This window comes from Oryctolagus cuniculus, unplaced genomic scaffold (genome assembly GCF_964237555.1).
Source record: "Oryctolagus cuniculus unplaced genomic scaffold, mOryCun1.1 SCAFFOLD_50, whole genome shotgun sequence".
NCBI classification, from domain to species: domain Eukaryota; kingdom Metazoa; phylum Chordata; class Mammalia; order Lagomorpha; family Leporidae; genus Oryctolagus; species Oryctolagus cuniculus.
In genome coordinates, this window is record NW_027208298.1 from 286,815 (window position 1) to 358,903 (window position 72,089).

The following is a 72,089-nucleotide window of genomic DNA, read 5'->3' on the forward strand; positions in this document are numbered from 1 at the left end:
GAAATCATATGATTATCTCAATAGCAGCAGATAAAGCATTTGACAAAATACAATACCCTTTCATGATGAAACTTTAAGCACATTGGGGTTAGAAGGAGCATTCCTCAACACAACTAAGGCAATTTATGATAAACTCATGGCCAGCATCATATTGAATGGGGAACAGTTGGAGGCATTTCCATTGAAACTGACATCAGACAGGGATGCCCACTCTCACTATTGCTATTCAATATAGTCCTAGAAGCTTTAGCCAGAGACATTAGGCAAGAAAAAGAAATTAAAGGAATACAAATGGGAAAAGAGGAAGTCAAACTATCCCCGTTAGCAGATGACATGATCCTATGTATAGGGGATCCCAAAAATTTTTGTAAGAGAATATTGAATCTCATAGAAGAGTTTGGTAATGTAGCAAGATACAAAGTTAATGCTCAGAAATCAGCAGGCTTTGTATACACTGACAATGCTATGGCCGAGCAAGAACTTCTAAGATAAATCCCAATAAAAATAGCCACAAAATAGTGAAGTACGTTGGGATAAATTTAACCAAGGATATCAAAGACCTCTATGAGGAAAATTACAAAACACTAAAGAAAGAAATAGAAGAATAAACAAAAAAATGGAAAAATCTGCCATGTTCATGGATTGGAAGAATCAATATCATCAAAATGTCCATTATCTCAAAAGCAATTTACAGGTTCAATGCAATACCAATCAAAATACCAAAGTCATTCTTTACAGACCCAGAAAAAATGATGCTGAAATTCATATGGAGAAGCAGGAGACCGTGAATAGCTAAAGCAATCCTTTACAATAAAAACAAATCCGGAGTATTCACAATTCCAGAATTCAAGACATACTACAGGGCAGTTATTATCAAAACAGCCTGGTACTGGTTCAAAAACAGATGGACAGATCAATGGAAACACTGGAAATCAATCCAAACATCTATAACCAACTCATATTCAACAAAGGAGCTAAAACCAACCCCCTGGAACAGGGACAGCCTCTTCAACAAATGGTGCAGTGAAAACTGGATGTCAACATGTTGAAGTATGAAACAAGACCCCTATCATCATACACCATATACAAAAATCCACTCACCATGGATCAAAGATCTAGATATATGCCATAACACCATGAAATTAATTGAGAGCATAGGGGAAACCCTTCAAGACATTGGAACAGGCAAAGAATTCTTGAGAAAACACCAGAGGCACAGGTAGTCAAAGCTAAAATAGCCAAATGGGATTACCTCAAATTGAGAAGTTTCTTTACAGCAAAAGAAATAGTCAGGAAAGTGAAGAGGCAACCAACACAATGGGAGAAATTATTTGCAAACTACATGACTGGTAAAGAATTAACAACTAGACTCTATAAAATGATCACAAAACTCCACAACAACCAACCCAATATAAAGATGGGCCAAGGACCTTAACAGACATTTTTCAAAAGAGGAAATCCAAATGGCCAACAGACTCATGAAAAAATGCTCAGGATCTCTAGCCATCAGGGAAATGCAAATCAAAACCACAATGAGGTTTCACTTCACCCCAGTTAGAATGGCTCACATACAGAAATCAACTAACAACAGATGCTGGCGAGGATGTGGGGAAAAAGGGACACTAATCCACTGTTGGTGAGAAGGCAAACTGATAAAGCCACTATGGAAGACAGTTTGGAGAGTCCTCAGTAACCAGAATATAGCCTTACCACATGACCCAGCCATCGCACTCCTTGGAATTTACCCAAAGGAAATTAAACTGGAAAAAAAGAGCTGTGTGCACTTCAATGTTTATTGCAGCTCAATTCACAATAGCTAAGACATGGAATCAACCTAAATGCCCATCAACAGATGACTGGATAAAGAAATTATGGGTTATGTACTCTACAGAATACTGTACAGCTGTTTAATAAATGAAATCTGGACATTTGCAACAAAATGAAGGTATCTGGAAATCATCATGCTGAGTGAATTAAGCCAGTCCCAAAGGGACAAATATCGTATGTTCTCACTTATCGATGACAACTAACTGAGCACCAAAGGGGAAACTTGTTGAAGTGAAATGGACACTATGAGAAACAATGACCAGATAAGCCCTTGTCTTGACTGTTGAGGAAGAACTTACTATTTTATTCCTTTTAGTATTTTTTGTTCTGCTTAATACCATTGGTTGAACTCCTTAGTTAATACACAATTATTCTTAGGCATTTAAAATTAACAGAAAAGTGATCTCTGTTAAATATAAGAGTGGGAGTAAGAGATTGAGGAGATATACAGTTTGGCACATGCACACCCAACTTACCTCCAATGGTAGAGTTAGAAATATGCCAGGGGATTCCAATTCAACCCCATCAAGGTGGCATGTACCCATTCCATCTCACTTGTTAAAGTGATCATTTTAAGTACATAATTGTCAAAGAGATTTCACAAATAAGACCAGTGTCTGTAAATAATGAAGGATAGAATTAAAAGGGAGACAATGATCCTACGGGGGAAGCAGGATGCACAGCAGCCTCATAGAATGGCAAATGCCCTGAACAGCACTCCAGACTCAGAATCAATCCTTGGGGCATTCGGATCTGGCTAAAAGGCCCATGAGAGTCTCACAGGCATGGAAAGCCAAGGCACAGTGGCAAAAATGACCTGAATGAAACATCTCGGTGAATGAGATCGCAGCAGAAAGAATGTGCCATCAAAGAAGGAGGCACCTTTCTCTGAAGGGAGGAATGGACCCTCACTGTGATATGGCCTTGACTAAATAAGATCAGAGTTGGTGAACTCAGGAGGCTTCCAAAGCCTTGACAGCTCATGGCAAGAGCCTCGGGTGATTATTGACGTTATAGATAAGAGTGTCAATTGTTAACTCAACAATGGGAGTCACTGTGCACCTGCTCTCCATGTAGGATTTCTGTCCTTAAAGTGTTGTACTATAAGAATTAACAGTAAAACAACTAGTCAAACAGTACTCTATATCTTGTGCGGTTGGGTGGGTGCAGTCTTTTGAAATCTTTACTTAGTATATACTAAGTTGATCACCTGTATATAAAGATAATTGAAAATGAATCTTGATGAAGAGTGGGATGGGAGAGGGAGTGGGAGATAGGGCGGTTATGGGTGGGAGAGAGGTTATGGGGGAAAAAGCTACAACAATGCAAAAGTTGTACTTTGTAAATTTTTATTTACTATATAAAAAAACAATACCCTGATGGCAGTTAGTATCTGAACAGTGTGTATTAACTCTTGACTTTCAGAGTCTCCTGACACCTGTTGTGGGACAGCCAATTCTTTAAAGGACTATCATTATGTCTTCACTAATTTGAACCAAGAACTTCATAAATATTCTCTAATCTTATATTTGTAACCCTTCTTGGCCAGTACATTTACTTTTAAAATGTGAGTCTATCAAATCACAAATAGGATGTTAATTAATATTGGATGTAATCCCAGAAATTACATAGTGAAGTAAACATGCTGAAGTCAATTTAATTTACATATATGTATAATATAGAATATATATTTATCTTCTGTGAGACATTCAATTTATTTGATTTACTCAAATAATTTGATCAGGATATTTTCCTGTTTCAGAGTCATTTTATGATAAAATGTGCACCCCACTGCTATTTGCCCCAGTAATGTCTCACAGAGGGCATGGACTACAGCACACAGCTGTAGGGGATATTATTATAGGGTATATAGTTGTTGTGGGATATGTCCAGAGTCCACTTTTCCTAACCTTACATACATTCCAACAAAAAGAGTACTTTTGATCATTTTTTCTTCCCAGTCTTTGTAATGAGCTGTGTTAGGATATTCTAAACATTGCACTATACTCTGAGAAACATTATTCTATGATATGTCATTATAGAATCTGTATTGAAAATGTTACATGGAGCTAAACTCACTCCCTAGATTAAGTCTCATCAACAAATGCAGACATTTGGATTTCCACATGCAGAGATTTTAAATCAGACTGCTACCTCATACCCTATACAAATATCAACTCATAATTTATCAAGGATCTAAACCTAAAACCTGAAACTATCAAATTACAAGAGGCAAACATTGGGGAAACACTACAAGTCATTTCCCTGGCAAGAATTTCTTGGATAAAATCCAAGAAGTAAAGGCAATAAAGGCAAGAATATACATTAAGCTAAGTAACTTCTCATCAGCAAAAGACACACTCATCTAAGTGAAGACACTACTTACAAAATGGGAGAAATATTTGCAAAACATGGTTCCAATAAAGTATTAATCTCCAGATGTATAAGGAATTCAAGAAACTTAACAACAACATAACCAACAATCTAGTTAAGAAATGAACTAAGGATATGAACAGGGATTTTTTCACAGGATGAAATACAAATGCCCAAGAGAAACATGAAAAGAGGTTCATGATCACTAACCATCAGGGAAGCACCAATAAGAACTAACGTGGGATTTCACTTCACCCCACTTTGAATGAATATTATCCAAAATTTGAAAAATAGCAAATTTTGCTGAGGATCAGGAAAAAAAGGTACCCCAATACAATGTTGATGGGAAGGATTATAAGCCAGTACAAACATAATGCAAGATAATAGAGGAACTCCTCAGAAAACCAATATTGGTTCTACAACATGGCCTAGTTGTCTCAGACCTGGGAATGTATCCAAATGAATTGAAATCAGCACAAGAAAGAGTCTCCTACACTCCCAATCTTATAGAAGCTCAATGCACAACACATAAGATGTAGAATCATCTAGAGGTCCATCAACTGATGGCTGGGAGAAGGAATTGGTGAGATACTTATATATATATAAAATATCATATTATATCATCTCACATATATGAATATTACACAGCCATAATTAAGAATGAAATCTTGACATTTAAAACTGGAGGTCATCACAGTAAATTACATAAGCCAGAGGTACAAAAATATTATGTTTCCTCTCATTTGTGTTAGTTAATATATGAGTATAAAATTGTGTGGACTTTAGATAATTTCCTATGTAATTATAAGTAGTGCTTCGCTAAATCAAATCATAGGCCGGCGCCATGGCTCAATAGGCTAATCCTGCACCTAGCGGCGCCAGCACACAGGGTTCTAGTCCCAGTCGGGGCGCCAGATTCTGGCCCGGTTGCCCCCCTTCCAGGCCAGCTCTCTGCTGTGGCCCGGGAGTGCAGTGGAGGATGGCCCAAGTGCTTGGGCCCTGCACCCCATTGGAGACCAGGATAAGCACCTGGCTCCTGCCTTCGGATCAGCGTTGTGCACCACCCGCGACAGCCATTGGAGGGGGCACCAATGGCAAAGGCAGACCTTTCTCTCTGTCTCTCTCTCTCTCTAACTGTCCACTCTACCTGTAAAAAAAATAAAAAAATAAATCAAATCATATTATTGACAATATGTTCCTCTTTCACACATTAAAAAAATTAAGTGGTTGCTACTGAGGACTCTTGCAGTACTAGTAATGCTATGTTCTTAATATGGGTGTTGGTTGTAGTACGATAAGATGACAAAAAACTCTTTTATCTGTAGACTTATGTGCATTTCTTAGCATATAGACCATTTTAAAATTATTTTTAACATGTTGCATAGCAGAAAATATATTTAAAATGTTCCATAGCAGATAACAAATTCTCCACACATAGATAACAATTACAGATGTATCTATGCACAGTCTGTTGTGAAAGAACCCACTTTCCATTATACCTGATCATGGCAATCTCAACATGAAAACATGGTCATGTGGTACTGCAATAAAAATACCTGAGAATGCCATCAGGTGTTCAATGCATGTCCTGTTCTGGGAGATGTTTACCTGCCATGGAAAAATCCTTGGTTGAGTTGCATCTCCTGGAGATCCCTTTTCTATTTGCTCTGAAAGCATCCTATGGAGGGCATGGGCCACTGCATACACAGCATTGTAGATGAAATAGCTGGAGTCAGATATGGTCAGCATGTCAATGCGTCCTGGGAAAAACTCAAAGGAAGCATTTGGTGGGCAGACTCCAATTGTTCCACAAAGTGACCCAGGAGGTAAGCAGTGAAAAGCATGAAGCCATAGTTGACTGAGGAAGAAATCTTCTGGGTAGTGGGAAGGGTCCACTGTCTTGACAAAGTGGTTGAGGCCAGGGATTTCTTCCTTGTGGTGTGAAAATGAGAAGCCTCCATGAAAAGAGTGTAGCATGTGGTCTGTCTCATGCACAACAATCTCCCACTTTGCAGCCATGATCCACACCTTCCCCAGGGTTAAATAGTATTTGCTTAGAAATTCCATGGTATACAGACTCCTTACATCACCATATAGAATATGCACATTTGCAGATGAAATTCGAAGCCCTGCTAGGAAGGATATTTCAGTTTTTTCATATCTTGACTTAGTGTCTGGGAGCTTTATTATATTGGCCAAGCAGAGACCTTTCTTTACCATCTCGGTTTGAATATCCTGTAGGAACTTCTCTCCTTTCATATCATTAGATACAAAGATCACCACCCAAATCCAGCCAAAATGTAGTAGCAAGGAGAGCATTCCACAGGCCAGAGAGCTGTCACTAGTGGCCATCTGATAGAGTGATGGAAACTTGTCTCTCTCACTTAGCATGGGATCAAAAGGGCCATATGTGATCTGAATGGAAAGAAAACCGCTGCGATTTGACTTTTGTGGGTTTTGAGTTTTCTGTCTTGGGAAGTGATTTAAAAAAAGTCCTATGAAGAAATATCATGTGTAGGCATAAGAAAATTCTATCACCTGGGATCAGAGTAACTGTGCTTCAATGCCTGTTGCTTTTAGGAGAAGAAATGTACATCTTCATTCATAGCATGAAAGATAATGTGTAAGATACCCACGTTCTTCATGTATATTTGGGAAGAAGAAGGCATGTATTTTGGATTCAGAATCACCAGGACATTGGTCTTTCCCACCTCTCACCTCATGAGACATGTGGAGAACAGCTCCCACTGCAACTGGTGTTGTGTGTTTCCTCAGGGACAAATATTTTGTGTGGGTTGATCTCCTGATACTTTGAATATCATTTGTTTTCAAGCATATCCTAAATTGTCTTGAAAAATATATTCACCTATCATCTCTGAGTATACATAAAATTGCTTTTCAGACCACAATCCTCCTAAGCTATTGCAGTCTGAGCTTGATGGTAATGTGTGCAGATTGCTACCTATTTGTAGGGGGTCTCCATTCAGAATCCTGGAAATGTGAATACAGGCCCTGGGAAGCAGCTTGATTGGTTACATGATTGGTTTCCTAACACCTACTTGTAATATTTGGATTGATTACTTTCACAATGGTCAGTGAGCACCAGCACTATGGTGGCTATTTTGTGATTATACTGTGAATGGGTACACACTGTCTGCCTGTATTTGTTTCTTATTCTGTCAAACACTAAGATCTAAATCTCTTAGTTGCACATGGAAGTGAACTGGGAGTCCTGTGAAGGAATCTGCTGAATGTGAGGAAGTCAGGATTAGGCCTAGGGAGAGGGTAAAATCTCATCTAAGTGTAACTCAGCCCCAAACACTCCTTTATGATCTTTGGGACTGTCATGGACCTCAGTGGGTTCCAAATGGAAAGTCTGGGCCCAGGTCTTGATATACCCATGTCTAACATTGAGTCATCCTAGGATATCTCTGTGCTGTGGGTATTTCCTGTCAATAGTCAGCAGTCAACTTTCTCAGCAGGTGGGGATGGATACATTGGGCCTAGACAGTGATCTCTCTCACAATCTAAGGAATTCCCCAGAATCTGTTTCAAATAGTGGTGCTATATGTGCAGTTGTGTTCCACATGACCCTTGCTTCAAATTGGACAGGTCTGGTGGGAGATGGCAGAATTTCTCACCAGAATTCACAACATATTTACCTGTGGGGTTTTGTACAGCTCCAACATTGTTCCAATTTCAGCTGAAAATGCTGACATGGTTCCAGCAATTATGGCAACTGTCTTGCCTTGTGTCTGGCAGGTGTAGTTAGGGATGAAATGAATGTTTCCAGTCAGCCAGTGCAGAGTGCTCCTCAGGGTGAAGTGACCACTGGTAACAGAATTGTAGAGTTGGAAACCGAGGGTCAGGTTGGGGAGGAGCTGGGGGTCCTTATTGATCTCCTGGATAGCAAAGCGGAAGGCAGGCACGTATTGGTAGTTCTTCCACAGCCACCTAAAGATAGGAGCAACATCGGGGAGAAGGGTGAGACTATGGAATTCAGAGCAACAATACAGCCGTGCCCTGAGGCAGCAATGGTCATACTCAGGCTTCCACTCAGTGGTGCCTCAGTTCTGGCACATGGAGGTGTGAGTGAGGTTCCAAGGGCTCTAGAAGATTTTGGAATGACCCTCAGATTCCTCTGAAGCAAACTGTGTCCATGATCACACTCACCTTCCCTAGTCCTTCAGGAAAGCCTTGATGTGTCCCAACATGGGATTTCACTTCTACTTAGGGATGGAACCCAAGAGGAAGCATCTCTGTTTTCAGTACCCTCTGAAATAGTTGAACACCATCTGACTTGTCAGTGATTTTAGCGTTTGGAAGCATCTCTAATCTATTCACCATAGGGATTTTCATGAGCCCTTTCTGTAATTTTCTGTTATAATATACAAATACTAACAGAAGTATTTTCATTCAGTTATGTTTGTCTTGAAAATGAGCATTTCATTCAGAATTTCAAATTGTCATAATACTTACAATGTTTATTTTAATTCACTCTTTTCCTCATCCACGAAGTTCCATTTTATCTATTTCTCTATCTATATGCTACTGAAGTCTGTTTAGTTCTTAGATTTACTTATTTGAATGGCAAATAGCATTGATTGAAATGTTTCTTGCTTTTAATCATTCTGCTTAAATGCAATTATTTATTTCATGAAGAGCTTTATTTTTCAGTGCTTGGTTACTTGTAGCTCTTGCTGTCAGTTGAAAGCTGAGAAGTTTGCTTCTTTTTCCCCCAAATACATGCCTGCCCGGTATTAAGTTCTGGACCGTGTACAAAGTTGATAAAAACCCTATAGAGATCATAAGCATTAGCGCTAGATATGTGTATTCATGACTGACATCTCACTCAAAACCCAAATTTTTTCAGTGTTCTTAACTCATCTTTCAAGTGTATGCAATAAGCTGCAGTGATAATAAAATAGAGATCTCTCCAAACTATTTCTGTGATTCCTATAACCTTGAAACAAATTTAAAATATAAGAAATGTTTTTAATTAGATTCCACTTAGTGATCTCGATGATATTATTTCACAAAACATGGAACTTAAAGCAGTTTAGAATGGTGATTTGACACAGGATCCATGTTTTGAAATATGGCCTTGTTTCATAAAAAATGTGCAAAAGTACTTGTGTGTGAAATATTTTTTAAACTTGGAAGATTTTTAAAAATTTGATGATAAAGCAAGATTGATTTTAGAATATGATGTCTAGAGGCAGAACAAGTCTATGATTGCTTCATTGATCAATTTTGCCAAATATTCAGTTTATAGATAACACCAATGGTAAAGTTTATATATCAGAAGATTGAAAAACATATATTCTTAGTAAATACATTTAAAGTAATTACATTTCATCTACAAAGATGCTGGACACTTGGTGGTGGGGGAACAAGCATTTTATAAACCTTTAACTTTATCATAATAAGAATTTTGTTTTGTAGTAGTAATATCCTTAATTAGCAGATGAAGGGCATAAGGCTTGATGTCATCAACAGAGAGAAGGCACAGTCAGAACTTTATCTCCTGTCTGTAAACAGTTCTCATACTCCTTCCAGTATCTACAGTGACCATGTAAATGACCTTCCAAACTGGTACACTTCTAATAATAAGATAGGGTGATATTAATGAATACACAAGGATTATTGGCATAAATAGGCTGTAGGAAGCAAACCAGGATGTGTGATCATTCTAGATAAAACAAATCTGTCTCACATGTAGACATCCACTGATTTCATGATGCATACTGCAACCATGCATAGCGTGTTTAGTTTTTCACATGAAAGATACTTGGTAAATTATTTGATGAATAACCAATATTTTGTTCAGTATATCCTAACATTCATAAGGTTTAGGTTTTCCAAGTTGTGAGATATAAATCGTATGTAATAAGTTATATAAAAAAAGACTGAATAGAATTTTGATAAAAAAGAAAAACATGTATTCTTAATAGTTACATCAATAATTTACATCAATATTTTACATCAATAATAAGTAAGCACAAGTATCTTGATACCAAATGTAGACCTAGCTATTAAGATATTATGAGAAGGGGGCTGGCAGTGTGGCATACCCCGTAAAGCTGCCGCCTGCAATGCTGGCATCCCATATGGTTGCCAGTTCAGGTCCTGGCTGCTCCACTTCCAATCCAGGTCTCTGTTATGGCCTGGGAAAGCAGTAGATAGCCCAAGTGCTTGGGCCTCTGCACAAATGTAGGAGACTCCAAGGAGGCTGCTGGCTCCTGGCTTCAGATTGGCACAGCTCTGGCCATTGCAGCCAACTGGGGAATGAACCAATAGATGGAAGACCTCTCTCTGCCTCTCCTCTCTCTGTGTAACTCTGACTTTCAAATAAATAAATAAATCTTTAAAAAATAGTATGAGAAAAGTATGCTACAGGTTGATAAAAGCCACAAAATGGATAAAACATGGAAACATTGTGCAGTGAAAGGTGCCAGTCAATGGATGATAACAAATCAATTTCTATGCAGTCTCCACAACAGGCATCTATGCTTGTGGCATGGGCTCCTCCTGAGCAAAAGAGATTCTCAAAGTTCCCATACAGAATACCATAGATTAAAGAGTAAAGATTTATTTTCAGGAGCGGGTTCCCAAAAGACTTCTATTGAGTAGATTGCAAGTGTTGATGTATGGGAGGCAGTGTGTATGTCAGGTGGTGGATCTCAGACACAAACAGCTTCTCTACCAGGCACATTTGTTAGCAATGACACCTAGAGTGAGTGCCTTAGATCGAACACTGTCCTCAGGCCATTCTCTGTTCCATGGGTTTTGGATGGGGCAGGCAGGGGTGGGGATGGGGATATGGGCTGGAGTTCCATTTGTCTCATTAATTTCAAGATTCTAGGAGTCTGTTCAGGATATCAGATGAATACAAAATATATCCATCTCTCTCTCCTCCCATGAAGGAGTAGAGAAAAAAATAAAATGGAAAGGGAAGGAACACCAGCCTTCATTGATCTGCATTCCTGAAACTTCTGTGTACATTTTTTAGAATTCTTAAGCAGATTAACCAATACAAACACACACAAACTTGCAATCTGAACCACAGTTAACACATAACTCAATGTTGGACTTACCAGTTTACTGTCATTTTATCCTTTGGCCTGGATAAAAAAGATAACTGGACCATGTCTGATTCTGGTTCCAGGAAGTAAAGGGGGAAAAACCCACCCAGTACCAGGTCTCCATCTCTGTAGACACTTGACCTCATGGAATTATCACAGTTCCAGGGAGGTATGTCCTGTGAACTGTATAAAAGATTCAGGAGTAGGTTGAGAAAAATCACAGTAAAGAACATGTCAACTCAACCCAACATAAAGTTAAAGACTCTGTTGATATTAGTAAAAAAATCTTTTGGATTATATCTTCTGTCTCAGCCCCCTGCAGGGAGAATAGATCTCTATGTAGGCACAGCTGGTCCCAGTATTGCTGTATGCCCTCATCCTATAAACAGTGTGTGCTAGTCTACTGAGTCACACAGGGACACAGCTAGAATCACAAGGAAGACATTTCAAAGGGAGTCACAGGGCTGAGGCCTTGCCTTAATGTTCCTAAGATCAGATGAGCTCTGACTTCTATATATTTTCATTGATAAACTTCTGTCCCATCCTAGAACTCATGGCATCACCTGAGGCTATGCACCTGCCGCTCTCCTTTATGGGAAAAACAGCTTTGGAAAAACATGCTTTGGACTCTATTTTGTCCCTGGAGCATTGTGGGATATAGCTCTGTAAACCTGTGTGCATAGGGGCCAAGCATTGTTAGGTCAGTCGCCTATTTTTGGGATTTGGTAATTGTAGAAAAATTAGTGTTGGAATTAGAAAAAAAAAAAACACACAATCGGTTTCACTATTTCACATGATTCTTCATAGAGAAGACCAAAGGTCAAATTCACCACTGATGACCCTACGTGTATCATAGAAAGTCTCTTCATGGCTGTGTCTAATGTCTCTCCCAGGCCTGCAGTATTCAAATGGAGAAATGGGCTTCATGATTTGCCAATGAGTATGCATATCCAGAGAAGGGCAGAAGTTCATCCCCACACCAACTCCTCCACAAAACTGATCCACTTACACATCTTCTTGTGTAATCTGCTTGAGTCCATAGTGCATCAAAATACAGTAATGATTCTCACCATATATGATTAAGCATTTCAGAATGTGTACAGGAAAATATGTAGCATCTATGTGTTTGTGTGTGTGCCTCTGTCTGCTTAATTTGCTTTTTTCTTCATGTTCCTATCATTCTCTCCACTGCTGATACCAACTTCCACGTCTAATAGACACTGGCTGAGGACATGTGTGAGAAACTTCATATTTTATGCATACATGTGAAGTGAGAATTAAATGCATATTTCAAAGTTTCACATTTCAACTCCTCTCACCTCCCTCTGTTTCTAATTCATCTCATGAAGCCACACTTTCTTGAATGCAGTAGGCCGTTCTATCATCTCTTCATTGGTGACCAAGGCTTGGTCATGTGCACTCTTTCAGGGAAACTCTCCAATTTTAGCCAACAACCCAAGACCCAGAGGAAAATCCACACACTGTGGATATCATCGTGTTCCAAATGGTGCCTTGGTCATGGAATGATATGTCATCCCAGCACTGTTTGCAAATTGGATTTCCATTGGAAGTCACTGAAGCTGTAGGACAGGCATAATTGGAACGAGAGAGCAGTGCAATGAGTGGTGAGAGGTGCATGTGTACTCAAAAGTCCTTATTTTTCCTCAACCTCCCTATTCTCAAGGTTTCTTTTTGGTTGAAGTTGAAGTGTAGTTTTTTTTGTTTTTTTTTTTTTTTTTTTTTTTTTTTTTTTTTTGTATATTTGAGGCCACCATTTCATGAGTTTAAATTGTGAGAAATTGATTGTTCATGCACCCTTGAAACAAACTGGGAATTGTTTTAACTCAATCAAGAAAAGTGTATGGGCCAGCGCTGCGGCTCAATAGGCTAATCCTCTGCCTGCGGTGCCAGCACCCCGGGTTCTAGTCCCAGTCAGGGTGTGGGATTCTGTGCTGGTTGCTCCTCTTCCAGTCCAGCTCTCTGTTGTGGCCTGGGAGGGAAGTGGAGGATGGCCCAGGTCCTTGGGCCCTGCACCTGCATGGGAGACCAGGGAAAGCACCTGGCTCCTGGCTTCGGATCAGTGCAGTGCGCAGGCCTCAGCAGCCATTGTGGGGTGAACCAACGGAAAAGGAAGACCTTTCTCTCTGTCTCTCTTTCTCTCTCACTGTCTACTCTGCCTGTCCAAAGAAAAAAGTGTATGAAGTAATTGCAAGGGTGGTTAGGGTATGAGCTGTTGTAGAGTCCATTCCACAAAGCTTTGGTTGCAACTTTATGGAAGCTAATTTAGTACTTCAATAACATAAGCAAAACATGGATGGAGATATTAATATTAATTTGTGTAGCTCACACAAGTGTGAACATACAGGATTAGGTTTTTTAAAATAATTTCATTTTAGTTCAGAATTGAAATTCAAGATGTTTTTTGTTCAACAATTACAAATAAATCCAGGGATTTTTTTCAGATTTCACCATTTCTGTTTATAGACACCTTGTATTACCTGGTAGGCTCAAACTTACAAAAATGTAAAAATGCAATTTTATGTATACATATCATATTATATAGATTATTTTCTGTCTCTGTCATTGGACTACTTATTGAGTGTGATTTTCTTTGATATTATGGGAATCTGGGTATGACCAAAAAGAAAACTTCCAAATCTTCTGACTATATTGAAATTATCTATACTGTGAATTAACCCTTTTCTTCTGGATCACATGATGCCTGATGTAGGATATATTAGGAATATATCATTGGAATCCTTTGACATATTCACTTCTTTTCTAAGGACTAAATAAGAACACAGAGTATTTGAAATAATATTATTATAAGTGCAAATAGAAATTAGATAGTGAAATAAACTTTCTGAGGTTAAATTTTACATCTGGGTATTTGCGTTTTCCCTAGACTTTAATTCATTTAATTAATTATATAATAATTATATAATAATATGTATATTATATATTATATTATAATGTATATATATTATATAGTATATATAATATATATTATATTAGTTATATAATATATATAATATATATTATATTAATTCAATAGAAGCATATATAATCTATAGAAGCATTGAGCTTCTATAGAATTTTCTTTAAGATATTATGATATAAATATATTTATTATTTATACAATATATAAACATATAATTATTATATATTATATTAATATCAATGTATTAATTAATACATTATATAATTAATGTAATATTAATATAATATATAATGATTATATAATTATATATTATTATATTATTATATAAATATGTAAATAATTATATAAATATATAAATATAATAATAAATTAATTATATATAAAGACAATTAAATATATTTCTTAAATATATTCTACACATAAGCGATGGATTCAAATAATAAAGGTATAAATTTCATAAAAATCCATCTATAACTCCTGGAAAAAAAGGCATCCAGATATTGTAGTGATATTGCTTTCAAGATGAGCATGAGCATGTCTTCTACAAATATGCACAGACTACATGGTGATGTGAAGAGTCTTGTCATTGTACACATTGTGGAAAAGTGCTTCTGCACATTGGGAAGATGTAGATCGTGGCAGCACCGTGGGGCATTGTTGTGGGTGAGGCAGTCCCCATGCTGTTCTACATCATTGTGAGCACAGATAAGATCACATTTCACATGCCCAGTGCTTTAGGAAGAGTGACTCCCCACTCATAGCATGAAAGAAAAAATGCACCATCACCGAGGCTGTGTATGCTTTACAATTCCGACTGAGGAAGACATGAACATTGCATGTAGCATCATCAGGACAGTGGTCTTTCCCTTATTTTCTCCTCTTGATTTTGGGGAGCACAACCCCCTCTCTCAGCAACTACTGTTATATGTTCACTCCGTGACTAATGTAAATCTTTACTGCATTAATGTCTTACAACTTTGGGGTTCATGTGTCACCACAGCATAACCTGAGTTACCTTTTGAAAAACAATCAATTTCTAGCCCAGAACCCTCCAAAGCTACTGTATTCTGTGTTTGGCAGTTATATGTCCTGACTGTGGCATGTTTGAAATGGTTCTTCCATTAAGAATCTCTGAGCTGCTAATGCAGACCATTGGAGTCAGCAGAAATGGCCCATGTAGTTGGATTCCTAACACCTATATTGGAGACTTCTATTGAGTGCCTGGCTCTTGGTTTCTTACCAGAGCCAGATGGGCTTCTGCCATTGATGTGTGCTTTTAGTGAGAAAACAGCAGATAGGAGCTCTCTGTCTTTCTCTCCCTGTTTCTCTGCCTCTCAAACAAAAGAGTAAGAGGTTGTAATGGGAATGTTCACTGGGTGTGCTTTGATGAAATCTGCTTTTGTGGAAGAGATTGTGGCAGGCTTGGGCTTGGGCAGATGAGTGTGTGAATTCCAGTGTAACTGTAACTGAGCCTTAAATGCTCTTTGGAGAATCTTCAGGACTAGCACGGCCCTCAGCTTCATCTGAAGTGGAAACCAGATGTCCAGGTCTTTACCTCTACACATCGAACAACCCTTGGTCCCTGGATGCCTTCTAAGAGAGTCTTGTCTTAGGACAAGACATTTTTGTGTGCTGTAAATATTGCTTATGAACTGCAGTTCTGTGATTAGTCAATAGCCAATATTCACAGAAGGTGCAAATAGGTATATTATCCCCAGACAGGAATAAGAATGGGGTCTCTCAGGTTGCACTGCTTCCTACCTGTATTACTTCTCCCACTTGTCAATATTCTCAGAATCCAGCCAACTCTCTGGGATATGTTTTATGCCATGGTAGGATACCCATCCTTGGCTTCTACATTTCCCTTTCATCAGATGCAAGAGAATGGTGTGGGTGGAGCTTCACATATGGCTCTTTAGAATTAGGAATCCATTTGCCATTGGGGTTTTTAGAGTTCCAACGTATTCTGGTCTAGGCAGAAACTGCTGACAGGGTTCCAGCAATGACAGAAAGTGCTTTGTATTGTGTATGGCATTTATAGTTAGGGGGAGTAAATGCTCTTTGTAAAGAAAATGCAAAACATTTCTAAGGATGAATTGGTCCATGACAAAGGTATTGAGATTTGGAATCACATGGATAGATTGGGGCGGTATTGGCTGTCCTTATTGATCTCCTGGATGGCAAAATAAAAGGCCAACATGTTTGGGCAGTTCTTCCCTAACCACCTAAATGAAGTAGCAGATTTAGAGAGAAGGGTGATAGCCTGTCTTTCAGTGCAGTTTCATAGCCAAACCCTGAGGTAGCCAAGTCTGGATTCAGGGTGTTAGTGATGCTTCAGGGTCCCTGGAGGATGGTGGAATGTCCCTCTGACTTCTCAGAGGCAAACTGTGTCCATGCACCACTTCATCTTCATGAGCCCTTTGGGAAAGCTTTGGTAGACTCCCATGTGATAGGTCATTTTTGCATAAGAACAGAAACCAAGGTTCATCTCTGTTTCCTGTAAGTTCTGGAATAGTTTGAATAGAACCTTGTTTGCCACTTGTTCATATATGTGAGAGTATTATCATCTCTGACCATATTCACCAGTGTGATTTTCCCAGCCTTTTTGATAATTTTCTACTCTTGTATATCAGCTCTTGTCAAACAGGTTTGTTAAGTTAGATTTTCAGTGAAACAAATGCATCCAAATCAGGACTTCTGGTATCAGAGAATTTACAGTGTTTACTTTGCTTCTATTGATTGATTTCCTGGATACTGAATTTACCTTTGTCTTTTCACATTTGGCAATTGAACGTTCTCTGTATTTTCCCACATTTCCTGCCTGAAAATATGAGTTCTTGGAATTTAAGATGGGTTTATGTTATTGTGAATAAGAAAACAGATGTTCCGTTTTCTCACTATGAGTTGTTTTGCTCAGCTTTCCTTGGAATTCTGGACTTTACCTTATTTCCTACATTTTATCCGAATTTGAATGTCAGGAAAACCGTTACTTGTTAATTATATGGGAATAAATATATTTATCCAATCATTTCTTCAGTTGGAATACATTATTTTTTAGTTTTCAATATTGAATTAACTAATAAAGTGCCATTTCAGTTTTGTTCCTTCATATGAAGTATTTTCACAGTTTCAAGTTTTCAGTGTTTCATTTTTAGTATAAAGGTACTTTTCTATTTTTCACACTGTGTTGTATGTATTATCTTTACACATGAATTTAAAATTTTCTCCTGTGGTCTAAAAGGTGTTGCTTTCCCATACACTCCTGACTAAAATTGGATTTCTGATCACACAGAGTATTCACCTGTGGGACACTAATGGATCTGGCACAAAAATTACTTTGCGGATGTCTTCTATTGAGTCATTTTATGTATTTTTAGACAAGTTTTATTCAATAAATATAAATTTCCAAAGTACAACTTTTGGATTATAGTGGTTTTTCCACCACAACCACCCTCCCACTCACAAACCATCCCGTCTCCTACTCCCTCTCCCATCACATTCTTCATTAAGATTCATTTTATTTTATTTTATTGACAGGGAGAGTTAATGAGACAGAGGTCTTCGTTTTCCATTGGTTCACCCCCCAAACGGCTGATTCAGCTGGCGTGCTGCGCCAATCCGAAGCCAGGAGCCAGGTGCTTCCTGCAGGTTTCCCATGTGGGTGCAAGGCCCAAGCACTTGGGCCATCCTCCACTGCCTTCCTGGGCCACAGCAGCCAGCTGGACTGGGAAAGAAGAAATCGGGATAGAACCGCTGCCCCAACCAGGACTAGACCCTGGGGTGCCAGTGCCACAGGTGGAGGATAAGCCCAGTGAGTCACTGCACTAGCCCAGATTCATTTTAAATTATCTTTATATACAGAAGATCAGCTTAGTATATACTACATAAAGATTTCAACAGTTTGAACCCACACAGGCACACAAAATACAAAGTACTATTTTAGTACTAGTTTTACCATTAATTCTCATAGTACAACACATTAAGGACAGAAATTCTACATGGGGAGCAAGTGCACAGTGACTCCTGTTGTTGATTTAGCAATTGGCACTCTTATTTATGATGTGAGTGATCACCCAAGGCTCTTGTCGTGAGGTGCCAAGGCAATGGAAGCCTCTTGAGTTCAAAAACCCTGACCTTATTTAGACAAGGCCATAATCAAAGTGGAAGTTCTCTCCTCCCTTCAGAGAAAGGTACCTTCTTCTTTGATGGCTCGTTCTTTTCACTGGAATCTCACTCACAGAGATCTTTCATTTAGGTCATTTTTTGACAAGGTGTCTTGGCTTTCCATGCCTGAGAAACTCTCCAGGGCTTTTTAGCCAGATCTGAATGAGTTAAGGGCTGATTCTGAGGCCAGAGTGCTTTTTAGGGCATTTGCCATTCTATGAGTTTGCTGTGTATCCTGTTTCCCATGTTGGATCATATCTATTAAGTTCTGTACTATGACAAAGTTGGTAGAAAACGTGAAGACTGAAGAACATATACTTGTAAATTTCCCATCTTATTATAAGCAACTGGCAATATACTAATGCAAAAAGTCTGAGTAAATGTTATGAGAAAAGTGTATTTCACACTAATACAGGGCATAACCTGGGTAAAACATGAACATATTGGGCAGGGAAAGAAGCTCATCACAAAGGGTGACAAAGTGAAATAGAGATTCTTGTCTTCCCATAAGAACTGAATGTCAGATATAAGATGGAACTGTGATAAGCAAGGCAGCAACATTGAATGAGGTAGTGCATGCATCAGAATAGATAGGCACCTCTCCAGACAGATCTGGACACTGGAAGTCATGGTCCTGTGTTCCAACAGTCTCTTCCAGGCCAAGGCCCCCAGAGCTGTATCAGGGGATGTGCTTATGGGGTAGGTACAAAAATCTTGGTGCCTATCCTCTGCCTCTGAAAGGCCTGGGAACAAATGGAAAAGTCTATGGAAAGCAAAACAAGGGTGAGGACTTCAGATTTCATGATCTTCTTTCCTTCTATACATTTCAGAATTGCCAATATGGACAGAACATGCACAGACACAAACATACACTGACATGCAGTCACAGTGGTACCTAACACATACACACAACCTTGAGCTTACAAGATTTCTGGCTGGAACGTAAGAGTCTGGTTGTGTCTCTTTCTGTAGACTTTCTCTGTGGACATTTATCTTCAGATAAGTTTGGCAGCTACTGACATATTTTTCCAGTGAAGTGTGCAAGGGAAGCAGAAGTAGGCAGAGAAAAATCAGAAATGATGGCATGTCAAAATCTCCCCAACATAGAGTCAGAGACCAGAGTCTCAGCTGAAATGGGGAGAACATGGGGTAGATGCTGCCTGCAGTCCACCCTCTACAGGGAGAACTGATCTCTGTGTAGGGGACAGCCAAATCCCAGGATTGCTGTGTCCTCAGCCTATAGAATATGCATGACAGTCTAGTGAACCAGCCAAAAACACAGCTAAAAGACAAAGGGAGACATTTCTAAGTCACAGTACTGAGACCTTGCCTTTTTGTCACTGTGGTCAGAACAGGTCTGACCTCTTGGTCATTTTATTGCTTTCTCCCTCTCTGTCCCAAGAACTCATGGAAGCACCCTGCCCTGATGCTCTGCACCTATCACCTGCATTTTGTTGAAAAAACTGTTTGGAAAAATATATATTTTGACTGGCTCTCCTCCCTGGCCTCTATAATTTCATCATGATTCAATAAGTGTTTAGGGACCACAGAACCCTCAGAAAGAAGCAAGCAGCTCTGCAAACTGTGTGCACAGAGCTCCTAGGGCTGTTGCTTCAGTAGAATGTTCATGGTATTTGCACAGTTTGAAAGAATTGATAATGTAATCAACAAATACCCAATTATAGCATTCCATATGAAGCCTTATCAAGAAGATGAAGTGAGAACATCAAGGTGCACCCCAGGAACTCTATCCACTATTGTTTCCTATCACTTCCAGGTTTACAAAACCCTGCTGGATTTATAAATGGCAGAACACATTCCAGATAAAGGTGCACTTTCATCTTTCTCACCTACCCCTGCACAGAATTAATCCACTCACTCATTATCCTGATTCTTTATTGATGGTCATTATTCTTCACTGCAAAATTTAGCAGGTTATCTTAAATTTTAAGCAAACTAGAAATTTCTAATGTTTTAACTGGGAGAAAGTGCATCTCCTTAATGTTTTGAATGCTCACTTGAGTGTCATTTTTAAGAATAGCTGTAGTTTTTCTGATTATTGTAGTAGCTGTGTAAATGTGAAGAGTTTGGGATGAGTATACTCATCGGCAAAGCGCTTAAACTGCTTGAGTATTTTTTCACCATTTACTACTATTAACAACATCATAACCAAGTTTCAGAAAACATGTATTTTTAAAAATTGATATAAATAATTAAATGAATATGAAATAGATGTTTAAGAAAATAGTCATTAAAAAGCAACATAAGGAAAAAGTCATATGTTAAACATACTTTACTGGCTATAGCTTTGTAAGTTATACATATAACTTAATGAAATTTAACTCCACATATTTACATTTAAGTATTTTGTTATTTGTATAGTAGGGTCTTGCTTCTTCAGTATCTCCACTATTTTCAAAAACTTTTCCTTTGATTGTCACTTATTTTGGGGAGTGTCTTTTTTCCCTAAGTTTCAGAAAGTTGACTAAACATGAGTAAATAAAGGCTAAAAATTTTTACTAAAATAAACATATATATTCACTACAGTTTCCTAAGAACCACTCTGCATTCAGAAGAGCTGAAGGTACCTACCCAAACATATATTTTTACAAGAATGCTCAGAACAATCTGTTCATAACACTGAAAGTGTGGAGACAACAGAAATAGACATTTGTGAATGAATAAATTGAGTGTGGGAAATCCGTAAGAATGAATGTTATACAGCTATAAAAATAACGAAGGATACCTGCTATAAATTGGATGAATTGAAAATGCAATGCCATCTAAAAGAATTTAGATCTAAGAGGTCATATGTTATCTCATTCCATTGCTAGGAACTGTCCAGAATAGGTAAACCCATAGCAACTGAAAGAGATGAATGGTTGCATGAACCACATTCATGGAAGCTTGCAAGCGGCTGCTTCGTGGAGAAATGCTTTGAAAATGGGTGATGTAAAGGGCTTCAATCTACACAGACATGAAAATTGCAAAAACTTGTGAAAATATTTTATGCAAAATCATTGTAGAATGTGATTGTGGAAGTATTATAATACCACTTTCTTGTACAATACTTCATTGATTCATATTGTGTATATGAATTTCAGCAACATAGAAACATCATTCTTTTTTTGTTAATAAACTTCATACTTTATTGATATTTCCTCAGTTCTAACCAAGTATCATGTTCTTTTTCTTTTTTTTTTGGTGATTATTGGGCTTTTTTTTTAACTTTTACTCAATGCATATAGATTTCCAAAGTACAGCTTATGGATTACATTGGCTTCCCCCGCCAATGACTTCCCTCCCACCCGCAATCCTCCCCTTTCCATTCATATCAAAATTCATTTTCAATTTTCTATATATACTGAAGATGAGTTCAGTATACATTAAGTAAAGATTTCAACAGTTTGCACCCACACAGAAACATAAAGTGAAAAATACTGTTTGAGTACTCGTTATAGCATTAAATCTCAATGTACAGCACATTAAGGACAGAGATCCTACATGAGGAGTAAGTGCACAGTGACTCCTGTTGTTGACTTCACAAATTGACACTCTTGTTTATGGCATCAATAATCACCCTAGGCTCTTGTCATGAGCTGCCAACGCTATGGAAGCCCCCTGAGTTCACTGACTCTGATCACATTTAGACAAGGCCATGGTCAAAGTGGAAGTTCTCTCCTCCCTTCAGAGAAAGGTACCTCCTTCTTTGATGACCTGTTCTTTCCACTGGGATCTCACTCACAGAGATCTTTCACTTAGGTCCTTTTTTTCCAGAGTGTCTTGGCTTTCCATGCCTGAAATACTCTCATGGGCCTTTCAGCTGGATCCGCAAGCCTTTAGGGCTGATTCTGAGGCCAGAGTGCTGTTTAGGACATCTGCCATTCTATGGGTCTGCTGTGTATTTCGCTTCCCATGTTGGATTGTTCTCTCCCTTTTTTATTCTATCAGTTAGTATTAGCAGGCACCAGACTTGTTTATGTGATCCCTTTGACTCTTAGTCCTTTCATTATGATCAATTGTGAACTGAAATTGATCACTTGGACTAGTGAGATGGCATTGGTACATGCCACCTTGATGGGATTGAATTGGAGTCCCCTGGTATGTTTCTAACTCTACCATTTGGGGCAAGTCAGCCTAAGCATATCCCAAATTGTACATTCAACCTCTCTTATTCCCACTCTTATGTTTAACATGGATCATATTTCAGTTAAATTTCAACACTGAAGAATAACTGTGTATTAATTACAGAATTAAACCAGTCATATTAAGTAGAACAGACGGAAAAAAAAACTGCTAAGAGGGATAATGTATTAAGTTGTTCATTAACAGTCAGAGCTATGCTGACTAAGTCACCGTTTCTCATAGTGTCCATTTCACAACAGGTTTCCTTTTTGGTGTTCAGTCAGTTGTCACGGATCAGGGAGAACATATGATATTTGTCCCTTTGGGACTGGCTTATTTCACTCAGCATGATGTGTTCCAGATTCCTCCATTTTGTTGCAAATGACTGGATTTCATTGTTTTTTTTTTTTTTTTACTGCAGAATAGTATTCTAACGAGTACATATCCCATAATTTCTTTATCCAGTCTACCGTTGATGGGCATTTAGGTTGGTTCCAGGTCTTGGCTATTGTGAATTGTGCTGCAATAAACATTAGGGTGCAGACCACTTTTTTGTTTGTCAATTTAAATTCCTTTGGGTAAATTCCAAGGAGTGGGATGGCTAGGTCGAACAGTAGGGTAATCTTCAGGTTTTTGAGGAATCTCCAGACTGACTTCCAAAGTGACTTGACCGGTTTGCATTCCCACCAACAGTGGGTTAGTGTCCCTTTTTCCCCACATCCTCGCCAGCATCTGTTGTTGGTAGATTTCTGTATGTGAGCCATTCTCACCGGGGTGAGGTGAAACCTCATTGTGGTTTTGATTTGCATTTCCCTGATTGCTAGTGATCTTGAACATTTTTTCATGTGCCTGCTGGCCATTTGGATTTCCTCTTTTGAAAAATGTCTATTGAGGTCCTTGGCCCATCTCTTAAGTGGGTTGTTGGTTTTGATGTTGTGAGTTTCTTGATCTCTTTTTAGATTCTGGTTATCAACCCTTTATCTGTTGCATAGTTTGCAAATAGTTTTTCCCATTCTGTCAGTTGTCTCTTCACTCTCCTGACTGTTTCTTTTGCAATACAGAAACTTCTCAATTTGATGCAATCCCAATAGTTGATTTTGGCTTTGACTGACTGTGTCTCCCGGGTCTTTTCCAGAAACTCTTTGCCTGTGCCAATATCTTGAAGGATTTCTCCAATGTACTCTAATAATTTGATGGTGTCAGGCTGTAGATTTAGGTCTTAATCCATGCTGAGTGGATTTTTGTGTAAGGTGTAAGGTAGGGTCTTGCTTCATGCTTCTGCATGTGGAAATCCAGTTTTCCCAGCACCATTTATTGAAAAGACTGTCCTTGCTCCAGGAATTGGTTTTAGATCCTTGATCAAATATGAGTTGGCTGTAGGTGTTGGGATGATTTCTGGTGTTTCAATTCTGTTCCATTGGTCTATCCATCTGTTTCTGTACCAGTACCATGCTGTTTTGATTACAACTGCCCTGTAGTATGTCCTGAAATCTGGTATTGTGATGCCTCCGGCTTCCTTTTAGTTGTACAAGATTGCTTTAGGTATTCTAGGTCTCATGTGTCTCCATATGAATTTCAGCATAATTTTTTCTAGATCTGAGAAGAATGTCTTTAGTATCTTGATTGGGATTGCATTGAATCTTTAGATAGAAACATCATTCTTTCCTGTGTGAAACTGGAATAAGAACTCTAAGCAATGGCCAAACAGAAAGTGGTTAAACGATAGGGGACACAATTATAGAATCATTCCTATGTAACCATGAAAACTACCTACATATGTGATAAAGATACCGTTTCAAAATACTTAGGCTGTAATTATTTAATAAGAGGTTCATGAACAATACAGTGTCCAAAGAGAAGACTGCTCAAGGACAAGTTGACTTTTCTATTTGGGAAAGAAATTCTACTTAAAATTTTTTAACTTTTATTTAATGAATATAAATTTCCAAAGTACAGCTTATGGATTACATTGGCTTCCCCCTCATAACTCCCCTCCCACCCACAACCCTTCCCTTTCCCGCTCCCTCTCCTCTTCCATTCATATCAAGATTTATTTTCAATTCTCTTTATATACAGAAGATCAGTTTAGCATACATTGAGTAAAGATTTCAACAGTTTGTACCCACATAGAAACACAAAGTGAAAAATACTGTTTGAGTACTAGTTATAGCATTTAATTGCAATTACAGCACATTAAGGACAGAAATCCTACATGAGGAGTAAGTGCACAGTGACTCCTGTTGTTGACTCAACAAATTGACACTCTTGTTTATGGCATCAGTAATCACCCTAGGCTCTTGTCATGAGTTGCCAAGGCTATGGAAGCCTTTTGAGTCACCGACTCTTATCATATTTAGACAAGGTCATAGTCAAAGTGGAAGTTCTCTCCTCCCTTCAGAGAAAGGTACCTCCTTTTTTGATGACCTGTTCTTTTTTTTCACAGAGTGGACAGGGAGAGAGAGAGACAGAAAGAAAGGTCTTCCTTTGGCGTTGGTTCACCCTCCAATGACCGCCACAGCTCGCGTGCTGTGGCCGGTGCACCGTGCTAATCCGAAGGCAGGAGCCAGGTGCTTCTTCTGGTCTCCCAAGGGGTGCAGGGCCCAAGCACTTGGGCCATCCTCCACTGCACTCCCGGGCCACAGCAGAGAGCTGGCCGGAAGAGGGGCAACGGGGACAGAATCCGGCATCCCAGCTGAGACTAGCACCTGGATGCTGGTGCTGCTAAGTTGAGGATTAGCCTGTTGAGCCTCATCACTGGCCAACCTGTTCTTTCCACTGGGATCTCACTCCCCAGAGTTCTTTCATTTAGGTCATTTTTTTTTTTTGCCATAGTGTCTTGGCTTTACATGCCTAAAATACTCTCATGGGCTTTTCAGCAGGATCCGCATGCCGTAAGGGCTGATTCTGAGGCCAGAGTGCTGTTTCTACTTCTGCCATTCTATGAGTCTGCTGTGTATCTCACTTCCCATGCTGGATCGTCCTCTCCCTTTTTTATTCTATCAGTTAGTATTCGCAGACACTAGTCTTGTTTATGTGATCCCTTTGGCTCTTAGTCCTATCATTATGGTCAATTGTGAACAGAAATTCATCTCTGGGTCTAGTGAGGTGGTGTTGGTACATGCCACCTTGATGGGATTGAATTGGAATCCCCTGGTATGTTTCTAACTCTACCGGTTGGGGCAAGTCAGCTTGAGCATGTCCCAAATTGCACATCTCTTCCCTCTCTTATTCCTGCTCTTATATTTAACAGTGATCACTTTTCATTAAGTTTAAACACTTAAGAATAACTGTGTATTGATTACATTATTCAACCGAAAGTATTAAGTAGAACAAACCAAAAATATACTAAGAGGGATAACGTATTACGTTGTTCATTAACAGTCAGGGCAAAGACTGATTAAGTCACCATTTCTCATAGTGTTCATTTCACTTTAACAGGTTTCCTTTTTCGTGCTCAGTTAGTTGTCACCGATCAGGGAGAACATATGGTATTTGTCCCTTTGGGACTGGCTTATTTCACTCAGCATAATGTTTTACAAATTCCTAACAGGGATCACTTTTCAGTTAAAATTTAAACACCGAAGAATAATTGTGTGTTAATTACAGAGTTCACCAATAGTACTTGAACCAAAAAATACTAAAATGGATAATGTATTACATTGTACATCAACAGTCGGGAATATGGCTGATCAAGTCACCATTTCTCATAGAGTCCATTTCACTTCAACATGTTTCCTGTTTGGTGCTCAGTTAGTTGTCACCGATTAGGGAGAACATATGATATTTGTCCCTCTGCTTCTGGCTTAATTCACTGAGCATAATGTTTTCCATATTCCTTCATTTTGTTGCAAATGACCGGATTTCATTGTTTTTGACTGCTGTGTAGTATTCTATGGAGTACGTGTCCCATTATTTCTTTATCCATTTTACTGTTGATGGGCATTTAGGCTGATTCCAGGTCTTAGCTATTGTGAATTGAGCTGCAATAAACATTAAGGTGCAGACGGCTTTTTTGTTTGCCAATTTGATTTCCTTTGGTTAAATTTCAAGGTGTGGAAAGGCTGGGTTGTATGCTAGGGTTTTATTCATGTTTCTGAAGAATCCCCTGTGTGACTTGCATAGTGGCTTGACCAGTTTGCATTCCCACCAACAGTGGGTTAGTGTCCCTTTTTCCCCACATCCTCACCTGCATGTGTTGTTGGAAGATTTCTGTATGTGATCCAATCTCACTGGAGTGTTGTGAAATCTCATTGTGGTTTTGTTTTGCTTTTCCCTGTTTGCTAGTGACCTTGAACATTTTTTCATGTGCCTGTTGGCCATTTTGATTTCCTCTTTTGAAAAATGTCTATTGAGGTCCTTGGCCCATCTCTCAAGTGACCTGTAGTAGCACCTTGACAGTAGGGACTCCATTTTGTAGTACTTGAGACTCCATTCTGGGAAAGCACCCCCCCCCCACTGTGAGACTCTTGTCTGAAACTATGATCTCAAATATTCGGACAATAGCAGTACACTACGTCACCCTTGGCAGAGCACAAAAACCCCCTAGCATGATTGCTCAAGCTTGAAAGTAGAAAGGTTGCACCTGGGTTAATGATAAATATGTGATTTGTCTATGTATTACCTATAATTTGGATTAATGTCAAGATCATAATTGATAATTGTACGATTGTAACTGGTATTGTCAAGATTATAATGGACATTAATTTCACTTAGGACTTTTGTTATGTTGACCCCAGTAACTATGTACTCTCTTTTGATTTTTAGCAAACGTGTATCCCCCCTCCTGATTCTGTGGTTTTTGCTTTTATAAACCCTATGCTTTAGTTCCTCGGGGCTCCTCTGTTCTTGCACGTTCAGAGAGCCCCAGCATGCTGGATTAATAAACCCTTAACCCTTTGCTTATTGCATGAGAGAGTCTCTTGGAGTCATTCTTGGGGGTGGCAGACTTTTTTTTAAACTCTAACAGACCCTCTGTTAACAAGAGCCAACAGGAAATACAGGATCCCTTCCCTCCCAGCCTGCCTCCGCCAAAGCCACCACCCTGCAATGCTGGATGCTGGAGGAGTCCTGAGTGCGTGTGGACTCAGGACAGGGCAGCCTCCTTCTGTGGTTGCTGGGCTTGTGAACACTGCAGGATCTTTTGGCTTTCCACGTCTCTAAAATGCTTTTCAACTATTTTGCGTACATGGCTCAGTGCAGTCCCCTCTTTGCCTTTACAGTTTTCCACTTGATATGGGGGTGTAATAACAACTTCTTCCATAACTACAATGTTTTTTTCTTGCCATTTACAGTCGTTAATGGTCTTGTGGATGGTCTGGAAGAGCTGCTGGCCCTCTAGGGAGACACCAGCACTGATTGCATAGGCCTGGCTCAGCTTCTCTTCCTTCTCCATCCGTGCTTTGCTGGCAAGCTTACTGACATTGAGTGAAGCTAAGGGAGGAGGGGTTTCTGTGCAGTCGTTCATAATTTCCACTTCTGAAACATACTGTAAGTTTATGAGCAAGATGTCTGTGTGGTTGGGCTTTCCGCTGGAAGAGGGACATTTTAAAGCCAGCATTTTGGACTGGTAGTCGAAGGCTACCACCTAGCCCTGCAACCGCTGCTCCGGGCACATCTGGCACAACACCTGGCTCCCATCGCTGAAGTACTCGCCCCAAGGAGCTGCCATCTTGGGAGAGCAGCCGCAGCCAGCCTGAAGTAAGCATTCTAAACATTAAGGAAATGTATTTCCCCTGTTGAATCATAGAAACTTTGGATTTGTTTAAAATCTATTAAGAAAACCTGCTTATATAAATAATTTTTAGATGTCAATTTATAGAAAGAGGGTCTGCAATACTCAGGTAAGTTTAATTGGAGAGAAAGAATACCCTTGGACCTGGGATGCAGTCAGGTCCTCACACATCCTGGGGAAGAAAAGTCAGAATCATGCATAAGGATGATTCAAATCCTGGCATCAGGTGAGACAAGTCACAGATGTCCATCTCCACGCATCCTTTATAATCTATTTCCCAGTCACAGGCACAGAGCATCAGGGCAGGGTGCTTTCCTGATTTCCTGGGATGGAGAGGGATAAAGCAATAAAACGACCAGAGGTCTGACCTTTCCTGACAACAGAGACACAAAGGCAAGTTCTTGGCAAAGTGACTGACTTAGAAATGTCTCAATTTGGCTACTAGCTGTGTCTTTGAATCACTAGACTGTCACACACATTAAATAGGCTGAGGACACAGCTATCCTGGGACTTGGTTGTTCCCTACACAGAGACCAGTTCTCCCTGCAGAGGGCTGACCCTGCAGACAGTATCTACCCCATATTCTCCCTATTTCAACTGACACTCTGGTCTCTGACTTAACGCTGGAGATATCTTGACATGTCATCATCTCTGATTTAGCTAAAGCAATCTTGTACAACTAAAAGGAAGCCGGAGGCATCACAATACCAGATTTCAGGACATACTACAGGGCAGTTGTAATCAAAACAGCATGGTACTGGTACAGAAACAGATGGATAGACCAATGGAACAGAATTGAAACACCAGAAATCAACCCAAACATCTACAACCAACTTATATTTGATCAAGGATCTAAAACTAATTCCTGGAGCAAGGACAGTCTATTCAATAAATGGTGCTGGGAAAACTGGATTTCTACGTGCAGAAGCATGAAGCAAGACCCTACCTTACACCTTACACAAAAATCCACTCAACATGGATTAAAGACCTAAATCTACAGCCTGACACCATCAAATTATTAGAGTACATTGGAGAAATCCTTCAAGATATTGGCACAGGCAAAGAGTTTCTGGAAAAGACCCGGGAGGCACAGGCAGTCAAAGCCAAAATCAACTATTGGGATTGCATCAAATTGAGAAGTTTCTGTATTGCAAAAGAAACAGTCAGGAGAGTGAAGAGACAACTGACAGAATGGGAAAAACTATTTGCAAACTATGCAACAGATAAAGGGTTAATAACCAGAATCTACAAAGAGATCAAGAAACTCCACAAAAACAAAACCAACAACCCACTTAAGAGATGGGCCAAGGACCTCAATAGACATTTTTCAAAAGAGGAAATCCAAATGGCCAGCAGGCACATGAAAAAATGTTCAAGATCACTAGCAATCAGGGAAATGCAAATCAAAACCACAATGAGGTTTCACCTCACCCCGGTTAGAATGGCTCACATGATTTTTCTCTACCTACAGCTGTACCACTTGCACACTTCAGTGGATCTGAAGGTCAGAAGCCGCCAAAATTCTCTGAAGATAAATGTCTACAAAGATGGCCTGCAGAAAGAGGCACAACTCGACACTTATATTCAAGCCAGAAAATACAGTGTCAGCATTTTGGCAAATTGAAGATCGTGTGTATGTGTTAGGTATCATTGTGACTGCATGTGAGTATATTTTTGTGCCTGTGTGTTCTGTCCCTATTGGTATTGCTGAAAAATGTATTGGAGGAAGGCAGACCAATGAAATCAGAGGTCCTCACCCTTGTGCTTCCATAGAATTTTTCATTTGCTCTCCAGCCTTTTAGAAGCAGAGGGCAGGTATCAAGATTTTTGTGTCCACCCCATGAGCACATCCCTTTGATCCAACTCTTGGGGTCTTGGCATTGGTGAGACTGTTGGGACCCAGAACCACTACTGCCACTGTCCAGATCTGCCTGGAGAGGTGCCTATCTATTCTGATATATGCACTACCTCATTAAATGTTGTTGCCTTTCTCATCATTGTTCCATCTAATGCCTGACAATCTAGAACCTCTGTTTCACTTTGTTACCCCTTGGAATGAGCTTCTTTCACTGCCCAATATTTCCCTGTTTACCAAGGTTGTAGCTTGTATCATTGTGTTGATGTTTTCCTCATAACACTTAGGCCTACTTTTTGTATTAGTATATTTCTGTTTGCTCTTATTAAGACATGAATTTAATGAGTGTATATTCTTCAGTCTTCAGGTTTTCTACTAACTTTATGCATGGTATAGAATAGCTGACAACTTCCCATTTGGGGAAAGCAGATTAAGTTATTCAATATTCAGCTGATAGCAAAAGCTAAAAGTAACCCTGGGGTGAACAAATATATCCTTCATAATAAAAAAGTGTATCACTAAGGTAAAATGATTAAAGAAAAATTTAATCCATCACTCCTATCATTAAAATAAATATAATGACACATTGGAAGACTCCATAGCATAATTTTTTTTTTGACAGGCAGAGTTAGACAGTCTTTTTCCATTGGTTCATCCCCCAAGCGGCCGCAATGGTCAGCACGTTGTGGCCAGTGTGCTGCACCAATCCGAAGCCAGGAGCCAGGTGCTTCACCCTGGTCTCCCACGTGGTTGCAGGGCCCAAGGACCTGGGCCATCCTCCACTGCACTCCTGGGCCACAGCAGAGAGCTGGACTGGAAAAGGAGCAACTGGGACAGAATCCGGCACCCCAACCGGGACTAGAACCTGGGGTGCTGGCACCGCAGGCAGAGGATTAGCCTAGTGAGCCGTGGCACCAGCCCATAGCATAATTTTGGTACCACATTTATTTAGTGTCCAATAAGTAATTGCTCCTTGTGAACAGAACACCAATTTTGGTTCAGGTGTGTATGGGAAAGCAATATTTGTTTAGAACACAGAAAAAAAATTTAATAGATATGTAATGATACTATGTGCAACATAATATGACAAAATAGGAAAGTATCTTTATGCTAAAAAGGAAACACTGTCATCTTCATACTGTAAAATTTTCATATGATGGAGCAAAAGTGCTATGGCACTTTATTATTTAATTCAACACTGAAAACTAAGAATCAATGTACTCCAACTGAAAAATGATTGAATAAATATATTTCTTCCTGCATAGTGAACAAGTAACCATTTACTTGACATTCAAATTATGGATGAAATGTAGGAAATTAGAAAAGTCCAGATTTCCAAGGAAAGGGGAGCAAAGAAATTCATAGAGAGAAAACAGAACATCTGTTCTCTTCTTCACAATAACATAAACACATTTTAAATTGCAAAACTTCATATTTTTGCCTAAGAAATATGGCAATCTATAGTGAAGGTTCCTTTGTAAAATGTGAAAAGACATAGATAAATTCAGTACCCAGGAAATCAATAAATGAAGATGAAGTGAACATTGTGAATTATCTGACTGCTTGAAGCCCTGAATTGGATGCATTAATTTCACTGAAAATCTAAATTTGGGGCTGGCACTGTGGCATAGCGGGTAAAGCCAATGCCTGCAGTGCTGGCATCCCAAAAGATTGCTGGTTCAAGTCCCAGTTGCTCCACTTCTGATCCAGCTCTCTGCTATGGCCTGGCAAAGCAATAGAAGAAGGTCCAAGTCCTTGGACCCCTGCACCTGCATGGGAGATCTGGAAGAAGCTCCTGACTACTGGCTTCTGATAGGTGTAGCTCTGGCTGTTGTGGCTAATAGAGGAGTGGACCAGTGGATTGAAGACCTTTCTCTCTCTCTCTCTCTCTCTCTCTCTCTCTCTTTCAAATTAATAAATAGGTCTTAAAAAAAGAAAATCTAACTTAAGAATCCTAATTTGACAAGAGTTGATATATTCGAGTATAAAATCTTCAAAGAGCCTACAAAAAAGAACATAATTAGCTAGTTTTAGAAAATATTTCCTTTTTTAAAAATTAATATAAAATAAATAAATGAATTATGAAATGGATATTTAAGAAATATTCATTAAAAAGCAAGCCATTAAGAAATGTCATGAAGAAGTCATATGATAGAAAATACTACTATACTGACTATACTTTTATAAGTTATATTAGTCTAAAATTTTAACACTCAACATATTTATATCTAAGTATTTCATATATTTGGATAATAGAAAGTTTTGTTTCTTCAGTATCTTCATTACTTTCTAAAACTTTTCACTTGTAAGTCAATTATTTTGGGGTGTGTGTTTTTAATTGCTTTCAGTTTTAGATACTTGTCTAAAACATGAATAAATAAAAACTAAAAGTTTTTACTGAAATAAACGTATATATTCACTGCATTTTTCTCAGAACCATTGGAAATACCCTGTGCACTCAGAAGAGCTGAAGGTGCGTACCAAATGTATATATTTTACAAGAATGCTCAGAACAATCTGTTCATAACATGAAAGTTTGCAGACAACCCAAATCACCATCTTTGAATGATTGAATACGTTGAATGTGGAAAAGCCATAAGATTGAATCTTATACAGCTATAAAAATAATGAAGGGTACCTGCTATAATTGGGTGAATCAAAAATGTAATGCCATGTGAAAGAAGCTAGATCTAAGAGGTCTCATATTATCTCACTCCATTGCCAGCAACTGTCCAGAGTAGGTAAACACATAGCAACTAAAGGAGATGAATGGTTGCATAAACAACATTCATGGAAACTTGCAAGTGGCTGCTTAATGCAGAAAGGCTTTGATTACAGGGTGATGCAAAAGGCTCAATCTACAGACATGATTATTGCTCAAACTTTTGAACATACTTTATAGGAAATCAATGTAGAATTTGAATGTGAAAGTACTGTAATACCACATCCTTGTCAAATACTACAGTGGTTCTTATTGGGTATGTGAATTTCACCTCAATAATAGCATCATTGTCTCCTGGAATAAGAACTCTAAGCAAAGGTCAAAATGATAGCAGTCAAATGGTAGATGAGACAGTTATAGAATCACTGCTATGTAATTGTGAAAAATACCTCCAGATGTGATAAAAATAAAAATGCCATTTCCATATAGCTAGAAAATAATTAGTTACTAAGATGTTTGTGAACAATACAGTGTTCAAAGAGAAGAATGTGCATGGACTAGTTGACTCTAGTATTTGGAAAGAAATTCCACTTCAATTATAACCACAAAATGACAAATTCTCCATGACATTTAGAGAAACAACATAAAGCAGGTATAACTGAGACATGTTTTCAAATATGAACATAAAATCTTAATACTTTATCCCTTTTAGTTTTTTTGTTCTACTTAATGCTATTGGTTGAACTCTTTAATTAACACAAAATTATTCTTAGGTGTTTAAATTTAACTGAAAAGTGATCCCTGTTAAATATAAGAGTGGGAATAAGAGAGGCAGGAGATGTACAATTTTTTTTTATTTATTTTTTTTGACAGGCAGAGTGGACAGTGAGAGAGAGAGACAGAGAGAAAGGTCTTCCTTTGCCGTTGGTTCACCCTCCAATGGCTGCCGCGGCCAGCGTGCTGCGGCCGGCGCACCGCGCTGATCTGATGGCAGGAGCCAGGAGCCAGGTGCTTTTCCTGTTCTCCCATGGGGTGCAGGGCCCAAGCACCTGGGCCATCCTCCACTGCACTCCCTGGCCACAGCAGAGGGCTGGCCTGGAAGAGGGGCAACCGGGACAGAATCCGGCGCCCCGACCGGGACTAGAACCCGGTGTGCCGGCGCCGCTAGGCGGAGGATTAGCCTAGTGAGCCGCGGCGCCAGCCAGGAGATGTACAATTGGGACATGCTCAAGCTGACTTGCCCTAAATGGTAGAGTTAGATATGTGCCAGGGAATTCCAATTCAATCCCATCAAGGTGGCATGTACCAATGCCATCTCACTAGTCCAAGTGGTCAGTTTCCATTTCCAATGGATCAAATTGAAAGGATTAAGAGTCAAAGGGATCACATAAACAAGACTAGTGTCTGCTAATACTAACATATAATCAAAAAGGGAGAAAACGATCCAACATGGGAACCAGGATACACAGCAGACTCATAGAATGGCAGATGTCCTAAACAGCACTCTGGCCTCAGAATCAGCCCTTAAGGCATTTGGTTCTGGCTGAAGAGCCCATGAGAGTATTTTAGGCATGGAAAGCCAAGACTCTCTGGCAAAAAAATGACCTAAATGAAAGATTTCTGTGAATGAGATCTCAGTGGAAAGAAGGGGCCATCAAAGAAGGAGGTACCTTTCTCTGAATGGAGGAGAGAACTTCCACTTTGACTATGATCTTGTCTAAATAAGATTGAATTGGTGAACTCAAGAGGCTTCCATATCCTTGGCAGCTCATGACAAGTGCCTAGGGTGAATACTGACGCCATAAATAAGAGTGTGAATTGTTAAGACAACAACAAGTCACTGTGCACTGACTCCCCATGTAGGATCTCTGTCCTTAATGTGTTGTACAATGTGAATTAATGTTATAACTAGTACTCAAACAGTACTTTATACTTTGTGTTTCTGTGTGGGTGCAAACTGTTGCAATCTTTACTTATTATATACTAAACTGATCTTCTGTATATAAATATAATTGAAAATGAATCTTGATGTGAATGGAATGGGAGAGGATGCTGGAGATTGGAGGGTTGCGGATGTGAGGGAAATTATTGGGGGAAAAGCCACTGTAATCCAAAAGCTGTACTTTTGAAATTTCTATTAATTAAAGAAAAGTTAAAACAACAAATAAGAACATATATGGTATCTAAAGTAATAAACAAAGGTGAAATTAATTACTCTGTATATGTTCAGGGATAGCCCTATCATATGCAATGTAATTGCTATTTATACGTTGATGCTCAGCTTTGTTTAGGTTTTAAACAGTGATTCATTTTAGTTTATATGAAAATATTTCTAGCCTGCTTTGCATTTTTGAGAGGCAGAGAGAGAAGCAGAGAGAAAGAGAGAGATGGTTGAGAGTCCAACCTTTCACTACTTCAAGTCTCATTTCCCATAGTGGTTTATCTTGGATTGAGTCCAGAAGCCAGGAGCCAGGAAAAAAAAATTGACAGGGACACAAAGTGTTTAATATCCTAGCAATCTGATATCAGGGGTCAGAACCAAATTACAAACCTAGCTACTGTCATGTGGGGCAAGATTAATTAATTGCTAGGTCAAATACCTAAACAAAAATGTTTTTTAGTTTTGCTTATTTTCTAATGTTGGATCTACTACCAATTTGGTTTTTGTTTACAAAATTTGAAAATGTAGAGAAACTAGTGAGAAAAATATTTTAGGGTCTCCTACAACTGCATTGATTCCTTAAAGCTTTCAAAGAATTTTTATCAGGTTTTATGAGAATAACGTAGCACTTGGGGGCAAAGATGCAGCCCAGGAGCCCTGCACTGGAGGCCAGGATGGAGAAGACTTCTACGGCCACCATGACCTTCCCCTTGGTGCTGTGGTAGACAGGCAGGAAGGTCACCCAGACACTGCAGAACACCAGCATGCTGAACGTCAGGAACTTGGCTTCATTGAACGTGTCAGGCAGGTTCCTGGCTAGGAAAGCCACAATGAAGCTGGCCAGGGCCAAGGAACCCAGGTAGCCCAGGACACAGTAGAAGGCAGTGACTGAGCCCTTGTTGCACACCAGGATGATGTAGTCATGCTCAGAATGTTTATCTACCTCAATAAAGGGAGGAGAGGTTCCCAACCAGATGCCACAGAGAACCAGTTGGATCAAAGAGCAGATGGGAATGATGAAGTTAGAAGTGCCTGATACCAATAACCGCCTTATCGTTCTTCCAGGTTTCAGAGCTTTGAAGGCCAGAATCACAGTGATAGTCTTGGCCAGCACGGTGGAAACAGCTATTGTGAACACAAGGCCAAATGCTATTTGCTGGAGGAGGCAGGTGGCTGTGTTGGGACGGCCAAGGAAGAGTAAGGAGCAGAGGAAGCACAGGAGGAGGGTGATGAGCAGGATGTAGCTGAGGGTCCTGTTATTGGCCTTGACGATGGGAGTGTCTCGGTGCTTCACAAAGACCCAGAGGACTGCAGCTGTGAGGACAGAGAAACACAGAGCCATGCAGGCCAGGGCCATCCCCAGGAATTCCTCAAAGGCTAAGAAGGTCACCAGCTTGGGGAGGCAGCGACTTCTATCCTGGTTTGGGTACTCGTGATCTGCACATGGGATGCACTGCTCTGCATCTGTGGGGAAAAGGAAGACTCTGTGTTTCCATTTCACAATTTGCTCCTTTTTCCCTGTTAGGGAAAAAGTTCACCTTTGCAATTTCATGGTGAGTCCAGCCTGGGGTGATGTATACCAAGAAACACTAAAGTATTTCTGCGCACCTAACCAAGGCAGAATGCTCGTCTGCAGGTGGAGGAAACTCATTCAAACTAGCTCATTAGCACATGGGGCTCTGTGTTCTCATCCTATCTGTCAGAGATTTTTTTCAGTGTTTAATTTCTAAACAATGAGGAATTTTCTATATTTCATATGGGCTTGGATTCTTCCCAGCCCTCCTCTCTACAGTCCTCAGAGTCGTTTCTGGAGAAATCCTTTATTCACGTGGGTTAGAATATTTATCTGGGATCATCAGGTTTAAGGATTTTCTTCCTTATCCTCAAATGGAAATGGCCTATATAAACGGTCTTTCATTCCTGGGACCTCCATTCCTAACTTCCTACATGGATTCATCTTGTCCATGTTTCCATATAAATGTTGTGATACTGAGGTTGAATAGATGGGAATTGTAGCTGATTGTCATTCTGTGGTTCTATGGAAATAAGTGGTATTTTCATCATGTTACTCAAAGACAACTAGGCATTCTTGTTAACTTGAAATTATGGCTTGTTCACCATTATAGCTCATGTGAACAGCATATTGGACACCACATTGTCTCACTTGAAATAATGCACTTCTATGGCTACAGCATGAAAAAAGTCATTAAGAACAGGTCAGTTGGAAAATATGTATCTCTTTCAATCAAATTTCAATTGTACAAACCAAAATAGGGTTGGTGTTGTGGCACGGTAGGTAAAGCCACCAACTGCAATGCCAGATCCCTTATGGACATTGTTTTGTGTTTAAGTTGATGAATTTCCAATCCAGCTCCCTGCTAATCACCTAGAAAGAGCAGCAGAAAATTCCACAAGCACTTGTGACCCCAACACCCATGTGGGAGACCCAAAAGGAAGCTCCTGGCTCCCAGTACCTGCTGGCCCATCCCAGACCATTGTTCCATCTGAGGAGTGAACAATTAGATTCTCTCTCTCTCTCTCTCTCTCGCTCTCTCTCTCGTTCACTGATTCTCTGATTTTCAAATAAAATAAATCTTTTTTAAAAAGAAAGAAAATGGTGGGCCGGCGCTGTGGCTCACTAGGCTAACCCTCCACCTAACGGCGCTGGCACACCGGGTTCTAGTCCCGGTCGGGGCGCTGGATTCTGTCCTGGTTGCCCCTCTTCCAGGCCAGCTCTCTGCTGTGGCCCGGGAGTGCAGTGGAGGATGGCCCAGGTCCTTGGGCCCTGCACCTGCATGGGAGACCAGGAGAAGCACCTGGCTCCTACCTTTGGATCAGTGCGGTGTGCCGGCCACAGCGTGCCAGCTGCGGCGGCCATTGGAGGGTGAACCAATGGCAAAGGAAGACCTTTCTCTCTGTCTCTCTCTCACTGTCCACTCTGCCTGTAAGAAAGAAAGAAAGAAAGAAAGAAAGAAAGAAAGAAAGAAAGAAAGAAAGAAAGAAAGAAAGAAAAAGAAAATGGTGTTAGTTGAGCTATACTTGCAGTAAGAGTCCTACTCTGTTTTTATCCTTGGTACTCATGCAAGAGTACAAGCTTCAGGGAGTGGAGTTGTGATGTAGTGGTTAAAGCCACTGCCTGCAATGATGGCATCTGAACAGGTGCCTGCTCATGTCTTGACTGCTGCACTTCCAAACGATCTCCATGCCAATGTGCCTAGGAAACCAGCAGAGCAAGGCCCAAATGCTTGGGCCTCTGCAAGACCTGGAAGAAGCTCCTGGTTTCTGACTTTGGCCTGGCCCAGTCTAGGCCATTGGAGCTATCTGGAGGGTGAATCTACCTGATGGAAGATCCTCACTGCATCCTCTCTCCCTCTCTATTATGCTCTCCCCCTCTCTTCAACTCTGACTTTCAAACAAATAAATAAATTATTTTGTAAAAAAATAGAATATAAATATTTGCAAAAATTTAAAGGAATTTTCTCCTACAATTCTTTTCAATGTGTTCCCTTTCCTTTTCATAGAATCTGTAGGTACATCTGGCACCTATCTTGGAGATACACCAGGAATATATAGGCAAGTGTATATTGTACAATGGGTCAGTGCATGATACTTTAGTTTTCTTTCTTTCACTAAATTACTGCATGTTGAATATTTTCACTGAAACTTGAAGTCATTTTTCTGTTTTCTTCATACTGGAAACTCTGTATAGAATGTTTGAAGATACTGAAATCAAAATATCTCTAGAGCTAAGATGATGTGAATTGAAACATTATTTTGGAAGAATTCAAATTATTATAAACATATTTATTATACATTGAACAGTGGAACTATTTACCAATGAGTCTTAGTACACTTTTACATTTCTCAAACATTTGGCTTGGATATATATTTTGATATTTGTGTCTATATTTCAGCTTATTTTTTCTCTTCTTCTTGTATATCCATAAAGGAAAAGTGGTGTCATTCATTCTGTGTACTGAACAGCATGCACCATGTCAAAGACGTAGCACAGAAAGTAATGCAATATTCCCATCACAATTCATGAAAAAGTTTTGAATTCAAGACTTCTAGATAACCATACAGAGCCTTAACAAATACAAATATTATATTTCTTGTTTAGATTTCAGATTGAGAGAGTCTCATTCAGTGCTGGATCGAAAAGAAGGATACCAGATCAAATCAGTGTCACAGTTGAGCTTGAGATGATTAGCACCTCCAGAAAACAGCTTACACATAATGAGATGGCAATAGTGAGCATACAACAAGGGTATGGAAATAGTGAGTGAAAACTATTATCTCATCGCAAATATTCTTGGTTTCCTTTTTATCAAGAAATAGTTAAAATGGTAGAGTTCTCAAGGTAAATTATATGTATTCTACCTGTATGATTGGAAATGTCTCTCTCTGGACAAACAACGCAAGTATAGCAGCAGACATGTTTTCCTTCCTGTGGCATTTTCCTGAATCCTGGACCACACCTTTGGCTACACAAAGACTGAGGAGTCTGATGGGGAAAGAGAAGTGATGGTCATTGCTTTGCATGACATTAGGCACTGTGATAGGATGTCCCTAATTGCCTTTTCACTCCAAGGTCATCACTATGTCTTCCTCAGGCTGTATCTTATTGATTTTATTTAGACATCCAATTGGAGTTTCTAAGATGCTCATTCCAGGTTTGTCAACTGCCTACCAAATATTATGAGGCCACCTGATGGGTTTAATTTTGCTCATCACTGGATCTATGCTTCTGGGCATTTGTCTCTTTATTGAATTGCTTCCTCTGAAATCTTTTCAGTTTAGCTTTGTATGTGGTAATTCTTCTAGAATGTGTATGTCTGAGACTATTTTACACGGCTTTTTCTTTGATTGAGTAGAAGATTTTACATGCCAGAAAAATATTCAAAAAGCCTGATGACTAGATACACTTCTGATAGTAACTACTAAGAAAAAGACAAGCCCACAAAGAAAAGGTGAACAAATGTAATAATCCATTGATTGTGCATCTATCTACTTCTGGACTTCTATACCCAGGGAGGGCATCAATTCCTGATACTGCCAATGCATTTGTTATATAACACACAATAGTTATAAAAATTACCCGCAAAACTGTCTGGGGTATTTCAACAGCACAATGATGATAAAATTTTTGATCACAGCTGTGAGGTGGTATTCAGAAAAAAAAAAAAACTGAACTGATTAGCACCCACAATGACAAAGGAAAATCAGAAATTTTTCTACAAATGGTCAATTCATAATTTACTGTGTTCGTACTGCATCAAAACATAATAATGACTCACTAAATGATGAAAATATCACTATCTTTATAAATATACATGTAATACATGAAGTTTTTCACATTATATAAATAAAAAGTTGAAATAAAATTTTAGAATTTGTAGTGACATACATTTAGTAATTTTATGTCTAAGTATTGATCTCTATCTCTATTTCTTAACATTCTTTCTAGTCACTCAACCTAGGAATGCATTAACATGCCCAGAGAAAAACAACAATATCTAATCCAAACATGCACTTCTAATACACACTGGTTCATATATGTGTAAGGAACACCATATCTTTTGAAGCCAATATGTGAATTGAGAATTGAATGCTTATGTAAATTCTCACACATAATATCCTCCCATACTTTCATCAAGCCCTCTGTATGTATCCAATATTCCCATGGATCCACACCTCCTTGAATGCAACTGGCCATTCTATCATCTCTTCATTGAGGACCAAGTCTTCACCACGTGCACACTCAGGGGAAAACTCCCCGATTTTAATCAGCAAACGAAATCCAGCAGGAAAATTCACAATGTTGTGGATATCGTAGTGTGGCATATGGTGTCTCGTTTCATGGAAGGAAACATCCTCCCCAGCACTGTTGGTAAATTGGATTTTCCTCAGGAGTTGATGAAGCTGGAGGGGAGGCACAATTGGAAAGAGAGAGAACATTCAGATTAGAGGTGGAGGTGCACACGACTTAGAAATTCTTCTTTTTCCTCCTGTCTATCCTCAGGGTTTCTATTGGGCGGAGGCTGTTTTTTCTGACTGATCAAAATATCATGGGTTTGGGGCTGGCGCCATGGCTCACTTGGTTAATCCTCCGCCTGCAGTGTCAGCATCCAATATAGGCACTGGGTTCTAGTGCCAGTTGCTCCTCTTCCAGTCCAGCTCTCTGCTGTGGCCCGGGAAAGGAGTGGAGGAGGCCCAAGTGCTTGGGCTTCTGCATCCTCATGGGAGACCGGGAAGAATCACCTGGCTCTTGGCTTTGGATCTATGCAGTGCCGGCCATAGCGGCCATTTGGAGAGTGAACCAATGGAAGGAAGAGCTTTCTCTCTGTCTGTCTCCTCACTGTCTATAACTCTACCTGTGAAATACATTAAAAAAATCATGGGTTCAAGTGTGGGGAATTCTGCCTCCCCCCTATTAAAGTGATGGGGAGCATCTGATTCTAAACAGAGAAATCACAGGATGAGTCCCACAGGGTTGCTGACCATGAAAGATTGGTTATTGGTTTAGGAAAGCTCATCTTAGTTCTTCCACATGAGAATAGCATGACTTTTTTATAGCATGACTTTATATGCAAAATATCTTGATTATTGTGAGTGCACTTGTGTGCACTTTTAAAATTTTGACCCTGTCTCCCCACCAAAAAGTGAAATTCTCTCTTTAGCAAAAAAATAGATTCACATGGATACCATTATGCATAGTGAAATATACCAGTTCCTTAAATAGAATATATAAGTGTGTTTTGGTGATGGGTACTATATAATATAGAATAGAAGAAAAAAACACAATATATAAAAATGAAACTGACTTCTCAGGCTTTGATTTGTGTTTATCGCCCTTGTGTAAATTCCTTGGAGCAGTTATCTTTCTACTTTTCATTTGAGGAACATCATGATTAGTGAGGCATTAACTCTGTGATTTAAAGTAAATTGAAATTACGTTGTTGCAAAAATTAAAAGGAAAAAAGGAATGGAAGAAGGGGGGACTGAGAAGGGAAAGGAAGAAAGGATGGTTATCTTCTTAAAATTGTATCAATGAAATACATGAAATCTGTTCTTTTATATCAGTAAATTTTGTTTTAATTTAACAACATTTGGGCTGATCTTGTGGTGCAGCAGGTCAAGCCACTTTCCACAATTCCCAGCACCCCTGTGAGTGCCGATGGAAACCCCAACTGCTCTACTCCTGATTCAGCTTTCTGCTAATGTGCCTGGGAAAGCAGCACTTGAGGTTCCAAGTGCTTGGGCCCCTGCACTCATGTAGGAGAGCAACTGATGCTCCTGCATCCTGGCTTGACCTGGCCTAATCCTGGTACATGCAGCCATTGTGGAGTGAATCAGCAGATGCTAGATCTGTCTCCTCTTTTCTCTGCCTCTCTCTTTCTCATAGTAATTCTGATTTTGAAATGATTTTTTAAAAGTTTAAGAAAACTGAAAATAATATCAGTTGAATTAAATTCAATGAATTAGAAATCCAAGCATAATTTTTCTAAATAAACATTTTACCAAATCTGCTTGTACATCTCTGGCTGCCGCTGGTAGTTCTTAACTTACAAAAATGTGTATGCTGTGTATGTGTAGTTTATTTGTATAACATTTTTTACCTCAGTAGAGTTTATTGTTCCATGGCTTTTATTTCTCTCTTTGCACTTTGACTATTTTTTGTTGAGAATACAGCTACCTTTTGAGATTATAGGGAATATTTATAACCAAATAGATTTTTAGCTGCTGTGGGATACATGATAGTCCATATTTCCTAGCTTTGCAATCCTTCCAAACAAAAGAGTAGTTTTAATCATTTCCTTCTTCCAAGTCTTTGTAATGAGCTTTATTAAGGTATTTTATAGCATTTCATCCTACAGTAAATAACATTATTCTTCTATGATCTGTCATTATTGAGTATGAATTGAAAATTTTACATGGAGCTAAATTGATTCCCAAGAAAAAGACAGTTCTTCAACAAGTAGTGTTGGGAAATTTGGATTTCCACATCTAGAGATATGAAATCAGACTGCTACCTTACACCCTATACAAATATCAATTTAAAATTTATCAAGGATTTAAGCTTTAAACCAAAACCATCAAATTACAAGAGGAAAACATTGGGGAAACACTGCAAGATATTTACCTAGGCAACAATTTCTTGGATAAAATCCAAGAAATAAAGGCAATAAAGGCAACAATATACATTAAGCTAAGTAACTTCTGCTCAGCAAAAGACACACTCATCCAAGTGAAGACACTACTTACAGAATGGGGGAAAATATTTGCAAAACATGGATCCAAGAAAGTATTAATGTCCAGATTGTATAAGGAGTTCAAAAAACTTAACAACGACATAACCAACAATCTAGTTAAGAAGTGAACTAAAGATATGAACAGGCATTTTTCAAAGGATGAAATAAAAATGGTCAAGAGAAACATGAAAAGATGCTCAGGACCAGTAACCATCAGGGAAGTGCCAATAAAAACTGAAGTGAGATTTCACTTGCCCCACTTTGAATGAATATTATCCAAAATTTGAAAAATAAATTCTGCTGAGGGTCTGGAAAAAATACCCCAATACATTTTATGGGAATGATTGTAAGCTGGTACAACCATAATGGAAGACAGGAGAGGAGTTTTTCAGAAAACCAATACTAGTTCTACCACATGGCCCAGTAGTCTCACACCTGAGAATGTATTCAAAGGAAATGACATCAACACATGAAAGAGTCGCCTGCACTCAGAATTCTATAGCAGCTCAATGTGCAATACCTTAGAAGTGCAACCATCTAGATGTCCATCAACTGATGACTGGGTGAAGGAATTGTGATATATATTTGAATATTACTCAGACATGATTCAGAATGAAATCTTGACATTTAAAACTGGAGGTCATTACAGTAAATTATATAAGCCTGAACTACAAAAATATCATGTTTCTCTTATTTGTCCTAGTTAATATATAGATTATAAAATTCTGTGGTGTCAGATCATTGGCTATGTAATTTTAATATTGCTTCACTGGATCATATCTTGTTAATGACAATATGCTCCTCTTTCACATGTAAAAAAAGAAATTGAGTGGGGGGGGATATGGAGCTCATTTGGGTACTAGAAATACTATGTTGTATATTTGGGTGTTGGTTATCTGTGTGATCAGATGACCAAAACTATTTATCTGTAGACTTAAGTGCATTTCTAAGTATGTATACTGTTTTTAAATATTTTCAGCAAGTTCCATAGCAGGAACTGTTTTTTAAGTGTTCGATAGCAGATAAAAATTCCTCCACACACAGATAACAATTAAAGGTGTATCTATGCCTGGTGTGGTGTGAAAGAGCCCACTAATCATCATGCCAATCTCAGCATGAAAACATGGTCATGTGGTACTACAATAGAAATACCCGAGAATGCCATCAGAAGTGCAATGCATATCCTGTTTTGAGAGACGTTTACCTGCCATGGAAGAATCCTAGGTTGAGATGTGTCTCCTGGAGATCTCTTTTCCATTTGCTCTGAAAGCATCTTATGGAGGGCATGGGCCACTGCATACACAGCATTGTAGATGAAATAGCTGGAGTCAGATATGGTCAGCATGTCAATGCGTCCTGGGAAAAACTCAAAGGAAGCATTTGGTGGGCAGACTCCAATTGTTCCACAAAGTGGCCCAGGAGGTACGCAGTGAAAAGCATGAAGCCATAGTTGACTGAGGAAGAAATCTTCTGGGTAGTGGGAAGGGTCCACTGTCTTGACAAAGTGGTTGAGGCCAGGGATTTCTTCCTTGTGTTGTGAAAATGAGAAGCCTCCATGAAAAGAGTGTAGCATGTGGTCTGTCTCCTTCACAACTATCTCCCACTTTGTAGCCATGATCCACACCTTCCCCAGGGTTAAATAGTATTTGCTTAGAAATTCCATGGTATAGAGGCCCATCACATCACCATATAGAATATGCACATTTGCTGATGAAATTCGGATCCCCTCTAGGAAAGAGATTTCAGTTTCTTCATACCTTGACTTAGTGTCAGGGAGCTTTACTGAATAGGCCAAGCAGACACCTTTCTTTACCATCTCAGCTTCAATATCCTGTAGGAACTGCTCTCCTTTCATGTCATTAGATACAAAGATCGCCACCCAAATCCAGCCAAAATGTAGCAGCAAGGAGAGCATTCCATAGGCCAGAGAGCTGTCACTAGTGGCCATCTGATAGAGTGATGGAAACTTGTCTCTCTCACTTAGCATGGGATCAAAAGGACCGTATGTGATCTGAATGGAAAGAAAACCATGATGATCTGAGGTTTGTGGGTAGAGAAGACCACGTTCTATCATCTGGGTTCAGAGAAATCCATGCTTCAATGCTTATTGCTTTCAGGATGAGAATGGATATCCTCATTCACAGCATGCAAAAATGTGTAAGATACCTGTAAATCTTCATATTCATTTGAGGGAAGAAGAGTGCATGGATTTTGGACCAGGACATTGGTCCTTCGCACTTCTCACCCCATGTCGTATGTGGAAAATTTCCCCCTGAAACTGGTGTTATATGTTACCTCTGAGACAATTTTTACTGTGTTGATTTCTTGATAGTTTGAATTTCATTAATTTTGCTAGCATAACCTAAATTGCCTTGAAGAATACACTCACCTTTGATCTCAGAGTTTTGTTAAAATTGCTTTTCACAAAGAATTTTTCTATACCGTTCCTGTCTGAGCTTGCTGGTGATGTGTGTAGATTGCTACTTGTTTGAAGTGGGTCTCCTTTAAAAGTCCTGGGAATGTGAATGCAGACCCTTGGGAGAAGATTAATTGGCTTATGTAACTGGGTTCCTGACACCTACTTGGGAGATTTGAATTGAGTCCCAGGCCCCTCCGTTTTCGAAGGACAATCAGCACCAGCACCATAGTCAGTATTTGGTTGTTAAACTAGTGAACGGGTGTACACTGTCTACCTACGTCTTTGTTTCTCCGTCCATGAAACACACACTAAGATTGAAATCTCTGAGTAGAACATGGAAAGTGAACTGGAGGCCCTGTGAAGGAATCTGCTGAATGTGAGGAAGGAAGGACTGAGCGTAGGGAGAGAGTGAAATATCTAAATCTAGCTCAGCCCAAACACTCTTTGATGATCTTTGGAACTGCCATTGTCCTAAGTGGGTTCCAAATGGACAGTACTGTCCTAGGTCTTTATATATGCATATCTAACATGCAGTCATCCTAGGATATCTCTTTGCTGTGTGTATTTTCTCTGAAAGTCAACAATCATACATTGGCCCTAGATGTGGATCTGGGCTGAGGCTCTCACCTTCCACTGCTCTTTCCCTTTCTCACAATCCAAGGAATTCCCCAAAGTCTGTTTCAACTAATACTTGATTATGTCACTTGGCTTCCACAGGACCTTGCCTTAGATGTCACAGGTCTGGTGGGAGATGGAAGCATTTCTCACAAGAATTCACAACCCGTTTACCTGTGGGGTTTTGTATAGCTCCAACATTGTCCCAATTTCAGCTGAAAATGCTGATGTGGTTCCAGCAATTATGGCAACCGTCTTGCCTTGTGTCTGGCAGGTGTAGTTAGGGATGAGATGGTGCTTTCCAGTCAGCCAGTGCAGAGTGCTCCTCAGGGTGAACTGGCCACTGGTAACAGAATTGTAGAGTTGGAAACCCAGGGTCAGGTTGGGGAGGAGCTGGGGGTCCTTATTGATCTCCTGGATAGCAAAGCGGAAGGCCAGCACGTATTGGTAGTTCTTCCACAGCCACCTAAAGAGAGGAGCAACATCAGGGAGATGGGTGAGACCAAGGAATTCAGAACAACACCACAGCCATGCCGTGAAGCAGCAATGGTCACACTGAGTGGTGTCTCAGCTCTGGCAACTGGAGGAGATGTGAGTGAGGTTCCAAGGGCTCTAGGAAATTGTGGGATTCCCCTTTGGACTCCTCTGAAGAAAATTTTGTAATGATCACATTCACCTACTCGATCCCTTAAAAAAAAGCCTTGATGTGTCCCAACATGGGATTTCACTTCTACTTAGGGGTGGAACCCAAGAGGCAAACATCTCTATTTTCAGTACCTTCTGAAATAGTTGAATACCATCTGACTTATCAGTCATTTTATCATTTGGGAACATCTCTAATCTATTCACCAAAGCCATTTTCATGAGCCCTTTCTGTAATTTTCCTGTATCATAATTCACAGAAGCAATTTTGTTCAAATATATTTGCCTTGAAAAAGAGCATTTTTTTCAGAATGTGAAATTTCAGAATATTTACAATGTTCACCTTACTTTTATACACTGTTTTCCACATCACTGAATTCTATTTTATCATTTCATTTTTTTATTCTTTAACATTTTCTGCATGACTTATGCAGAATTATAATTTGTTGGTATTAGTAATGGCTCACAAATGTTACCTGAACAAGAGTGTAGATGTTTTGTTTTCACACAGTGGATAGCTTTTTGCCTCTTCTTTGAAATGTTTCCTTACTTCTATATTTCAAATGTAATTTGAGTGTCAATAAAATACATATTTGTCAATAGATTATGTGGGATTAAATCAATTTATGCGATTATCTGCTGTTTAGGTGCATGGATTCATGTGTTTGAATGTTGTAGTTGTTAGATTGTCATTTCAAGATGATTTACATTCATGCACTATGTCTACATATTTTGCAAATGGCAGTGTTTGATTTTAGGGCAAGTGCATTTTTCTCAAGTTTCACACAATTTTGTATTATTCTTACAGAATTTGAAACTTTGCTTTTTTACCTAAAAATAGTCAAATTTTGCTCCAATGAGTAAACGGTTGATTTCAAAAGCTTTTTATATCAGAAACAGTGTTTACTTATAATACACTAAGTATAACCATCAAAAAATATGCTACTGAAAACTGTTCCATACTTACTTTAACTTATCTGAATGAAAAATAAGAGCATTACATTTTGAAACATTTTGAAGTGTTTCTTACTTTTATCATTTTGCTTAATTGCAATTAATTCCCCTATAAGGTGATTTTTATTCACTCATAGCACTTGCTGTCAGCTGCAAGCTGATGAGTTTACTTCTTTCCCCATATAGAAGGCTGCCGGGTCTTAAGTCCCTGCACATTAATTTCAAGACTCTTGGAGGCTGATCAGGAGGTGAGATCAATAGAGTGAATACAAAATGTCTGTTTCTCACTCTCTGCAGTAGTGGAGAGCAAGCAGAAAATGGAAAGGGAAGGTTGCAAAAAGCAAAAGAAGGGAAGGAACTCAGCTTTCATTGATTCATTGATTTGCATTCCTGCCGCTTCTGTATATGATTTTTTTTCAAAATTCTTAAGTGCAATCAACCACTCACAGATAGAAGGAAACACTCTCTCACAGTCTGAACCACAGTTGACACATAAATCAATGTTGGACTTACCTGTATGTCTCCATTTTATCCATTGGCCTGGATAAAAAAGATAACCGGACCATGTCTGATTCTGGTTCCAGGAAGTAAAGGGGGAAAAACCCACCCAGTACCAGGACCCCATCTCTGTAGACACTTGGTCTCATGGAATTATAACAGTTCCTGGGAGGTATGTCCTGTGAACTGTATGAGGAATTCAGGAGTATGTTGAGAAAAATCACAGAAAACAACATGTCAAGTGAACCAAACATAAAGTTAAAGGCTGGAGTCTTTGCTGATATTAAGAGAAAATTTTGTTTTGATTATGTCTGTTGCCTCAACCCCTGTAGGGAGACCAGATTTTTATGTAGGGCACAACTGATGCTAGTATTTCTGTATGCCCTCAAGCTGTAGACAATATGTGCTAACTACTGAGTCACACAGGGACACAACCAGAATCACAAGGAAGAAATATCAAAAGAGTCTCAGGGCTGAGGCCTTGCCATAATGTCCCTTTGATAAGAAGAACTCTGGCTTTTATATATTTTATTGCTTCATTTCTGTCCCATCCAGGAACTCATGGCATCACCCTGCCCTGAGGCTATGCACCTGCCACTCTCCATTATGGGGAAAAACAGCTTTGGAAAACATGCTTTGGACTCTCATTGCTCCCTAGGGCATTGCTGGGACAGAGCTCCATAAACCTGTGTGCACAGGGGCCAAGAGTTGTTAGGCCACTCAACTGTTTTGAGGCATTTGGCAACTGTAGAAAGAATTAACATTGGAATTAAAAAAACACACTCAGTTTCATCATTCCACATGACCATTCATCAAGAAGGTGAAAGGTCACATTTGCCACTGATGACCATATGTACACCCCAAAAGTCTCTTCATGGCTCTGCCTAATATCTCTCAGCCCATAGTACTTTAACAGAGAAACGGGCTTCATGAATTGCTAATAAGTCAACACACCCAGAGAAGGGCAGTAGGTCATCCCTGAACTTACCATTATACATCATCTTGTGTAAACTAATTGTGTTCATAGTGCATCAAAATACAGTAAAGGTTCATACTTCATCTCTTCTCACCCCCCTCTGTTTCTGGTTCTTCTTACGGAACGACACCCCCTTAAATGCAGTAGGCCATTCTATCATCTCTGCACTGATGAACAAGCTTTGGTCATGTGCACTCTTGCAGAGAAACTCCAGTTTTAGCCAACTACCCAAGACCCAGAGGAAAATCCACACACTCTGGATATCATGGTTTGCCACAAGGTGTCTTGATCATGGAAGGATATACCATCCCAAACACTATTTGTAAATTGGATTTTCCTTGGAAGTGCTGAAGCTGTAGGACAGTCATAACTGGAAAGAGAGAGAGCACTCAATGAGATGTGGGGGATGCAAGTGTACTCAGCAGTCCTTATTTTCCCTCAATCTCCCTATCGTCAAGGTTTCTTTTTGGTAGAAGCTGAGTTTTTGTGTTTGTAGTATGGTAGCCACTGTGACATGAGCTCAAATGATGAAAAACATTTGTCCATGCACCCTTACAACAAATTGGTGATTGATTTAACTCGATCAATAAATGTAGTTGCAAGAGTGGCAATGGTTGGATGCATCTTTATGGAAGCTAATTGTAGTTCTTCAATAACATAAGCAAAACATGGATGGATAGGTTACTGTGATTTTTGTGTAGGTTTTTTAAAAATTGTTTTTAAGTTGAATAAATGAAATTCAAGGTTAATTTTTGATTCAACAAATACAAGTCGATCCACAGATCATCAGAGTTCACAATTTCTGTTTAAAGACACCTTGTGTTATCTGGTAGGTCAAAACTTACAAAAATGTATACAGTTTATAAATGCAATTGTATGTATATTTACTTATATTATTTTACATCTCTACCCTTGGACTATTTAATGAGAGTGTGATTTTCTTTGATATTATGAGAATCTGGGTATGACCAAAAATAAAACTTCCAAATCTTCTGACTATATTTAAATTATTTATAGTTTGATCTAACTCTTGCCTTCTGGGTCATATGATTTCTAATTTAGGATATATGAGGAATATATCTTTGGAATCCTTTGAAAAATTCACTTGTTTTCTAAGGACTGTCTATAAGTAGGGACACAGACATTTTCAAGTCCTATTACTATAAATAAAACTAGAAATTAGAGGGTGAAATAAATTTCTGAGGTTAATTTTTACATATGGTTATTTGCCTTTTTCCTAGACTTTAATTTTTCCAACTAGCTTAATTAACGAGTTTGTGCTATGTACATGCACATAGGAGTCCTAAATATATTGTACATGTTAGTGATGTATTCAGATAATAAAGGGATAAAATCCAGACAAATACATCTATAATGTGGGAAGAAAAGGCTTCCCCAGTAACTAGTGTTATTGTTTTCAAGAGGAGCATCAGTTTCCTCTGCAAATGTGCGCTTATTACATGATGATGTAGAGTCTTGTCAATGTACAGATTGTGGAAAAATGCTTCTTCACAGGGGTACGGTGTGGATCATGGCAACAACATGGAACATTGTTGTGGATGAGGCCATCCCCATGCTGCATTCCATTGTTCTGAGTACAGATAAGATCTCATTTCACATGCCCCTTGTTTTAAGGAGAGTTACTCCTTGCTAAGAGCATGGAAGAAAACATGCAAGATTCCCACAGACTGTGTAAGTTTTGCGATTCCAACTGAGAAGGCATGAACTTTGCACATAGCATCATCAGGACAGTGGTCTTTCCCTCATCTTTTCTCCATGTCTCGGGGAGCACAACCCCCACTCTCTCTTTTTTTTTTGACAGGAAGAGTGGACAGTAAGGGAGAGAGAGAGACAGAGAGAAAGGTCTTCCTTTGCCATTGGTTCACCCTCCAAAGGCCGCCGCAGCCCGAGCATCGTGCTGATCTGAAGCCAGGAGCCAGGTGCTTCTCCTGGTCTCCCATGCGGGTGCAGGGCCCAAGGACTTGGGCCATCCTCCACTGCACTCCCTGGCCACAGCAGAGAGCTGGCCTGGAAGAGGGCCAACCAGGACAGAATCCAGCACCCCGATCAGGACTAGAACGCAGTGTGCCAGTGCCACAGGCAGAGGATTAGCCTATTGAGCCACGGTGCTGGACACAACCTCCTCTCTTAAGAAACCACTGTTATATGTTCACTCTGAAACTAATGTAAATCTTTACTGCTTTGATCTCTCACAATTTTGGGGTTCATATTTTACCATAGCATAACCTGAGTTACCTTGGAAATACAATCAATTTCCAGCCCAGAATCCTCCAAAGCTACTGTGTTCTATGTTTGGCAGTGATATGTGTGAAAGAATCTGGGATGGGTGTACTCATTAGCAAAGCCCTTAGATCACTTGAGTATTTTATCATCATTCAGTATTATTAAAGAACATAATTACCTATTCTTAAAAAATATTTCTTTTTTAAAAATTAATATAAAATAAATGAATTATGAAATGGATATTTAAGAAAATATTCATTAAAAAGCAAACCATTAAGAAATGTCATCATGAAGTCATATCACGTGAAATACTACTATATTGGCTTTACCTGTGTAAGTTATATTTGCCTAGAATTTCAACACTGAACATATTTATATCTAAGTATTTTGTATATTTGAATAGTAGATGATGCATTGCAGATGGAAGGCTCCAAATGATGGAATAGGGAAGGAGCTCACAGACAGTTTGGGAAAAGATGGTTTAATAAAAGTGGAGAAATGTAGTCTCAGGGAAGAGTTAGGGAAAAAAACTGAGAGGAAACTCTTCTGGAATTAGTGGGACACGGTGGACCTACATGGAGGGCACAGGCGCCCAGGGCTTGGGACCCCAGCCACCTCATCTATGCACCAGCACTGGAAAGGGAGGTGAGGTGAAACCACAGTAGCCTGAGACACTGGTGGAAAAGTGGCAGGGAGAGCCTAGATGGATTGAGGCTTGAAGCCCCATGGAAGAAAGTGCACTGCCTAACTAGAGGAGAGAAAAAAATAAAAGGAACTGGTACAGACACTATTCTTTCTCTCCACTCACCTTACAGAGACGTATGAGAGAATAGAGCAGGTGCCATTTTGGACATCCGTAACAGCTGTGACAGCTCAGGGCCACGCCCCTCTCAGCCAAATAGAAAAACCTGACTCTGGTTGGGAGTAATAACAGGAGACTAAGACCTAGTGACTATATGGAGCTTATTAATTGCACTGTGAAAGCAATAAACTGAGTGTTTGTGGGAGAAATCATGGTGTGGCTGAGACTTGAGTAGTCTCATTGGGAGATGCCACAAACTTGGGCAACTTTGGCTATGTGGTGAGAGATATTGCAGGGGAATCTGAGCTTACACTGAGGACTGCACAGATCCTGTGTGTGGTCCTTGGGACAGAGCAGACAAATATTATACCCACTGGGGCTAGCGCCCAGGCACTGATTGCCATCAAGGAGAAGAACTCAGCTGAGTGGAATTATTTCCCTTTTGAATAAAAAAAGGGAGAGAAGATTTACCACGCCAAACCTGGGTGTGTCACCTTTGATACACCCTTAACCCTGCAGAACTGAACAGAGCTCTCTGGCCACACCCAGCACAAGCCTCTAGAGACTCACCCAAAACAGACAGTACACTTAATCGAGTCATTGTGTAACCACAAAAGCCACAACAGTGAGAAAAAAAAGAAGAAGAAACCAAAGATATCTCCACAATGCCAAAAAACACATTCTGAAATCAAGGAAACAAGAACAAGGAAAACATCATGACATTCCTAAATGAACAAGATTATGAAGACGATGAGATAGAAGAAATGCAAGATACGAATTTTAAAAAAATTAAAATAGAACATCTTGAAGTTATCAAAAACAAATGCATGAACTACAGAAGTCCATACTGTAAGTACAGTATTTTACTAAAATGGCCTTCTAATAGTTTCTCTCTCCATGCTTCAGGAACTCCAAGAATCCGAATGTTGGGTTTTTTAATAGTATCCTGTAGATTCCCAACAATATTTTTTAGATTTCTAATTACTCTTCTTGTCTTTGGTTTGGCTGTATACTTTCCTGTGCTCTGTCTTCTAAGTCTGATATTCTCTCTTCTATCTCACTGATTCTGTTTTTAATGCTCTCCAATGTGTTTGTCATTTGTTCTATTGAATTCTTCATTTCATTTTGATGTCTCTTCAATATCTCAATTTCATGTTCTATTAAATTCCTCATTTCATTTTGATTCCTCCTTAAGATTTCATTTTCAGGAGAGAGATTTTTCTGTACTTCCAGTATGGATTTCGGTAGTTCATGCATTTCTTTTTGATAACTCCTATATGTTCTTATCATAAATTTTTTGAAATTTGTATCTTGCATTTCTTCTATCTCATCGTCTTCATAATCTTGTATTGGAGTTTCATGTCCATTTGGGAGCATCATAATGTCTTCCTTGTTCTTGTTTCCTCTGTTTCTGCATTTGTTTTTTGGCATTGTATAAATATTCTTTGGTTTCTTCTTTTTTTCCCTCGCCGTGGTGGCTTTTCTGGTTATACTATGACTCTAGATTAAGTGGACTGTCTGCTTTTGGTGAATCTCTAGAGGCTTGTGGTAGGTGTGGCCAGAGAGTTCTGTTCAGTTCTTCAGGGTTAAAGGTGTGGAAAATGTGACACACCCATGTTTGACATGGTAAATCTTCTCTCTCTCTCTCTCTCTCTCTCTCTCTCTCTCTCTCTCTTTATTTTCAGAAGGGAAATAATTCTGCTCAGCTTAGCTCTTCTCGTTGATGACAATCAATACTTGAGCGCTAGCTCCAGCGGGTATAATATTCATCTGCTCTGTCCCAAAAACCTCACAAAGGATCTGTGCAGTCCTCAGTGTAATCAGATTCCCCTGCAATGTCTCCCACCGGGTTGCCGAGGTTACTGAGTTTTTGGCTTCTCCCACTGAGAGTACTCACATCTCAGGCACACTGTGAATTCTCCCACACACCCTCAGTTTGTTTTTTTTTTTTCACAGTCCCAGTTCATAAGCTCCACATAGTCACTGGATCTTAGTCTCCTGTCATTTCTCCCCACCAGAGTCAGGTTTTTCTGCTTGGCTGAGGGTGGGCACAGCCCTGAGCTGGCACAGCTTTTATGTATGTCCAAAATGGTGCCAGCTGTATTTTTCCCCCACCTTTGTAAGGTGAGTGGAGAGAGAGAATCGTGTCTGTACTTGTCCCTTTTATTTATTTATTTTCTTTCCTCTAGTTAGGCTGGTGAACTTTCCCCCATGGTGCTTCAAGCCTCCTCCCCTCTAGGCACTTCCTGCTGCTTTTCTGCCAGTGTCTCAGGCTACTGTGGTTTCGCCTCATCTCCCTTTCCAGTGCTGGTGCATAGATGAGGTGGCTGGGGTCCCAAGCCCTGGGTGCCTGTGCCCTCCATGTAGGTCCACCGTGTCCCACTAGTTCTGGAAGAATTTCCTCTCAGTTTATTCCCTAACTCTTCCCTGAGACTATAGTATCTCCACTTTTATTAAACTATCTTTTCCGGGACTATCAGTGTGCTTCCTCCCTATTCCACCATCTTAGAGTTCTCTGATAAGCTTTCCTCTTAATACTCCTTTTGCTGTATTCCATAAATTTTGATAGGTTGTGTTGTCATTTTCATTTGTTTTTAGAGATTTTTTGATTTCTTCTACGGCACACTGTTCATTCAGAATCATGTTGTTCATTCTCCATGTTTGCATATGATACAGAGGTTCTTGAGTTGTTGATTTTGAGCTTCATTGCATTGTGGTCTGAGAAGATGCATGGTATAATTTCACTTTTTTGAATATGCTGAGGCTACCTTTATGACTTAGCAGATGGTCTATCATAGAGAGAGTTCTGTGCACCAGGCAGAAATATGCACACTCTGTATCTGTGGGGTAGAAGGCTCTGTAGATATCTACTGGGTCTATTTGGCATATAGTGTCAATTATCTCTGTTGTTTTCTTGTTGGTTTTCTGTCTGCTTGATCTGTCCATTGCTGAAAGTGGGGTATTGAAGTCCCCTGCTATTATTGTATTTGAGTCTATATCTCCCTTTAAATCCCTTAATAATTCTTTCAAATAGCCAGGCACCCTGCTCAGAGTGTGCATCTAACTCAATAAATGGAGGAGAGGTTCGCAACCAGATGCCACATAGAGCCAGTTGGATCAAGGAGCAGATGGGAATGATGAAGTTAAAAGCTGATACCAGCAATCACCTCATTGTTCTTCCAGGTTTTCAGAAGGCCAGAATCCCAGAGATGGTGTTGGCCAGCATGGTGGAAATGGTCACTGTTTTGAAAAGCACAGAGCCATGCAGGCCAGAGACATCCCCAGGTATTCCTCAAAGGCTAAGAAGATCACCAGCTTGGGGAGGCAGTGACTTCTCTCCTGGTTTGAGTACTCGTGATCTGCACATGGATGCACTGTTCTGCATCTGTAGGGGCAAAAGACTCTATGTTTCCTTGTTTGAAATTCTTCATATTTCCCTGTTGAGCAAAATTGTGGCCATCCACAGATGGATTCTTTCTCCTCCTCTCTCTGTCTCTCCATCTCTCTCTGTAACTCTGCCTTTTGAATAAATAAATCTTAAAATTTAGAGGGAAACACAAGAGACTCAAATAGCTAAAGAAATACTGAACAATAAAAATTAAGCTGAAGGCCCCACAATATCACATTTCAAGATATACTACAGAGAAACTAAAATCAAAACAGCCTAATATTGTCAGTTAGATGTTCTGGAGTTCTATGGCACAGTCAGGTAGCTACAGGTAATGTCAACGCTGTGTACATTTCACTATAAAAAGAAAAACATATCCATTAGCTGCATTTATCTTATTCACTCAAGTGCTATAGGAACAAATATGCTCAATCTAAGAGTATGATGACTTCTATAAACTTTCATTTTCTATAGACATCAACATAGAAAATGTGTAAGAAAGACTACATTATGTGTAGTCAAGAAGTGAAATTGAAGTTTAATATTTATTTCAGAGGTTCACAATCTCGTCTCAGAAGGATATCAGGTCCATCTGTGTGTAACCCTATTGAAATGGAAGCACACCTCCTTGAAGTCAGTAGGCCAATATATCATTTCTTCATTGAGGACCAAGCATTGGTCAGTGCACTCTTCTAGGAAAACTCTGCAATTTTAACCATCAACCCAAGACCCACAGGAAAATTCACAATGTTATGGATATCATAATGCACCGTATGGTGTCTTGATTCATGGAAGGATATATCATGTGCAGAACTATTGGTAAACTGTATTTTCTGGGCTGGTGCTGTGGCACAGCAGGTTAACACCTTGGCCTGAAGTACCGGCATTCCATATGGCTGCCAGTTTGAGACCTGGCTGCTCCACTTACTATCCAGCTCTCTGCTTTGGCTTGAGAAAGCAGTGGAAGATGGCCCAATTCCTTGTGCCCCTGCACCCACACAGGAGACCCAAAAGAAGCTCCTGGATCTTTGATTTGGATTGGCATAGCTCTGGCTGTTGTGGCCAATTGGGGAGTGAATTATCAAATGAAAGACCTATCTCTCTCTCTCTCTCTCTCTGCCTCTCCTCTCTCTGTGTAACTCTGACTTTCAAATAAACAAATAAATCTTTAAAACAACCTGGATGTTCTTCAGGAATTTATGAAGCTGGAGGAAAGTTAATTATTATTTTCTATATCTGCATATTTACCTTTTCCTAGATATTAGGTTTATTTAATTTATTCAACAAATTAGATTAATTTATTTATCCAAGGAACATTCAAACAAGGGCACATAAACATGTGCACTCTTGGAGGAAAACTCTGCAATTTTAATCATCAACCCAAGAACCACAGGAAAATTCACAATGTTGTGGATATCATAGTGTGCTATATGGTGTCTTGATTCATGGAGATACATCATCCCCAGCACTATTGATAAACTCGATTTTCTTCCGGATTGGATGAAGCTGGAGGAAAGGTATAATTATTAACTTCTAAATATACATATTTAGCTTTCCTAGATATTAGGTTTATTTAATTTATTCAACAAATTTGATTAATTCATTTATGCCTGGTACATTCAAACAAGGGCTAATAAACATATTCTGTATACAGGGAATGGATCCAGAGAAGCTAGGATGAAAAATCTATCTGTACCTCAGGAGGAATATCTTATGCTTAGGTGCATCCTGAGTGGTCTCATATTCAACAATGGACCCACAGTTCCTGTTGCCTGATAGTTGCAGATTTTGTAATAGCAGTTATGCTAATGCAAGTTCATTTCTCAGAGTCATTTTAAAATATAACTTAGAACCCATTTCACTTTTCACCAAAACTGTCTCAAGGAGGATTGCTCTACAACATTCTAGATTAAATAGCAGCTGTCAGATGTAGTCATTCTGTCCATGTATTCTGACTTTGATAAAATTCCAAAAACAGATATAGATGTGATTTTTTAAATATTACCATGTTTTCTCATGATTTGAGTTAGAATATATCATAGTTTTCATGCTACATTATGATTTATCTTTTCCAAAATAATACCTAATTTAAGGGAACAAATTTGAGATTTTCAACAGTAGAATTATCCCCAACAAGAAGGCAATTACAGGCTTTCCAATAGCCCATGTCAAGGAGTTCATCTTCCATTCTGACAGATCTTACTGATCAAGTAAAGAAAACAGCATCATATGTTGACCATAATAAAGCACCTATGTATATCATCAGGTGTTCAAAGCCCTGCTTTTTGAGGAGACTTACCTGCCTAAGAAGGAGCAGGGTCTGGTTGGCAGCCTGTAAAGATGTCTTTTCCGTTTTCTCCAGAAGGATTTCATGGAGGGCATGTGCTAATGAATGCACAGCATTGTAGATGAGGTAGCTGGTGTCAGATATGGTCATTATATCAACATTTCCTGGAAGAAACTCTAAGAAAGTATTGAGAGGGCAGACTCCAATTTTTCCACAAAAGGACCCAACAGGTAAACAGCCAAAAATGTGAAACCACAGTTTATTGAAGTAAAAGTCTTCTTGGTACCTGGAGGGGGTCACTGTCTTGAGAAAGTGTTTGAGGACAGGGATTTCCCTTCTGTGGTGTGAAAATGAGAAGTCTCCATGGAAAGAGTGCAGCATGTGGTTCGTCTCATACACAACAATATCTGTCTTTGCTACCACAATCCACACCTTCCCCAGGGTTAGAAAGTAATCTCTCATTATGTCCACAGTCATGAGACTCTTGACATCACCATAGAGCATGTGTATCTTTGCAGATGAAAAGGTAATCCTAGTCATAATATTATATCAGTGGTACATACATACTCTTTTTTTTTTTTGACAGGCAGAGTGGACAGTGAGAGAGAGAGACAGAGAGAAAGGTTTTCCTTTGCCGTTGGTTCACCCTCCAATGGCCATTGTGGCCGGCATGCTGCAGCTGGCTCACCGTGCTGATCCAATGGCAGAAGCCAGGTACTTATCCTGGTCTCCCGTGGTGTGCAGGGCCCAAGTACTTGGGCCATCCTCCACTGCACTCCTGGGCCACAGCAGAGAGCTGGCCTGGAAGAGGGGCAACCGGGACAGAATCCGGCACCCCGACCGGGACTAGAACAGGGTGTGCCGGTGCCGCAAGGTGGAGGATTAGCCTAGTGAGCCATGGCGCCGGCCACATACATACTCTTAGTAGCAGTGAGACCTGTGTGATTTCTGGAGCAGAGTTCCAACCTCTAGTAAATCCCACCCTCCGTGAAATTTAATATTTGAGAGAGAAATAAATCTTTACTGCATGGATCTGTTGATAATTTGGAACTTATTTATTACCAGGGCATAACTTAGGTTGTTTTAAAGAAGACAATCCTTTACCATCTCTGATTTTCTTCAAAATGAATTTTCAAGCACAAAATTCATATCAGCTAATGTACTTGACAGTAATGACATCATTGCTGCTAGTGTGAAGGGTAGCCCTCTGTGAATAATAATCCTTGATATGAGGAGCCAACATTTAGGATACTAGGTCATATGCTAATGTCCCACAGGGAGGTTTCTAGGTCTGGTTCTGGGCTCTGGTTCCTGATTCTACCTTCCTGCTAATGCACACCTGGGAGGCGGCAGGTGATGGCTCCAGTAGTTAGGTGCCTGCCACCCATTTAGATCTGAATTGAGTTCCTGGCTCCCATCTTTTGGGCTGATTCAAATTTGAAGAGATGCTCTCTCCATCCCCCTTTCCCTCCTTCTGACCCTCCCTCTCCTTCTTATCCCATACAAATGCTATATTTTAATTTTTAATCTATGAGACACAGAGTTGTAAGCATGAACATTCACTGGGAGATCTGTGATACGATCCACTATGGTTGTTGAGAATAAGGCATAGAGCACAGGTGAACCACAACTGTGAATTAGCCTTATTGCTCCTTGGAGGTCTTCAGAACTGGCCCTCAGTTTTGTCTCAGATGGAACTCAATGCTCAGCAGATTGATAACTGCATCCATCTGACAGCCATTGGCCTCTGGATACCTCCTAAGAGAGTAGAAAGGAAAGTTTTCTGTGCTGTGGGTATTTCCAGTAAGGCACAAGGCTGTGAGTAGTCAGCTGTCACTACTCCCAGTCGGTGGAAAGATGGCTGCATAGCTCTACACAGGAATCTGGTGGAGGCTCTAAGCTTCCACTTCTCCTTCCCTTTCTTCCTTCTCCTTCCCCTGTTTATAGTCTCACAACACCGGAAAACCCCTGGGATCTGTTCTGTATCACTGTGCGACTGTGAGGTCAATATCCACGTTCCACTAGCACCAGAAGTGGGAAAGGCTCCAACATTTCTTTCCAGAATTCATGGCCTATTCATCTGGGGGATCTTGTAGAGCTCCAAAAGGGTTCTTTGCTCTCATTGAAAAATGTAGACTTGGTCCCTGCAATTATGGCAACTGAATTGTTCTGTGTCTGGCAGGTGTAGTAAGGGATGAAATGATGCTCTCTGGTCAGCCAGTGTGGAGTGCTCCACAGGGTAGACTGATCACTGTCAAAGAAATTGTAGAGATAGAAACCCAAGGACAGATTGGGGAGTAGCTGAGATTCCTTTTTGATCTCCTGCATGGCAAAATGGAAGGCCAGCACATATTGGTAGTTCTTCCACAGCCACCTAAAGAGAGGGGCAGCATCAGGGAGAAGGGTCAGACCATGGAATTCAGAACAACTCCTCAGTCAGACTCAGGCTGCCACTTAGTGATGTGCCAGCCCTGGCACAGGGAACCAGGGTAGGTAACATTAACAGGGACATGGAAGATCTGGGGATGTCTCTTTGACTCCTGTGAAGCAAAGTGTTTCCAAACCACTGTGAGGGATGTTCAGGCTTTGTAACTGGGGTGAAGTAGAATACCCCTGTTTCCCGGACAGATATTTGAAGGTCCTACAAATAGTAGGGTGCATCTCTATGTATGGACCAGACAGCAAGATGTTGCCCTCTAGTGGTGTGAAAAAGTTGTGCACACACATAGCCTCATGGACTTTTCTGGAAAGGACTTGGTGCATCCAGTGTGCAATCCAGTTTCTGCTCAGAGGCAGAAACAAACTTGCCGGCATTTCTGTTTCCCATGAGGTTTTGAATATTTTAAATAACCACCCGACCTGCCAGTTTTTCCAGCTTTGGGATGCATTTGTCTCCTTATCCATATTCACCTGAGGAAATTTTTGGGCCCTTTGTATATTTTCCACTCTAATATGTCAACCCTTATGAAAGCAGCTTTGTTAAAATATATTTTCTTTGAAAGATGAGCATTCACTTCAGGACTTATGTCTTATTGTGATAGAATCCAAGCTAGTCCCTCAAGTGTCTTTATTTTCAGTGTTGGTAATGAATTATCCTCTCTTCATTTACATTTTACACCTGAATATTTTCTGCTGTTTATAAGTAGCTTAGCCATCTAAATTAGTTCTTGGAATTTAAAAATAACTCCCACTGGCAGCACCGTGGCTCACTATGCTAATCCTCTGCCTGTGGTGCTGGCACATTGGGTTCTAGTCCTGGTTGGGGTGCCAGATTCTGTCCCAGTTGCCCCTCTTCCAGTCTAGCTCTCTGTTGTGGCCCAGGAAGGCAGTGGAGGATGGCCCCAGTGCTTGGGCTCTGAACCCGCATGGGAGACCAGAAGAAAGCACCTGGCTCCTGGCTTCAGATCAGCACAATGTGCCTGCCATAGCAGCCATTTGGGGGTTGAACCAATGGAAGGAAGATCTTTCTCTCTGTCTCTCTCTCTCACTGTCTAACTCTGCCTGACCAAAAAATAAAATAAAATAAAATAACTCCCACATATCATTTTTATATGGGAATTAGTGTTATTTTCTCATTTTTTTTTCTTCTTCCATTGGCATATTCTCTTCTTTTCTGACTACTCAAGTTTCCTCCATAATTTGAACATAAAAATGCTTCCTTGTTAATAAATTATGATAGACTAACAATCTTAGTCCATTAAATGACTTAGTTTTTTTTCCCATGATTCTTTTGTTCTAATTAATTACATAAAATTTTATTTTGTGTTAAATCTTTAAATAATTTTGAAATATTCTTAATGAGATATCAAGACAGAAATGAAAACTGGTGCCCATTTTAGATTACCCAGGTCTAGGCATCGAAGATTCTAGGATGTGACAAGCACATGATGGCTGGCCCCTTATGCACAGAATGAGGGTGGAGAGAGATACTTCCCTAGCTGCAGGACAGAAGGCAGAGTGCACCTCCAGCTTTGGTACCTGGGCTAAAGGCTCTCACTCTGAAGGTAGGGATTCCTTCATCTTCAGATCACATTCCACCTCCACATCTGTCACTCAATGCAAACAGTCAGTAGCTGTCAGTTAACCAAGAAATTCACACACATGAACGACCTCCCCAAAAAATGTCTCATTCAAGTTTTGGCTAGAAATGGAGTCACTAAAAGAGATTAGGACACCAAAATGAAACAGTGAGAAGGGATAGGTTATGTGAAGGCACTGGTTAGGCAAATTGGAAGGCTGCAATTCTGCCCCCAAAGTGAGGAGACCCACCATGAGCTCCCTCTTATGCAAGGTGACCTGATGAGGGGACAGGTGTTAAATTCCAAAAGAAACTCACAAGGACAGACTGACTCCAATTAAACAACTTGCGTATTCCTCACCATGTTCTGAACACATGAGCCTGTGGATCTCTTGAATGTCTGAGAAGCATGCCGCACTGTTGTGACCAACAAGGTGTTAAACCCCCTTGTTAAGCAGCAAAGTAGCAACCCAGTTACTAGAAGCATGCACAAACCAGGTGTGCAAATCCCAGAATTAATGCAGTTTCTGTATTGTTCCTGGAAAAGAACCATCAGCATCCTAGAGAAAAAAAACATTGACTCCTTAGGAAACATGATTTCTTTTCCTTTTTATTTTGATGATCAGGAACACCAATGCTTCCTCTCTGGTAGAACTGAATTATTGATTGATGGTGGGACAGAGTCCATTTAGAGTGGTGATTCTCAGGGTCTCATGGTTTCTAGTTCAGGCACATTTCAACTATGCCCTTGTTGACTGTGATATCCAGCTTGAGCCTCTTGGGAACTAACCATGACCTTATGCCTGGTTATCAGTGTCTCAGGACAACTTGAACCATCTCCATGGACTCCAGCAGGACTCTTCTGTGGGTCCCAACAGTCTCACCCATTCCAATACCCCAAAAATTGGTTCAGAGGGACGTGTCCAAATTGGTAGGTTTAACTATGTTGACACCTCTCTTCTGTTCTGAGGGACCAGGGAGCAAACAGAAAAAGGATGTGACTGCTGTGGAAAGGAAAACAATTGAAGAGAACTCAACTTTCATTGGACTGCATTTCTGTCACTTCTCTGTATACTTCTCAAAATTGCCAATAAGGATAGGACACACACGGGCACAAGCATGTACTCACACTCAGTCACAACCTTGAACTTACCAAGATGCTGACACTTTATGCCGTGGCTTGACCATAAAAGATAATTGGATCATCTCACATTCTGGTTCCATGTAGTAAAGTGGGAGGAATCCACCTAGCTCCAAGTCTCCATCTCTGTGGACATCTATCTTCAGATAAACTTGGCAGCTGCTGACCGACATGTTCAACCAAGTGTGTAAAGGGTGTGGGAGTAGGAAGAGAAAAATCAGAAATGGTGACATCCAGTATCTCCTCAGCATAGAGTCAGAGACCAGAGTCTTAGCTGAACTGGGAAGAACATGGGCAGATACTGCCTGCAGGGTCAGACCTCTGCAGGCAGAACTTGTCTCTGTGTAGGGCACAGCCAAGTCTTGGGATTGCTGTGTCCTCAGCCTATATAATGTGCATGACAGTGTGATGATCCAGACAAGGACACGGCTAGAAGCCAAAGGGAGATATTTCTAAGTCAGTCATAGTACAGAGACCTAGATTGTGTGTCACTGTGGTCAGAGCAGATCATGCCTCTGAGTCTTTTTATTCTTTTATCTGTGTCCATTCTGGAAACACAAGGAAGCATTCTGCAAGGAAGCTCTGCACCTATCACCCTCCATTCCGTGGAAAAATCACTTTGGAAAACAACACGATTATTCTTAGTCATTTAACTTAAAAGTGATCCCTGTTAAATATAAGAATGGGAATAAGGGAGTGTGAAGATGTATAGTTCTGCACATGCTCATTTGGACTTACACCTAATAGTAGAGCTAGAAACGTGCCAGGGGATTCCAATTCAATCCCATTAAGGTGGCAAGTACCAATGCCATCTTACTTGTCAAAGTGATCAGTTTAAGTTCATAATTGATCAAAAAGATGGGATTAAGTGTCAAAGGGACCAAATAAATAAGACCAGTGTCTGCAAATAATAAATTGATAGAATTAAAAAGGAGGGAACAATGCAACATGGGAAGTGGGAAACAGAGCAAACTCTTAGAATGGCAGATGTCCTTAAACAGCACTCTGGCCTCAGAATCGACCCTTAGGGCATTCAGATCTGGCTAAAAAGCCCATGAGAGTATTTGAGGCATGGAAAGCCAAGACACTCTGTCATAAAATGACCTAAATGAAAGATCTCTGTGAGTGAGATCCCAGTGGAAAGAACAGGTCATCACAGAATGCAGTACCTTTTTCTGAAGGGAGGAGAGAAATTCCACTTTGATTATGGCCTTGTCTAAACAAGATCGGAGTTGGTGAACTCAAGAGGCTTCCATAGCCTTGGCAGTTCATAACAAGAACTTTGGGTGATTATTGATATCATAAATAAGAGTGTCAATTGTTAAATCAACAATGGGGGTCACTGTGCATCTGCTCCCCATGTAGGACCTCTGTCCTTAATGTGTTGTACTATGTGAATTAATGGTAAAACTACTACCCAAACTGTACTCTATACTTTGTGTGTCTTTGTGGGTGCAGTCTGTTGAAATCTTCACTTAGTATATACTAAATTAATCTTCTGTATATAAAGATAATTAAAAATGAATCATGATGAAAAATGGGATGGGAGAGGGTGTGGGAGATGGGAGGGCTGCAGGCGGGAGGAAGGTTATGGGGGGAAAAGCAGCTATAATTCAAAAGTTGCACTTTGGAAATTTATATTTATTAAATAAAAGTTAAAAAAAAGAAAACACGTCTTTGACTGTCCCTCCAACCTGTCCTCTATGATTTCATCATGGTCGATCAGGGCTTTGGGGACCACCCCAGGTTTACACAGCAGACCTGTAAACCTGTGTGTACAAGGGACCAAGAGTGGTTATTTCGATAGTTTGCTTGGGAGGATTTGGCATCTTTAGAAGGAGTTGGTGTTCAGATAAACAAAACAGCAAGTTGCATCAATCCACGTGTTTCTCTAGAAAGAAGTGAAGGGCTGGTGTCACTCATTGATGGCTCTGTGTACACCCCAGCCATTGTCTTCATTACTGCATCTTAATATCTCTCTCAGACCTACAGAACTCTGCTAGGAACATGAGTTTCTAATTGCTAAATGAATAGGTACATCCAGAGAACTGTAGGAGCTCATCTCCCCGCATCTACCACTCCAAACAATTAATCCACTTCCCCAACATACTTCTCAAATTCAGTATTCTGCACCAGCAACCTTGAATCAACATCCCATGGCAAATGGCAAGTCACAGGAACTGTGATAAGTGACATATCCTGTGACAAGTGACAGGAACTGTATTCTTTATTAAACATTGATTTCCTGGTCATATCTATGTTTCCTCACATTTCATATAAAGCATCTCAGTAGAATTTTCTTAAATAGTTTTAAATTTTTTTTAAAATTTATTAGACAGGTAGAGTTACAGACCCTGAGAGAGAGAGACAGAGAGAAAGGTTCTCCTTCTGTTGGTTCACTCCCCAAATGGCCACCATGGATGGCACTGCACCGATCCAAAGCCAGAAGCCAGGTGCTTCTTCGTGATCTCCCATGTGGGTGCAGGAGCCCAAGCACTTGGGCCATCCTCCACTGCCCTCCCGGGCCACAGCAGAGAGCTAGACTGGAAGAGGAGCAACCAGGACTAGAACCCGGTGCCCATATGGGATGCTGGTGCTGCAGGTGAAGGATTAGCCATGTGAGCCATGGCGCCGGCCCCCTTAAATACTTTTATATGATTATTAAAATGTAACAATTTATGGTTCCATGAGAATGACTTGCAACTTCATACATTGAGGATTGGCTCCATCCAACTATTTATCTTGTCCATTACCTCACATCCTTTTCATTTTTATGTGTGACCACGCTTAAAGGATGGTGTTCAAGCACTTTGCGATAGATAATATGGTCTCAGAATGTTTCCTATGGTATGTCAAATATATGTAAACCTATAGAAAGTGAAGGAAAGGGGCCGGCCCTGTGGTGTACAGGGTAAAGCCAACACTTGCAGTGCTGGCATCCCACATGGGGGCTGGTCGGCATCCTATCTGCTCCACTTCTGATCCAGCTCTCTGCTATGGCCTTGGAAACAGTAGAAGATGTACCAAGTGCTTGGGCCCCTGCACCCATGTGGAAGACCTGGAAGAAGCTCCTGGCTCCTGGCTTGGGATCGGCCAGTTTCAGCCATGGCAGCCATTTGGGGAGTGAACCAACAGAGGGAAGACCTCTATCTCTTTCTCTGCCTCTGCCTCTCTGTCAGGCTGCCTTTCAAATAAATAAATACAAATTTAAAAAATTTTAAAAAGGAAACTGAAGGATATGATGGTTGCCTGCCCTGTGGTCTGGGGACTTGCTGTTGACTGCTTAGTGAAGAGACTGACTATGGGATAGGGAAGTGGTTTTGAATCTACATAGAAATGTTGTTTTCACAAATCTGTAAACACACTGTATACAATGTGAGTGTACAGTATGAGTATGGATGTGCTTCAGTTCCACTGAGATTTTCAGTTTAAAGTGATTCACATTGGCTATGCGAATTATATGTCAATAGAAACAGCATTCTCTCCAAGTGGAATTATAGAAAAAACTCTAAGCAAGGTCAAAAATAAACAGCAGTCAATGGATAGATTTAGTCCTATGTATTTAATTACAGAATCATTTGTATGTATTCATGAAAACTACATATAAGTGTGATAATGATACCATCTTATTTTCATTTTTTGAGGATGATTATAGATAAGTTTGTTAGTTAAATACTGATTCTACAGCTATTTCACCTGAAGATTGTGTTAGCAGCTTTGTGGGTTCAGGAAATCCTAGGAAGGTGACCTTCAGGAAGAAAGCATTGTAAATTATGATTAAAACAGATTCTTGACATAAGCATATTCTCTGTTACAGTATGTAGGAATTTGGGGTAGGGGCTGGGTGTTAGAGTAGAAAATAGTAACCCACAGTCATCTACTGTGTTGTTGATAAGAACAAGCACCAAGAAGTCTTTGAAGTACCATCATGCATAATTGGAAAATGATTATTATTCAAGAGATTGTGTACAATACAGTATCCATTTCAGGATAATAGCTTCATAAATTGACTCTGGTACTGGGAAGGAAACCCCACTTAAATTATGAAATAGCAAACTCAAATGACCCAGAGAAAACTGAACACAAAGCATATGTAGTTTAGATATCATATCAAGTATGAGTGATTGTAGTGTAGGTAAATTGATTAAGAAAATAGATATTAATTCAATATTCCAAAATTCAGGGTTAGTTGTTCAATATAAAATGACATTATTGTTTGTATCCTTGCTAGGCAGCTGAAGATAGCTTCACATAATTACTCTTCTTTTATTTCAAACATTCCCTAGTCATGTTTATTTCCTAATAAGTCTATGAAGAGAGAGAAAAATTTCAGAGCCAGCATCATGGCTCACTTGGTTAATCCTCGCCTGTGACACCGGCATCCCATATGGATGCCGGGTTCTAGTCCCGGTTGCTTCTCTTCCAGTCTAGCTCTCTGTTGTGGCCCAGGAGGGCAGTGGAGGAAGGCCCAAGTGTTTGGGATCCTCCACCGTCATGGGAGATCAGGAAGAAGCACCTGGCTCCTGGCATCAGTTCGGCGCAGTGCTGGCCGTAGCGACCATTTAGAGGAGTGAGCCAACAGAAGGAAGATCTTTCTCTCAGTCTCTCTTTCTCTCACTGTCTGTGACTCTACCAGTCAAATAAAATAAATAAATAAAATAAAATAAAGAAATCACCTATTAAAAGAAAGTGAGAGAAAAATCTCCCACTTAGCTGGGGCTGGGCTTGGGACAGAACCAGGTGCCAAGAAATAAATCCAAGTCTTGCACATAGATGACAGGAAACCAATGCTTGATCTGTCACCACTGCCTGCCAGTGTCTGAATCTGAGAAGTTGGGGTCAGGAGCTGGAGCCAGGGATTGAACTCAGAAACTCCATTGAGGACATGGTCATAATCACTAGGCTAAAATGCCTGCTATCCATTTTGTTATAAAACAGAGAAATCAGTTGGGGTGCTAGGTTTCCATAGCATTTGCTACTTATAGAACCAGAGTTCTGAGATGAGTAGCTCTGAGAGATCATGCGACAGCAGAAACTTCTGTGTGGGATATCACTAAAGATGTAAGCACAGTCACAGTGAGCATGGCTATAGCCAGAACAAGTGAATCCATTGCTCTCTCCCAGAGATAAGGAAGGATATGTACCTTGATCTAATCAATTCCTCTTCTTCACCATACAGTCATCAAGTACTGATTTTAAAATGATGTCAGGGGGTGCCTCTGCGGTGCAGTGGTTTAATGCCCTGGCCTGAAGCACTGGCATCCCATATGGGTGCCAGTTTGAGACCCAGCTGCTCCACTTCTGATCCAGCTCTCTGCCATGGTTTGAGAAATAAGTAGAAGATGGCCTAAATCCTTGGGTCCCTGCACCCATTTGGGAGACCCAGAAGAAGCCCCTGGTTTCTGGCTTCAGATCATCACAGCTCCGTCCATTGCAGCTATCTGGGGAGTGAGCCATTGGATGAAAGACCTCTCTCTCTCTCTCTCTCTCTCTCTCTCTCTCTCTCTCTCTCTCTCTTCTCTCTGACTCAGACTTTCAAATAAATAAATAAGTCTTAAAAATTATGTCAGCCATTGTCATAGACAAAGATTTCTTGTAAGACCCTAGAGGCATAGGCAATAAAAGCCAAAATCGACAAATGGGATTACATCAGATCGAGAAGCTTCTGCACTGTGAAAGAAGCAATCAGCAAAATGAAAAGACAACTGACAGAATGGGAGAAATTATTTGCAAACTATGCAACTGATAAAGGATTAATAACCAGAATACATAAAGAGCTCAAGAAATTTAACAACAAAATAAACAACCCAGTTTAGAAGTGGCAAAAGACTCAAGACATTTTTCAAAAGATGAAATCAAATGTCCAACTGACACATGAAAAAAAAATGCTCAGGATCACTAGCCATCAGGGAAATGAAAACCAAAACCACAGTGAGGGTTCATCTCACCCCAGTTAGGATGGCTTTCATACAGAAATCAACAAAAAACAGATGCTGGTAATATGTGTGGAAAAAGGTACCCTAATCCACTGTTTGTGGGAATGTGAGCTGGTAAAGCTGCTATATAAGAGAGTGTGGAGCACCAGTTTATATCAGTAACAATGTGGAAAAAAATGAATGTCCTGCTGTTGACTATTAGATAAAATGAATATGGTAGACAGAAAGATAAATACCACAAATTCTCCCTTAAATGTGGGAGCTAATTTTAAAATAATCACAATATGAAAATTTGATAAAGCACTTGGAGATGTGATGCCATTGAACAGCCCTTTTCTCAATTGTTGAGGAACGGTTTGTTTTTTCATACTACTTGTTGAACTCTTACTTAGTATAGAATTAACCTTATGTGTATAAAGTTAATTGAAAATATATCTTAGTAAAAATAAGAATGGGAATTGGGTAGGAGGGAGGAAGAAGTGTAGGAGTGTGGGTGGAAGGGCAGGTAGGGTGGGAAAAATCACAATGTTCCTAACGTTATATTTCTGCAATGCATGAAGTTTTGACACCTTAATTAAAAAGGTTCTGGGGAAATAAAAGAAAATTCATTTTGGCTGTGAAAAAAAACAGAAATTTTAGAAGAGAAATATGTCTGTGTGTACCATTTGGGCTGCAAATACAGTGTTTTTGCAATACTTTGTTTTAAATCTTTGTTGAATGAATTATTAAGAACTAAACAGTACTCTAGCATTAATATTCTATGGCAATTTTAAAATTTTCAGTATATGAGGGAAGTTGAACATCTTTTCATTGGATTATTGTTTATAACCCTGCCTATTTTCCTACAGTACTATGGTCTTTTTGCTTGGTACTTGTTGAACCCTTTATTTAGTGGAGCATTAAGCCTTTGAGTCAAATGCAAACTAAAACTATGTTATCTAAAAAATAACAATAAAATATTAGGTTGAACAAAAACAATGAAAGAGAATAAAATTGCAAAACAAAATGATAAAAATCAGTAAGATGGAGTTTGAAAAAAGAATTGATAAAGCCTGCTGCAATGTGGATGGGTTTGAAGCCAGACTCTTATGCCACATATTGACTGCTGCCACTTGTCAGAATTATTCAAAAAGGTAAACTCTTAGAAACTGAAGGAGATGATTGCTTCCATGATATGAGTTTGAAAGTGATTTCTTACTGCATAATACAATTTTTACGGTGATGAAAATCACTTCACTCCACATAGAGAAGACTATTGCACGAATGTGTGAACATACTGTGCACAATCTGCATGTTCAATATGAATATGCATGCACTTAAATGCTTTTGACTTGTCCAGTTTAAAATTGGTTTGTCTTTGCTATGAGAATTTCACATTAATCCAGCCTTGTGTCCCATGTGCAACTGGAAAAAGAAAACTTAAAACAAAGACAAAACAAAAACCAATACATTGACAGAAGAACGTACAGTTACTAAGTCAGTGCCATGTGTAAATGAATATCCCATATATGTGTGATAAAAGCACCATTTCAAAAATCTTAGCAATGAGCATTTATTAAGATATTTTTGGGCAACACAATATCTCAACCACAGCCACAAAACACGTGTCCTCACACGGGGAAAACCCCAGTGCTGCCACCGCCACTGGTCATGGGCAGACCCCAACCCCACAAAACCCTTGTGGGAACATGGCAGTGGAACTTTTAAAGGGGACCCCCAGGAGGGTGAGCAGCCCGCAGTGGCAGAGAGCAGGGATGGGGGCCATACTGGGGCCATGGGGGCGAGGCGCAATATCTCTACAGAGGAACACTGTATGACCAAGCACCTCCTGTGTCTGGAAAAGAAATCTCACTTAAATGACAATGTCAACAAAGAAATGATAAGCACTCAATAGCCAGGGAAAACAGAATGTAAAGCATGTATAATTGGATGTCTTAGCAAATATGAATGCTTACATTGTCTGTATATTGATAAATAAATAGAAAGTAATTCAGTCTTTACCATTTCAGGGCTAGCCTTTTAAAATAAAGTAGCACTGTTGTTGTTGCCCTGATGGGCATTTACACCATAATTTATCTTCACTCAGTATAAAATTTTTCTCTAAATTCCATAACAAACTCTGAGATGGAGAGAAACAGAAGGTTAGTGACAGATAGAGACCTCCCATTCAATGCCTCACACCTCTACACCCCCAATGCCTGTGCCTGGGCTGAGGCTACAACCAATAACAGGTAGTCAAACACCTAAATTTTCACAAGGGTGGCCAGGATCAAGTTAATGTGAAGATTCACCACTTCCTTCCAGGGTCCCAGGAGTCAGAAGTCCAGGTCAAGAGCCAAAGCCAGAGCCAAAAATAGATGCCATGCATGCACTCAGATTGCTAGGCTAAATGTCCAATCCACAAGTAGATTTTAAAGGAAATATTAATTTTAGTCCTTCATATTTCTGGAATGATATTTCAGATTAGATTGTTGGGTCTAAACTCCAAATATTTGATAGCAAATCAAGTGGAAATCTTTAGAATCCTTTACAACTTGCTTTTTTTCTTTAAGTCTTTCAAATTGTTCTCAGGTCTTAAAAGAATAACATAGCATTTGGGGACAAATATGCAGCCTAGGAGCCCTGCACTGGATGCCAAGATGGAGAAGACCTCCACGGCCACCATGACTTTCCCCTTGGTGCTGTGGTAGACAGGCAGGAAAGTCACCCAGACACTGCAGAACATCAGCATGCTGAACGTCAGGAACTTGGCTTCATTGAACGTGTCAGGCAGATTCCTGGCTAGGAAAGCCACAGTGAAGCTGGTCAGGGCCAGCTCCCATGAATTACCACAGACTAGACCACTCTAGACCCGTGGATACTGATGACATTGTTTATAGATGAAGAGATGACTTAGAGGTTTCAATTCTGGGCTCACTGAGAAGCAAAACCCAAGTAACCACACAACTGACCTCCTACATTGCATCTAAACAAAAAAGTTTTCCAACTGAAGT

At 39.8% G+C, this 72,089-nt stretch overlaps 1 protein-coding gene and 1 pseudogene across 1 annotated transcript; both read right to left on the bottom strand.

Moving 5' to 3' along the window:
- Positions 1-27,598: 27,598 nt before the first annotated feature.
- On the bottom strand, positions 27,599-28,183 carry LOC127490056 (protein LSM12 pseudogene; annotated as a pseudogene).
- A 3,198-nt stretch (positions 28,184-31,381) lies between these two features.
- Positions 31,382-58,505, bottom strand: LOC138848178 (vomeronasal type-2 receptor 116-like). The gene is made up of 8 exons (XM_070067752.1): positions 58,014-58,505; positions 48,320-48,483; positions 46,385-46,676; positions 44,381-45,187; positions 40,619-40,846; positions 39,305-39,428; positions 35,495-36,388; positions 31,382-31,656 (listed from the first exon to the last, which is right to left on the bottom strand). The coding sequence occupies exons 1-8, from the start codon at positions 58,503-58,505 to the stop codon at positions 31,382-31,384; spliced, it is 3,276 nt and encodes a 1,091-aa protein (XP_069923853.1).
- Between the last annotated feature and the right edge of the window lie 13,584 nt (positions 58,506-72,089).

Excerpts from the sequence above, each read along its gene's own strand:
- LOC138848178 (XM_070067752.1), bottom strand. The coding sequence starts at position 58,505 with ATGCTCTATGGTGATGTCAAGAGTCTCATGACTGTGGACATAATGAGA. Across the intron at positions 39,429-40,618 it reads GGCCAGTTGCATTCAAGGAG|ACTCCTCAGTCTTTGTGTAG; the intron begins GTGTGGATCCAT and ends TTTCCCCATCAG. Across the intron at positions 31,657-35,494 it reads GAAAGCTTTAAGGAATCAAT|ATAATTCACAATGTTCACTT; the intron begins GCAGTTGTAGGA and ends TCAAGCAGTCAG.